Source organism: Moschus berezovskii, chromosome 7 (genome assembly GCF_049115385.1).
Source record: "Moschus berezovskii isolate FMDL1 chromosome 7, NW_MosBer_1.0, whole genome shotgun sequence".
NCBI classification, from domain to species: Eukaryota; Metazoa; Chordata; class Mammalia; order Artiodactyla; family Moschidae; genus Moschus; species Moschus berezovskii.
The window spans coordinates 5,085,070-5,157,158 of NC_142466.1; the positions used below are offsets into that span (position 1 = coordinate 5,085,070).

A 72,089-nucleotide genomic window follows, 5' to 3' on the forward strand; every position below is an offset into this window, starting at 1 on the left:
TGCTCTCCACACTCTTTCTGCTTCTCAAATGGCTCATATTCTTTACCTTCCTATTTTTTACTTTCATTAGATGACCTTATTTCAGTAATTATGGAGAAACATCGAAGACTTCTGATGAGAATATTCTCATTTTTATACACAAAAAATATAAAATTCATCCAACCACATTTTCATCCATTCTTAGTATTAAAAGTGATGGTGAACTTCTCTATTTTTGCTGAAGATCTCAGGCACAAAGTATAAAGCAGGGTACAAAAAATGTTAGGTAGAGATTTTGGTCTTGAAGGAAAATTAAAGATCTCAAAGGATGAAATTAAGGTTATGCCCTTGAGGGAGCAAAATCTATCTTAATTGTAGTATAAGAATTATTTTAAAAATGCTCTAGGGAATATTCCTAAGAAACACATTGCAAACCTTCCTACCTTGCTTTAGAAAATATGATAAGTCAGTTTCACAGGTAAGTTATTTTCTACATTTGTTCACTAAAAATAGTTTTTTTAAAAAAATATTTTGTGTGAAGATTAATATTCTCACTGATATTGAAAACTTATTTTCATTATATTTGGTTTTCCTATTCGAAGGTTAATATTTCATGACATTTCTGAAAAATTAAGTATTATATACATACTCTTTTGATGTGTATGTGAAAACTAAATTTAAAAAGCCTTAAGGTGAAATTCTTGAGGCTTAATGTTTCCAGTCATATCTTACTTTTACAAAAAAAAAACAGAAACTCCATTTGGAAGCTAAGTCCACATTTAAATATTAACCTAACGTGCTTTCCTAAACAAATATATTCAGAAGTGTGTCAGTTTTAAAACAATAATGGAGACAAATTCCTATTCAGATATTTGAATGCTTTATTTACTGTTAAAATTCTGCCTTCTCAGACTTTCTCTGAATGGCCATCTAAAGCACTCCACCTTTAATTTTCTTCATAGTGTTTTCTTCCAAGTGTCATGCTGCTGCAAACATTTGTCTATGTGCTCAATATCTATTACCTCTCTTACAATAGGGTATCAGAGCTGCAGGGACCATAGAAACTGCATCCTCCATTTGTCCATTTGAATGATGCCACTGACCTGCTGCTTTCCAGACCCGGTTTTCATTCTTTTGGCTTTCTTTTTCACAGAATTTGAAAAAAAAAAAAAAAACCTAATATGGAGCTTTCCAAGAAAACAAGTTTAATTGTATATGTGTATACACAATTTACAAATAAGAAAGGCAATGTGTGAGTTTGTGAGTGTGTTTCTCCAATATATAGAGAAAGTTATATCGCAAAGAGATAAGGTGCAAATATTTACATAGATGCTCTGATGTACTGGTTGGGAAGAGTAATTTCCTTATAGAGATATAGATCAAAAGTAAATGACAAAAGAATGGAATAAATGCAGAATCAGGATCAGATAGAATTCTTCACTTTACCACTTTCAGTTTTTAAGGGCTGAGAATATGTCTTCCCTTAACCACACTGTAGTGACTGAATTCATTCTCCTGGGACTCACAGATGACCCACTGTTACAGAAAACCCTTGTTTGGGGTGTTCCTGGTGATCTACCTAATCACACTGGCAGGGAATCTAGACATGATCGTGCTAATCAGGACCAATCCCCACCTCCAGACTCCCACGTACTTCTTCCTTAGCCCCCTCTCCTTTGTAGACCTTGCTATTCCTCCAATGTTACTCCAAATATGCTGCAGAATTTTCTCTCAGACCAGAAGACCATCTCCTATGCTGGATGCTTCACATGTGTCTTCTCTTCATTGCCCTGGTGATCACTGAACTTTATCTCCTTGCTTCAGTGGCCTTGGATGGCTATGTAGCCATCTGCAGTCCTCTACATTACAGCACCAGGATGTCCAAGGACGTTTGCACCTTTCTAGTCACAGTCCCTCATACTTGTGGTCTCCTCAATGGTCTCTCTCAGGCACTACTGACCTTGTCCTTCTGTGACTCCTTTGAGATCAACCATTTCTACTGTGCTGATCCTCCTCTGATAATGTTGGCCTGCTCTGACACCTATGTCAAAAAGATGGTGATGTTTGTGGTTACTGGTTTCACTCTCTCAAGCTCTTTGTTCATCACTCTCCTGTCTCATGTTTTCATCGTTGCATCTATCTCGGCGATCTGTTCTGTGGAAGGCAGGCCCAAAGCCTTTTCTACCTGTGGTTCCCACCTGGAACAATCACTCTACTTTATGGAACCCTCTTCTGCATGTACTTGAGGCCTCCATCTGAGAAGTCTGTACATGAGTCCAAAATATTTGCAGTCTTTTATAGTTTTTTGAGCCCAGTGTTGAATCCATTGATCTACAGTATGAAAAACAAAGATGTGAGCCAAGCCATGCAGCAAATGATTATGAGAAATCTTTAATAAAATTGCAGTTTAAGCATCTGTTCATTTGATATGACTAAGTGTCCATGACAGCCTTGTGTTTTAGAGATTAGAAATAAATAACATTCCTTTTTTTTTTTTGGTTAAGCAAAGAACTATGTTTCACTCTTAGCCAACAGAATCTGATGTCAAGATTTATATCCAGTTTGAAAATAAGAACTATGTTTCACTCTTAGCCAACAGAATCTGATGTCAAGATTTATATCCAGTTTGAAAATGTGCTTGAAAATCTTATAAAGTACTTAACATTTTGCCTAAATTTTATAGTCTTGAAAATCACTGTGATTTTCAGGACCCAAATTTAAACTCAATCTTTGCAACTCTCTTAATCCAATGGTTGACCTATTTGGAGTCTCTCATTTTTTAATATTCTACTTATCGACCTCTATTTGTGATTTATGTTTTTGTACTTTGTAAGTCTTTGGGTGAAACTTACCTCAGAAAGTCTTGAGAGTGTGCATCAACATGTATGAAAATAATCATAGGTAACACAGCTTTATTTGAGTTCTCACTTTTATGTCATTATGCATTAAATTCTAACAAATGGACTAAGTGAGAAAATTATCATCTCCATTCATAAGCTTTACTTTCTTATACACAGAGAGAATAAATGACCTACCCATAGTCATCCAGCCACTTAGGAGTACAAGGCAATTTGATTCCAAATTCTCTCTCTTTCCAATTCATATTGAAGCAGTTAAACCTCTTTTGTGTGCATGCTAAGTTACTTCAGTTGTGTCTGACTCTTTGTGACCTTATGGGCTATAGCCCACCAGGCTCGTCTGTCCATGGGATTCTCCAGGCAAGAATAATGGAGTGGGTTGCCATGCCCTCCTCCAGAGGACCTTCCTGACCCAGGATTGAAGCCATATCTCTTACCTCTCCTGCTTTGGCAGGTGCATTCTTTAGCAATAGAACCACCTGAGAAACCCAGCTACACCCTTTATTACACAACAAATACTGGGGGGATGTTGGGGGTGATGAACTGACCAGGTTATTGCCGTAAATGACCATGATGATTGTAATGAGAGCAAGATAACTAATAACAGCTAATGTGAGCTGTTATTAGAAAATGTTCTTCTGCATTTACTCAGGTTAATTTGTGGGTAATATAATAGAGCTGTCTTGTTCTTCCATGTAAAGCAGACAATTTTGATACATGGAAGGGTTATTTTGACTGTATTTTATGAATATATTTTCCAGATTATAAAACACACATGTTCATTATAAATGACTAGAAAATAAAAACAGATGTGAAGAAATAACTCATGAGTTATGTTTTCTAAACCAATGAATGATTTCTCTTTGTGTTTTTAAATATTTTTTCTCAGTAATTTTATGTACATATACTATTATAATTGATTTAAAAAATTGGAATTACGTGCTATATATAAATCTTAACGTTGAATTTCACTTGATAGTATAAGATTTGCATTTTAAAAATACTATTTTTGGTGAACACCACTTTTAATGCAGTTAATATTAACAATTAAATCACACTTTAACTTAGTTACAAAAATAATTCGTATTAATTATGGAAAAACAAAGAAATACTGAAAATATATAAAACATAATGTTTTCCCTGTATTGTAACCTATTTCCGCCTACTTTTTATTAAGCATTCCCTTATTTTCCCACTAATTTGTGATATTATCTTTCATTGCACATTTATGAATCCAGTTCTGTCTCTTTCTTCTATTTTTGACCAAGTTGTATATGCATTTTAAATAAAATTCTTATCACTAATGTAGATTTTAAATGTATTTTAATTTCTGGTAGACAAATTCCATCTTTATTGTTTTTTTACTTTTAATTTTGTCTTCAGTTCAGTTGCTCAGTCTTGTCCGACTCTTTGCAACTCCATGAATTGCAGTACATCCGGCTTCCCTGTCCATCACCAACTCGCAGAGCCTACTCAAACTCATGTCCAGTTAGTCCATGGTGACATTCAGCCATCTTATCCTCTGTCATCCTCTTCTCCTACCTTCAATCTCTCCCAGGATCAGGGTCTTTTCAAAAGTCAGTTCTTCGCATCAGGTGGACTAGATGGAACTTTGTTTACAAAGTAATGTCTCTGCTTTTTAATATTCTGTCTAAGTTGGTCATAACTTTTCTTCCAGGAGCAAGCATCCCTTAATTTCATGGCTGCAGTCACCATCTGCAGTAATTTTGGAGCCCCAAACAATAAAGTCCCACACTGTTTCCATTGTTTCCCTGTCTATTTGCCATGAAGTGCTGGGACTGGATGCCATGATCTTAGTTTACTGAATGTTGAGCTTTTAACCAACTTTTTCACTCTCCTCTTTCACTTTCATCAAGAGTCTCTTTAGTTCTTCTTCACTTTCTGCCATAAGGGTGGTGTCATCTGCATATCTGAGGTTATTGATATTTCTCCCGGCAATCTTGATTCCAGCTTGTGCTTCATCCAGCCTGGCATTTTGCATGATGTACTATGCAGATAAGTTAAATAAGCAGGGTGACAAAATATAGCCTTCGCATACTCCTTTTCCTATTTGGAACCAGTCTGTTGTTCTATGTCCAGTTCTAACTGTTGCTTATTGACCTGAATACAGATTTCTCAGGAGGCAGGTCATATGGTCTGGTATTCCCATCTCTTGCAGAATTTTCTGCAGTTTGTTGTGATCCACATAGTCAAAGGCTTTGGCACAGTCAATAAAGCAGAAACAGAATATTGTCTTCAGTTCAGTTCAGTTCAGTCGCTCAGACATGTCCAACTCTTTGCAACCCCATGAGTCACAGCACACCAGGCCTCCCTGTCCATCACCAACTCCTCGAGTTCACTCAAACTCATGTCCATTGAGTCAGTGATGCCATCCAGCCATCTCATTCTCTGTCGCCCCCTTCTCCTCCTGCCCCTAATCCCTCCCAGCATCAGAGTCTTTTCCAGTGAGTCAACTCTTTGCATTAGGTGGCCAAAGTATTGGAGTTTCAGCTTTAGCATCAGTCCTTCCAATGAACACCCAGGATTGATCACCTTTAGAATGGACTGGTTGATAGTACAAATTAGATATTTCTACACATCCAATATTTTTAAACTAATATTTCAAACTAAGCAATTATGCATTTCAATCCTGAAAGTATATGCACACATAATCATGAAACTCCAATAAAGCTATCCATGCAAGACGTGTGTGTGTGTGTGTGTGTGTGTGTGTGTGTATGTACTCATTCAGTTGTGTCCTACTCTTTGCAAACCATTGGATTGTAACCTGCCAGGCTCTTCTGTCCATGGAATTTCTTAGGCAAGAATACTGATTCATGTTGATGTATAGCAAAAACCATTACAATATTATAAAGTAATTAGGTTCTAATTAAAAAATATAATAATACTGGAGTGGATTGCCTCTTTCTCCTCCAGGGGATCTTGCCCACCTGAGGATCATGCCTATGTCTCCTGCATCTACCATACATATCTATCATAAACTGTGTGAAAAATATGAAGAACTAGTTTAGTCTTAGTAATAATGTTATAGAATGGTCCCCAGACCTGATGGGGAGATGTATGCAATGGAAACCACAGAAAGCTCTGCTTAAGATTGAAAGTTCATAGGTAATTTTTTTTTTGTGTGTCAGTAACATGGCCTCTTACTGCAGAGAAAAACATTAACTCTTACACATTAATGCTGTGTATTTTTCTAACCTTTTACACAAATATTTATTTTTGCACTTTACCATTATGCTTCTGTTATGCAGCATTTTTTTTAACAAAATGTATCTATATTTACAGTCTTATCATTGACCAGATTGCTCTTTACTAAGAACTGTCCTCCAAAAGAACTGACGTGGCCATATATACACCTTAACTGTGGGTAATTTCAAACACTGAGAAAAAGTGCTATATGGACCCAAGTGAAAATATGTATTAAGTTTTTAAATATTTGAAGGAATCTCTCTCACTCTCTTTGGGCCACTCCATGTGGCTTATAGGATCTTAGTTCCTTGATCAGAGATTGAACCTGGACCATTGCAGTGAAAGTGTTAAGTCCTAGCCACTGGATTGTCATGGAACTCCCAAGAGAAATATCTGTGATCTTAATTTCAGTAGAGAAATTCACAGTGGAAAAGTCACTGGAATTTGATGATAAAAAAAGACATTCACTATTTTGATGAAGTATTTGCCCCAGATAAAGATAAATTCATATAAATCATATAAAGTATTAAAACATCATCACAGAAATTAATATTAAAGACTACAAAAATTAAAAAAACACAAAATGCTAAAGTTATTAAAATTGTTAGTAATCAAAAATATGAAATTACATAATGTTTTGTTTGTCTATATGTTTTATGTGTCCATATTTAAGAGAGTTCAAAAAGACTGGCACTTTCATTGGAAGGACTGATGCTGAAGCTTAAACTCCAATACTTTGGCCACCTCATGCGTCAAGTTGACTCACTGGAAAAGAGTCTGATGCTAGGAAGAATTGGGGGTGGGAGGAGACGGGGAAGACAGAGAATGAGATGGCTGGATGGCATCACTGACTCGATGGACATGAGTTTGAGTGAACTCCGGGAGTTGGTGATGGACAGGGAGGCCTGGTGTGCTGTGATTCATGGGGTCGCAAAGAGTCGGACACGACTGAGCAACTGAACTGAACTGAACTGAACTGAATAATGGTGTCAGGAAAAATAATAATGAGATTTTTTAATATTAATTTAATAATAATAAGTTAATTTAAAATTATGTGTTCAGGAGTCTTAAAAATGTATACTTTGTCCTATTTTTAAAATATTCTTAAGGCATAATAAGAAACATGGCTAAGATTTTCATAGTAACGTTTGTTTTATAGCTGAGATAAAGAAAACAAGTGACATATTAATACCGGCAGCCCTCACTTTTCATATCTCCTTTAACTGAAACCATGGAACTTAGAAATGTGTCCTTGCTTCTGGTGGATTTCAGTGACCACAGCACTGTACTAAGTGAGGACTACCTGCACTCAGTACTCGCTTAGGCACAGGCAGATGCCAGGCAGTCCAGTGGCTGGATGTTTGTAACTAGAACCCTTGGAAGGGTGAATTGGCTCTGATCATAAAGGGGAATTTGACTCTCATGCAACATATTTTTCATTAGAATGTATATGTACAATAAAATGAAGATTCCATTTTAAAAAAAAGACATATCATTTTATATAGTTTTTTATGAGAAAAGGAATCATCAGTATATACATTATGATAATTTTGTAGTATACTATGATTAAGAAACAATAAACAATGTTTATTAACCCATGCCCAAATTTCCCACAATAAACAATTATTTGTTTCATAAACAAGAACCAAACTAACAAGAAGCCCACTTTCAATATAATCCAGATCACAAGATACAAAATTAAAGAACTTCTGTTTATTATGGTTTCCATGGTGGCTCAGACGGTAAAAATCTGCCGCAGTACAGGAGACAGGGATTTGATCCCTGGGTTGGAAAGATCCCCTGGAGAAGGGAATGTTACTCACTCCAGTTTTCTTGCCTGGAGGATCTCATAGCCTGAGAAGGCTGGCGGGCTATAGTCTATGGGGTCGTAAAGAGTCGGATACAACTGAGAAACTAACAGTTTCACTTCTTCTTTCTTATACATTGTTATAATTTCAATGCGAAATTAGGAAAAAGCAGAGGCTCAAAATCTGTGCTATAAAAGGATTGAGCTGCATGATTATCCGTGTTATGTTGCAGTTCTTTAGTCACTAAATCATGTCTGACTCTTTTGTGACCTCATGAGCTGTAGTCCATTAGGCTCCTCTGTCCACAGAATTCTCCAGGCAAGAATACTGGAATGTGTTGCCATTTCCTTCACCAGGGGAATCTTCCTGACCCAGTGATGGAACCTGCATCTCTTGCATTGCAGATAGATTACTTACTGTCTCAGCCACTAGGGAAGCCCCACGATTATCCAGGTTTCTTCTAATTCAAGATTCTATTATCCCATCCACACATTCATGTCAATGTATGGCAAAACCATACAATAATGTAAAGTAATTAGCCTCCAATTAAAATAAATAAATTTTTTTTAAAAAAGTATTCTATTACCACATCCCCCTGACACCTTAAAAATATTGTCCTCTGAATAGGTTGATTTCTTCAGTTATAAATAAAGGTATGTTGGTAATTGTCAACTGGGTGATCAGGACAAGTAAATATCAATCTCTATCCACAATGTTTCAATCTGGAAAACAAATTTATCTTTCATTGAGAAGTTTGCTTTTCAACAGAAAACTTGCCCAGTAAAAGTTTTTATTTTATTTTATTTCTTTCATCTCCTCAAGCTTAAATATCACCATCAGGTACCTAGCACACCATGACACTGAGAAGAAGTAAAAAACTAAAGTGAGTTCCAACAAATAGGGTCTGACAGATCAATGTTTTCTATGTTAAATGTAATCTATTATATTCACACATCATACAATAGAATGAACACTCACAATCATATTAAAGATTCAAGAAAACTTGAGAACCTGATTACTGGGGGTGATTTCACATCACTACATTCAAAAAGAAAGAAATATAAAGAGTAGTGAGGATAGCATTTTGGAAATAAATATTAGTAAAGTTAATGATCAAAAACAATAATTTACATAAATAAATATTTTTTCCTTTTTTAAATTGAAATAATTTATTATTCTTCCCCCCTTGGAAAAATGATGCCAGAAGTGTGGTGAATTTCTGCTCATTAGAGCTGGAAAATTATATTTTCCAAGCTGGAGTCTCCCTTTTAATAAAACATTTCATGCATAGTTAAAGTATATATGAAGATACTCTATTTTAAATATTTCATCTTACAAAATTACAAAACAAGTAAGATAAAAAGCATGTATTTTCATTTCAAAATAATTCACTTGAAAAGGGGATGTTTCCTAAAAAAGCAAAAATAAATATGTACCAATTTCAATTTAATAATATCATTCTTAAAATTGAATTTAAGGAACAATCTTTTTACCTTTAGTTTTACTATATAAATAGTTTGTATTTATATATATATTAATTGTTATATTATATTGGAGCATATTAATAGTTGATGTACAGTTTTGTGTTAGTTTCAGGTGTACAGTACTGTGATTTACTTATATATATACATATATAAATTATTTTTCAAATTCTTTTCCTATATAAGTTATTAGAGAATACTGAGTTCCCTGTGCTATACAGTATGTCTTTGTTGGTTATCTATTTGACATTTAGTATAGTAGTGTGCATATGTTAATCCCAAACTCCTAATTAACTACCCACACCCCCCTCCCCGACCTTTCCCCTCTGGTAACCATTGGTTTGTTTTCAAAGTCTGTGAGCCTGTTTCTGTTTTGTAAATAGGTTCTTTCCTAACATATTTTAGATTCCACAAATATGTGATATCATGTGATAATTTGTCTCTCTGTCTGACTTACCTCACTTACTATGATAATCTCTAAATCCATTCATGTTACTACAAATTACATTATCTTATTCTTTTTTATGACTGAGTAGTCTCAGGCAATTGACATTTAGGTTACTTCCATATCTTGGCTATTGTAATATTTTTTTCAAGAGGGTAAATTAAAAACTTCCTAAATATTAAAAGGAAGTGATGTACTAAAATGCTTTGTTGAATGTTATGAATGTTGTTATGCTATGATTTTTTTTAAACATCAATTTCAAAGAGTATCAAGAGATCCAGAATATGATACAAAACTCTCTGTAAGAAAGGAAAATTCTAAATCAGGAGAGTGTATCCCCTACTGAGAAGGGAATCTGCTTTGTCTAAAAGAAACAGATTAAACAAATAATGGAAACATTTAAATCTGTAAAATACTAAACTATATGTTGAAATAATGAAGCATGTACTGTTTTATATTACCAAGAAGTAGACTTAAATATAAACCAAATGGCGTGTAAGAAAGAAAAAGTCAGAATTAGAGATTCTTTTGAGAAGATTATCAGGTTTCATTAAAGGAAAGCATATATTGTTGTTGTTTGGTCACTCAGTCATGTCTGGCTGCAACCCCATAGATTGCAGCCTGCCAAGGCTTCCCTGTCCTTCACTGTCTCCTGGAGTTTTCTCAAACTCATATCCACTGTATCGGTGATGCCATCCAACCATCTCATCCTCTGTTGTCCCCTTCTTCTCCTGCCTTCAACTTTTCCCAACATCAGGGTCTTTTCCAGTGAGTCAGCTCTTCACAACAAGTGGCCAAAATATTGGAGCTTCAGCTTCAGCATCAGTCCTTCCCATGAATATTCAGGAATGATTTCCTTTAGGATTGACTAGTTTGATCTCCTTGCTGCCCAAGGACTCTTAAGAATCTTCTCCAGCATCACACTTGAAAGTCATCAGTTCTTCAGTGATCAGCCTTTTTTATTGTCCAAATCTCACATACGAACATAGCTACTAGAAAAATCATTGCTTTGATTGTATGGACCTTTGTAGGTAAAGTGATGTTTCTGTTCTTTAATATGCTGTCTCGGATTGTCATAGATTTTCTTCTGAGGAGCAAGTGTCTTTTAATTTCATGGCTGCAGTCACTGTCCACATGATTTTGGAGCCCAAGGAAATAATGTCTCTCACTGTTGCCATTGTTTTCCCATCTATTTGCTATGAAGTGATACAACTGAATGCTATGATCTTCATTTTTGAATGTTGATTTTTAAGCCAGGTTTTTCATTCTTTCTCTCTATATATATATTTACCAATATTTATTTATCATGTGAACATATATACCATGTGATAATAAATAATTTTTCCATTCAGAAAATACATTGTAATATATGTCACTTTGTTAGTAAGAGTACCTCAGTTCAGTTCAGTTGCTCAGTCATGTCCGACTCTTTGCGACACCATGAATCACAGCACACCAGGCCTCCCAGTCCATCACCAACTCCCGGAGTTCACTCAAACTCATGACCATCGAGTTGGTGATGCCATCCATCCATCTCATTCTCTGTCATCCCCATCTCCTCCCACCCCCAATCCCTCCCAGCATCAGAGTCTTTTCCAGTGAGTCAACCCTTCACATGAGGTGGCCAAAGTATTGGCGTTTCAGTTTTAGCATCAGTCCTTCCCATGAACACCCAGGATTGATCTCCTCTAGAATGGACTGGTTGGATCTCCTTGCAGTCCAAGGGACTCTCAAGAGTCTTCTCCAACACCACAGTTCAAAAGCATCAATTCTTCCGTGATCAGCTTTCTTCACAGTCCAACTCTCACATCCATACATGACCATGGGAAAAACCATAGCCTTGACTAGACAGACCTTTGTTGGCAAAGTAATGTCTCTGCTTTCTAATATACTATCTAGGTTGGTCATAACTTTCCTTCCAAGGAGTAAGCATCTTTTAATTTCATGGCTGCAATTAGCATCTGCAGTGATTTTTGGAGCCCCCAAAAATAAAGTCTTACACTGCTTCCACTGTTTCCCCATCTATTTCCCAGTGATGGGACCAGATGCCATGATCTTTGTTTTCTGAATATTGAGCTTCAAGCCAACCTTTTCACTCTCCTCTTTCACTTTCATCAAGAGGCTTCTGAGTTCCTCTTCACTTTCTGCATAAGGGTGGTGTCATCTGCATATCTGAGGTTACTGATATTTCTCCCAGCAATCTTGATTCCAGCTTGTGCTTCTTCCAGCCCAGCGTTCCTCATGATGTACTCTGCGTATAAGTTAAATAAGCAGGGTGACAATATACAACCTTGACGTACTCCTTTTCCTATTTGGAACCAGTCTGTTGTTTCATGTCCAGTTCTAACTGTTGCTTCCAAGAGTACCTCAGACATCCTCAATATCACTGACCTGGGAAGAGAAAGGAAGAAGTATCTGCTAAGTAATCAATGGAATGAGTTCTTGAGGCTAAAACTGTGATCCTATATAATCATAAAAGCTGTTCTGCTGTTGTATTTCTCACCAGTCATCATTTCCAAATGATTTTCCCACTTACAGTTTCCATATATATAAATTATTATTTTTTTTCCAGAGAATTGCATTCAGGCAGAGCTGCAAAGAACACTTTTGGATTGTTTTGGGGACTTTTTTTCTGTTGGGGGCCTGTTGAAATAGAATTTTTCTCCTTTATGAAAAGGTTTTTCATAACTACTTTTCTCAAAGCCTATTTCACATTCTAAGACTATAGATAAATGGATTCAGCATTGAACTCACAAAAGTACAAATCAGTGCCACAATGTTTATCTTGTTTAACATATCACTCATTTGCTAATCTCAGATACACACCTCTATAAAACATAAAGACAGCTGTCAGGTGGGAATCACAGGTGGAGAAGGCTTTGTGTTGTCCTTCGTTGGAATGGATCCTCATAATGGAGATGAAAATGGGAAGGTAGATGAGGATGGTGAGTAGGGAACCTGTGAGGTTAAGTCCTGTGTAGACAAAGTAGTTTGCTTTATCTAAGTGTCAGAACATGTCAACATTAAGAGGGTTGGGTCAGCACAGTAGAAATGGTTAATGGTGTTGGATTCACAAAAGGACAAGTAGGAGGTCAATATCACCTGCATTGTGCCCACCATAGACCCCCAGATGTTGGGGAAAGCGACCAGGCAGATTCACAGTGACCTGGACATCCTTCTGTTGTAATGCAGGGGGTTGCAGATTGCCATGTACCTGGCCTTCGCTTTCGAGCTTTCAATGCTTAGCTTTGACTAGCTTTTATCTAACTAAGGTAACATTCCTAACACTGTGCATGTATTGTTACTTATTAGCAGTAACTCAGTGTTAAATGCCCATTGTATTAAATACCTGGTATGCTGCAGTCCACCAAGTCACAGAATTGGACAGAAGATCTTCTGGAGGAGGAAATGGCAACCCATTCTGGTATTCTTGCCTGGAAAGTTCCATGTACAGAGGAACCTGGTGGGCTACAGTCCATAGAGTCACGTAGAGTAGGACATGACTGAGCGACTGAACACATACTCATCTGCAGGTAGGGAGAGGGATTGGGAATATGATGAAAAAGAAAAAAGCCACAAAATTCACTCTTAGAAATATTTTGACGTTTTTACTTGAATGAAAACACTCGTGGGATTGTCACAAGCCTTCATTAATATACAGAATTCTGAAAGAGCAAATCTGACCACTTTGCCCTGTTTCTGTTGCTTTTGTGGAGGATAGGTTTGGAGGTCATTACTCTGCCATTCTGATACAATGTTTTGGAGATTCATTTAAGTTTTATTAGTACTTCATTCAGTTTTTATTTCTATGTAGTGTCCTGTTATGTGGATATATCACAATTTGTTTAGCTAAGTATCTGCCTCTATATGTTTGAATTTCTTTGTGGTTGTATGCCTTCTTATATTCTTGGATAAAATCCTAATACTTACTGAGCCATAGTTTTAAAGAAAAATTAAGACATTATAAGGCATTTCAGAAGAAAATATCTAGTTTCCCAAAGTAGCTCAATCATTTTACACTTCTTCACATGATATATTTTGAGAGTTACAGTTGATTCACATTGTCTTTATCCATCTTTTTCTGTCAATCTGAAAGGTTGTTGTTGAAAGAAAAGACACAGGGGTTCTTGGCCTCCGGAGGAGAAGAATTCAATCCCGGGCCAGAGACGAGGCTTGATCGCCAGAGCTTTTGTGTAATAAAGTTTTACTGGAGATAGACAAAGCTTCTGACATAGGCATCAGAAGGGAGCAGAAAGAGTGCCCCCCTGCCAGTCTTCAGCTGGATGTTATATAGTCACTATATAGTCTGTTAATGAAAGAAAGAAATGTCTTAAGGCTCAGAATGGCACCAGGCCCCTCACCCATAATATGCATTTTGGGATAATCTTGACACCAGATGATTCATCCCGGGCCATAAAATGATTAACTTGAATCTTGTAGAAGGGCAGATTACCATACAAATAGTTTCGTTTACATAGATTAGGGGAACAATATCTGAGTATAACATACTGGTTTGTCAAGTAGGTTCTGAGCCATTTGGCGGAACTGACTTGAAGAAAAGAGTCTGGGGTAAATGCGTCATACGTTAGCATAGCTTAAGACCAACATTTCCATACGAAAAATGCACTGGTTAACTCAAGATTCGAGAATAGTTAACTTCAGGTGAAACCAGGTGTCATTATGGCAACACAGTATTTTAAGAGAAATTTCCTTTTAAATGTGTATAGAGAAGAAAAAAATATCGCTAGTTTGTTTCCTCCTGCCTCTTAAGAGAGGTAAAAATGTCTGACACTCGCAGGCTATTTCGTCCATTTGGAGACCCCTGGCATTCCTGCCTGTTACCCTCTCAAATATTTTTTTAAAATCAGTTTTTATTGGAGTATAGTTGCTATCCAATGTTGTGTTAGTTTCTACTGTACATTAAAATGAGTCAGCCTTATCAGCCAGTATCAGTTCAGTTCACTTCAGTCGCTCAGTCATGACCGACTCTTTGCAACCCCATGAATCACAGCACGCCAGGCCTCCCTGTCCACCACCAACTCCCGGAGTTCACTCAAACTCATGTCCATCAAGTTGGTGATGCCATCCAGCCATCTCATTCTCTTTCGTCCCCTTCTCCTCCCACCCCCAATCCCTCCCACCATCAGAGTCTTTCCCAGTGAGTCAACTCGTCGCATGAGGTGGCCAAAGTATTGCAGTTTCAGCTTTAGCATCAGTCCTTCCAATGAACACCCAGGATTGATCTCCTTTAGAATGGAATGGTTGGATCTCCTTGCAGTCCAAGGGACTCTCAAGAGTCTTCTCCAACACCACAGTTCAAAAGCATCAATTCTTCAGCGATCAGCTTTCTTCACAGTCCAACTCTCACATCCATACATGACTACTGGAAAACCCACAGCCTTGACTAGACGGACCTTTGTTGGCAAAGTAATGTCTTTGCTTTTAAATATACTATCTAGGTTGGTCATAACTTTCCTTCCAAAGAGTAAGTGTCTTTTAACTTCATGGCTTCAATCAGCATCCGCAGTGATTTTGGAGCCCAAAAAAACAAAGTCTGACACTGTTTCCACTGTTTCCCCATCTATTTCCCATGAAGTGATGGGACCAGATGCCATGATCTTTGTTTTCTGAATGTTGAGCTTCAAGCCAACCTTTTCACTCTCCTCTTTCACTTTCATCAAGAGGCTTTGAGTTCCTCTTCACTTTCTGCCATAAGGGTAGTGTCATCTGCATATCTGAGGTTATTGATATTTCTCCCAGCAATCTTGATTCCAGCTTGTGCTTCTTCCAGCCCAGCGTTCCTCATGATGTACTCTGCGTATAAGTTAAATAAGCAGTGTGACAATATATAACCTTGACATACTCTTTTTCCTATTTGGAACCAGTCTGTTGTTCCATGTCCAGTTCTAACTTTAGCTTCCTGACCTGCATACAGGTTTCTCAAGAGGCAGGTCAGGTGGTCTGGTATTCCCATCTCTTTCAGAATGTTCCACAGTTTATTGTGATCCACACAGTCAAAGGCTTTGGCATAGTCAATGAAGCAGAAATAGATGTTTTTCTGGAACTCTTTTGCTTTCTCCATGATCCAACGGATGTTGGCAATTTGATCTCTGGTGCCTCTGCCTTTTCTAAAACCGGCTTGAACATCTGGAAGTTCAAGGTTCACATATTGCTGAAGCCTGGCTTGGAGAATTTTGAGCATGACTTTACTAGTGTATGAGATGAGTGCAATTGTGTGGTAGCTGCCCCACGTCCAAGAGGCGGTGACTGCGCGGGCACAGGAGGGCCAAGAGGAGATACTCCACATTCAAGGTCAGGAGGGGCGGCCTTGAGGAGGTACCCCTCATCCAAGGTAAGGTGTAGTGGCTGCTCTCTGCTGGAACAGCTGTGAAGAGATACCCCACAACCAAGGTAAGAGAAACCCAAATAAGTTTTCGTAGGTATTAAGAGGGGGCATCAGAGGGCAGACACACTGAAATCATAATCACAGAAAGCTAGTCGATCTGATCACACGGACCACAGCCCTGTCTAACTCAATGAAACTAAGCCATGCCGTGTGGGGCCACCCAAGATGGGCAGGTCATGGTGGAGATGTCTGACAGAATGTGGTCCACTGGAGAAGGGAATGGCAAGCCACTTCAGTATACTTGCCTTGAGAACCCCATGAACATTATCAAAAGACATATAAGTATACCCCCTCCCTTTTGGACTTCCTTCTCATTAGGTCACACAGTGCCTTAAGGAGAGCTCTCTGTGCTATACAGTGTGTTCTCATCGCATGCATGCTCAGCTGCTCAGCGTGTCCAACTCTTCACAACCTCATGGACTGTAGCCTGCCAGACTCCTCAGTCCTTGGGATTTTCAGGGCAAGAATATTGGAGTGGGTTTGCCATTTCCTCCTTCAGAGGATCTTCCCAACCCAGAGATCAGACCTACATGTTTTATGCCTCCTTCATTAGCAGGTAGGTTCTTACAACTAGCGCCACCTTGGAAGGTTTAGTTACCTATTTAATATCAACAGTGTATATATCTCAATCCCACTCTCCCAATTCTTGTTATTAATGAGGATGTGAAGTGGCATCTCAAGGGAGTTACAATTTATATTTCCTTAACAATTATACATATTGAAATTCTTTTCATATGTTTTTTTGACAATTCATATATTTTTGTTTATGAAATGTATTAAGATCTTAGATTAAAAAAAAAAAAAAACTGGTTGTATTTTGATCACTGAATAGTGGAGGATCTGTATGCATTCTGAGTAGAAATCCTTGCCAACATTACTCAGTATGAATATTTTTCCTAGTCTGTGGCTTTTCTAGTCTTTGTGCTCCTCAAAACTCTCCCTTAGTTCACTTTTTTCTATTTCTCACTATCAGTGTGTGGCCTCACCTTAGAGTTAATAGAGAAAATGACATTTTAAAAAATAATTGATATTCTTTCTTCCTTACTGTAATGTAAGTACTAAACTTATCTACCATATTCCCTGCTTCCATGGTATTAAAAGTGATGGCTACTGTCTCTCTGCTAAAGATTTCACATACACTATCAATCCTGTACATATTGCTATGTACCAATATCAGCCTCAGAGGAGACTCTAGTTCCCAAAGCATACACTTTTGAAAAACAAAAGAAAATTTAATTGGCTTTTATTTTTTTTTAATACTCTAGGGACTATACTTAAGAAATACATTATAAATAGTCCCCTCTTATTTTATTCAAAATGTCATAATTTCAGTTTTACAGGTAGGTCATTTGATATACTTGTTCCCTAAGTATAAGTTCTGTTCTTTTTTGTGGAGATTAGTATTCACCATATGCAAAAAAAAAAAAAAAAATGCATTTAAAAGTGTTAGGTAGGTAGAATAGGGAAAAGGACTCCAAAATGGCAGTGGCCAAAAGACAAGGAAGGGAAAAGCCCACGAAAATAGAACAAAGGAAGGTCCGAGGACTGGAGTGAAGACTGCAGGTAGAACAGCACTCCTAAGTCCAATTTGCATAGGGCAGGCTCAGGGGTAAGAAAACGTATAAAAGGAGGAGCCAAGCGCATGCTTGCTCGCTCTCTACCACTTGCGTACACTCTCTCCCTCCCCTACCCCCGTATGCATGCTCTCTTTCTCTCTCTACCCCCCCACCCCACCCCCACCCACCATGCGTGCACTTGTGCGCTCCTCCACTCTCTTCTCTTCTTGGAGGATGAATTCTCCTGCTATCTTCTAAATAAAATAGAACTGTAACACTGATTTGTCTAAGAGCTATGACACGGTTTGTTCAAGACCCAAGAGCTGTGATGTGCCAAGGGCTTTAATGTCCGTCGCCCCAAATCATTGTTGTGACAAGACAAGAACCAAGGAACATACACTCGCCTGACAAAAGCATTCCACATTCATTTTTTTCACATTTTTTGCTTCTAACTGAGATTATGTCATATATCTCCCCCCATCCCCCGCTAAATGAGTCGTTTTTAATGGTGAAGATTTCAGCAAGTTTAGAAATTGTAAAGGGACCAGGAAAGAAAATGATACACAGAATTCCTAGGTTCAAATATTTGGCTTAATCATAAGTTCCAGATGTCTTCATTCTTAGTCTTGGTACTTGCTCATGTTTTTGTGTGATCACATCAGGAAGATATGGCAAGTATACAGAGACAAGAAGTGCCAGTGTGACATCTCTGCAGCCAGACAATGCAGAGAGAGCAGTCATGCTCACAATACAAAAGGACACGCATTGCCTAAAATAGGAATTCTAATGCCTATGGGCTTCTGTGTGTGTGTGTGTGTGAACTTAACCTTTTAGAATTCAAATTTTCCAACTCCTGGAAATGAACTAATGCTTTATGTAAACTACAGAAAACAGATGAGAAGGGTGTTCCAGGCAGCACAGTTAAATACAAGGACCACTTCTGTACTTGTAAAAACCACTGTGCTGCCTCAAAGGATAAATCAAAGTTTAACAAATCAAAGACAGCTACCCCACAACATGACTCCAATTCAGAGGAGACAAGTACTGCTGTGGTTTCCAAACAGTACGTGATATATCTTTATCTCTGGGTTTACTACTTGTTCCTTCTCCTACAATATATACTTCATGAGGCTGGAGATTTTTTTCACTGCTGTAGCACTAGAATCTAGAAAAGGAAAAAAACTCAATCTTTACAGTGTAGAAGAATAAATTGAGTGTGTGTATGAATTATTCATTCTGTTTATTCTTAATCATATTTTGAGATAAATTTCACTAATTCAATGTCCTTTGAATGAAATTAAGTCATACAACTATGGGTTTCAGGTGAAAATGCAGTACTGAACATTTATATTCTGTTTTATATCTAAAACAATCAGTTCAAGGCATTTTAGTCACTCAGTCTTGTCCAACTCTCTGCAATCCCATGGACTGCAGCACTCCAGACTTCCCTGTCCATCACCATCTCCCGGAGCTTGCTCAAACTCATGTCTATCAGTCGGTGATGCCATCCAGCCATCTCATATTCTGTTGTCCCCTTCTCCTCCTGCCTTCAATCTTTCCCAGCATTAGGGGCTTCTCCAATGAGTCAGTTCTTTGCATCAGGTGGACAAAGCATTAGAGTTTCAGCTTCAGAATCAGTCCTTCTAATAATATTCAGGACTGATTTCCTTTAGGATGGACTGGTTTGATCCCCTTGCAGTCCAAGGGACTCTCGAGAGTCTTCTCCAACACCACAGTTCAAAAGCATCAATTCTTCGGTGCTCAGCTTCCTTTATAGTACAGCTCTCACTTTATAGTCCAATACCACCAGGCGGGATCTGAAACAATAGGCTGTAAGAACTGGTGGGGCTCTAGAAATATAGTTTTCTTCATTTGTCCATTTGAAAGATGAAGATGCCTTGTCGCTTTTCATACCTGATTTTCATGCCTTTGGCTTTTTATTCCCACAAAGTTTGAAAAAAAATATCAAAGTGTAGTTCCCTTAAAAGATAGATATAAATATGTGAATATGTATAATACATAATATTATTAGATCATAGCATTTATTAATATATATTAATAATAATCAACATATAATAAGTAACGTTATAACTAATATATATTATATTATATATATAACATATAATCATATATAAATTATATAAGAACTAATATGCTTTTGAACTGTGGTGTTGGAGGAGACTCTTGAGAGTCCCTTGTACCGCAAGGAGATCCAACCAGTCCATTCTAAGGGAGATCGATCCTGGGTGTTCATTGGAAGGATTGATGCTGAGGCTGAAACTGCAATACTTTGGCCACCTCATGCGACGAGTTGACTCACTGGAAAAGACTCTGATGCTGGGAAAGGTTGGGGGCGGGAGAAGAAGGGGACGACCGAGAATGAGATGGCTGGATGGTATCACCGACTCTGTGGACATGAGTTTGAGTGAACTCAGGGAGTTGGTGATGGACAGGGAGGCCTGGCGTGCTGTGATTCATGGGGTCGCGGAGAGTCAGACACGACTGAGCGACTGAACTGAACTGAACTGAATACATAGAGACGCCGGCCCCGGCGGCGCAGACGCGACGCGAGAGACGCCGGCCCCGGCGGCGCAGACGCGACGCGAGAGACGCCGGCCCCGGCGGCGCAGACGTGACGCGAGAGACGCCGGCCCCGGCGGCGCAGACGCGACGCGAGAGACTCCGGCCCCGGCGCAACGAACCACGCAAAGAGGTGCGGCCGTGAGGAGCTACCCAACGCCTGAGGCCAGGGCCGGCGGCCGAGAGGAGCTACCCCACGTCCAACAGGCGGTGGCTGCGCGGGCGCAGGAGGGCCGAGAGGAGCTACTCCGCGTTCAAGGTCAGGAGGGGCGGCCTCGAGGAGATACCCCTCGTCCAAGGTAAGGTACAGCGGCTGCACTTTGCTGGAGCGGCTGTGAAGAGATTTTCCACGACCAAGGTAAGAGAAACCCAAATAAGACGGTAGGTATTGCTAGGGGGCACCAGAGGGCGGACAGACTGATATCATAATCACAGGAAACTAGCCAATCTGATCACATGGACCACAGCCGAATGTGGTCCACTGGAGAAGGGAATGGCAAACCACTTCAGTATACTTGCCTTGAGAACCCCATGAACAGTAACAAAGGGCAAAATGATAGGATACTGAATGAGGAATTACCCAGGTCAGTAGGTGCCCAGTATGCTACTGGAGCTCAGTGGAGAAATAACTATAGAAGGAATAAAGGGATGGAGCAAAAGCAAAACCAGTACCCAGTTGTGGATGTGACCAGTGATAGAAGCAAGGTCCGGTGCTGTAAAGAGCAGTATTGCATAGGAACCTGGAATGTTAGGTCCATGAATCAAGGCAAATTGGAAGTGGTCAAACAGGAGATGGCAAGAGTGAACGTTGACATTCTAGGAATCAGTGAATTAAAATGGACTGGAATGGGTGAATTTAACTCAGACGACCATTATATCTACTACTGTGGGCAGGAATCCCTTCGAAGAAATGGAGTAGCCATCATGGTCAACAAAAGAGTCCGAAATGCAGTACTTGGATGCAATCTTAAAAATGACAGGATGATTTCTGTTCGTTTCCAAGGCAAACCATTCAATATTACAGTAATCCAGGCCTATGCCCCAACGAGTAGTGCTGAAGAAGCCGAAGTTAATCGGTTCTATGAAGACCTACAAGACCTTTTAGAACTAACACCCAAAAAAGATGTCCTTTTCATTCTAGGGGACTGGAATGCAAAAGTAGGAAGTCAAGAAACACCTGGAGTAACAGGCAAATTTGGCCTTGGAGCACGGAATGAAGCAGGGCAAAGGCTAATAGAGTTTTGTCAAGAGAATGCACTGGTCATAGCAAACACCCTCTTCCAACAACACAAGAGAAGACTCTACACATGGACATCACCAGATGGTCAACACCGAAATCAGATTGATTATATTCTTTGCAACCAAAGATGGAGAAGCTGTATACAGTTAGCGAAAACAAGACCAGGAGCTGACTGTGGCTCAGATCACGAACTCCTTATTGCGAAGTTCAGACTTAAATTGAAGAAAGTAGGGAAAACCACTAGACCATTCAGATATGACCTCAATCAAATCCCTTATGATTATACAGTGGAAGTGAGAAATAGATTTAAGGGACTAGATCTGATTGATAGAGTGCCTGATGAACTCTGGACGGAGGTTCGTGACATTGTACAGGAGACAGGGACCAAGACCATCCCCATGGAAAAGAAATGCAAAAGAGCGAAATGGCTGTCTGAGGAGGCCTTACAAATAGCTGTGAAAAGAAGAGAGGCGAAAAGCAAAGGAGAAAAGGAAAGATACAAGCATCTAAATGCAGAGTTCCAAAGAATAGCAAGGAGAGATAAGAAAGCCTTCCTCAGTGATCAATGCAAAGAAATAGAGGAAAACAACAGAATAGGAAAAACAAGAGATCTCTTCAAGAAAATTAGAGATTCCAAGGGAACATTTCATGCAAAGATGGGCTTGATAAAGGACAGAAATGATATGGACCTAACAGAACCAGAAGATATTAAAAAGAGGTGGCAGGAATACACAGAAGAACTGTACAAAAAAGATCTTCACGACCAAGATAGTCACGATAACGTGATCACTGACCTAGAGCCAGACATCTTGGAATGTGAAGTCAAGTGGGCCTTAGAAAGCATCACTACGAACAAAGCTAGTGGAGGTGATGGAATTCCAGTTGAGCTATTTCAAGTCTTGAAAGATGATGCTGTGAAAGTGCTGCACTCAATATGCCAGCAGATTTGGAAAACTCAGCAGTGGCCACAGGACTGGAAGAGGTCAGTCTTCATTCCAATCCCAAAGAAAGGCAATGCCAAAGAATGCTCAAACTACCGCACAATTGCACTCATCTCACACGCTAGTAAAGTCATGCTCAAAATTCTCCAAGCCAGGCTTCAGCAGTATATAAACCGTGAACTCCCAGATGTTCAAGCAGGTTTTAGAAAAGGCAGAGGCACCAGAGATCAGATTGCCAACATCCGCTGGATCATGGAGAAAGCAAGAGAGTTTCAGAAAAACATCTATTTCTGCTTTATTGACTATGCCAAAGCCTTTGACTGTGTCGATCACAATAAACTGTGGAACATTCTGAAAGAGATGGGAATCCCAGACCACCTGACCTGCCTCTTGAGAAACCTGTATGCAGGTCAGGAAGCAACTGTTAGAACTGGACATGGAACAACAGACTGGTTCCAAATAGGAAAAGGTGTACGTCAAGGTTGTATATTGTCACCTTGCTTATTTAACTTATATGCAGAGTACATCATGAGGAATGCTGGGCTGGAAGAAGCACAAGCTGGAATCAAGATTGCTGGGAGAAATATCAATAACCTCAGATATGCAGATGACACTACCCTTATGGCAGAAAGTGAAGAGGAACTCAAAAGCCTCTTGATGAAAGTGAAAGAGGAGAGTGAAAAGGTTGGCTTGAAGCTCAACATTCAGAAAACTAAGATCATGGCATCTTGTCCCATCGCTTCATGGGAAATAGATGGAAAAACAGTGGAAACAGTGTCAGACTTTGTTTTTTTGGGCTCCAAAATCACTGCAGATGCTGATTGCAGCCAGGAAATTAAAAGACGCTTGCTCCTTGGAAGGAAAGTTATGACCAACCTTGATAGTATATTAAAAAGCAGAGACATTACTTTGCCAACCAAGGTCCGTCTAGTCAAGGCAATGGTTTTTCCCGTGGTCATGTATGGATGTGAGTGTTGGACTGTGAAGAAGGCTGACCGCCGAAGAATCGATGCTTTTGAACTGTGGTGTTGGAGAAGACTCTTGAGAGTCCCTTATACTGCAAGGAGATCCAACCAGTCCATTCTAGAGGAGATCAATCCTGGGTGTTCATTGGAAGGACTGATGCTAAAGCTGAAACTGCAATACTTTGGCCACCTCATGCGACGAGTTGACTCACTGGAAAAGACTCTGATGCTGGGAAAGGTTGGGGGCGGGAGGAGAAGGGGACGACGGAGAATGAGATGGCTGGATGGCATCACCGACTCGATGGACATGAGTTTGAGTGAACTCCGGGAGTTGGTGATGGACAGGGAGGCCTGGCGTGCTGTGATTCATGGGGTCGCGGAGAGTCGGACACGACTGAGCGACTGAACTGAACTGAACCAATATTTGATTAGTGATATATGCATATATACAAACAAGAGAGAGATTGAGATATAGTGGGAAAAAGCATAATAGTACTGAGATATAGGATTAAATATTTGTGAAGAAATCCTGATGAATTTGTTGAAAAAACAAATAGAAATTTCTTCACAGATGAATTGATCAATAAGTTACTGTAAAAGGTATGGAATGAATTCAGAGCTTGTATAACACAGAATTCTTCACTTTCTTTGTCACTTTCAGTTCTCTAGGAATAAGAATATGTTTTCCCCAAATCACACAATAGTGACTTAACTCATTCTCCTGGGACTCACAGATGACCCAGTGTTACAGAAGGCCCTGTTTGGGGTGTTCCTGGTGATCTACCTAATCACAATGGTGGGAAATCTGAGCATGATCATGCTGATCAGGACCAATCCCCACCTCCAGACTCCCATGTATTTCTTCCTCAGCCACCTCTCTTTTGCAGACCTTTGCTATTCCTCCAATGTTACTCCAAATATGCTGCACAATTTCCTCTCAGACCAGAAGACCATCTCCTATGCTCGATGCTTCACACAGTGTCTTCCCTTCATTGCCCTGGTGATCACTGAACTTTATCTCCTTGCTTCAGTGGACTTGGACCGCTATGTAGCCATCTGCAGCCCTCTCCATTACAGCACCAGGATGTCCAAGGATGTTTTCATCTTTCTAGTCACAGTCCCTTATACTTGTGGATTCCTCAGTGGTCTCTCTCAGGCACTGCTGACCTTTCACTTGTCCTTCTGTGACTCCCTTGAGATCAACCATTTCTACTGTGCTGATCCTCCTCTGATAATGTTGGCCTGCTCTGACACCTATGTCAAAAAGATGGCGATGTTTGTAGTTGCTGGTTTCACTCTCTAAAGTTCTCTCTTCATCATTCGTCTGTCCTACATTTTCATCATTGCATTCATCTTGAATAGCCATTCTGCAAAAAGCAGGTACAAAGCCTTTTCTACTTGTGGTTCCCACCAGACAACAGTCATTCTATTTTATGGAACCCTCTTCTGCATATACTTAAGGCCTCCATCTAAGAACTCTGTAGAGGAGCCCAAAATAATTGAAGTCTTTTATACATTTTTGAGTCCAGTGTTGAACCCATTCATCTACAGTCTAAGGAAGAAGCATGTGATCCATGCCATGAGGCATGTGATTAAGGTAAATTTTTTTCATAAAATTACAGTTTAGGTGCTTGTTCATATTTAAGGTGTCTGTAATAACACAGGGGTTACTTCAAAGGAAAAGCCTATTAGTCTATTGTCACAATTAGTTTATCTTCATGAGTTCTCACTGATGTTGCATAATTTCTCCTCAAAATTTATACTTTGAAGACAAATGTTTTCAATAAGCCCATTTAATATTTTACTAAATTTATTCACGTGGGGATAACTATTATATTAATATTAATTCACTCTGATGTGAACACTGCCAATCAATCTTCTTTGAATTAAATTGTCTACAGAGCCATAGTGAGGCTCAAAATAGGATGATTGCTTTTTAACTTCTTTTAAAAATTTATGAAAAAGTTTCTTCTTCAATGTGTGGTGTAGAACAATCACTCCAGTGCCTGACTAGTCACTGGAATCACTTCAGGGAAACTTGAAGTACACGGATCACCCATAGCTTTAAATTTTTCCCCCCAACCAATATTATAGATATCTTGAGAAACTTTTTACCCATTTACAAATATTGGCTGTGGTTTGCAATTTTGAAAATGAACTCTCAACACCTGCTTATGAACTTCCAGGAATAGGGATCCAATTCAGTCATTAATATAGTATAATGACAGTCTAAGTATATTTTTTCATGCTTTTGCTCTAAATTAGAATAAATTTATTGAGCAAACATAGCCTAGCAATTGGCTTCTGCAAACACAAGAATACTCTAAAACAATATACAAATGAAGAGATGTGTAGATATCTTTCTGCAAGTGGACAGTGTTGTTTTATTTGGTTCATAAGTATGGCAGAAATCAGCTCAACACTGTAAAGCAATTTTCTATTAAAAATTAAAAAACAAATACAAAAGTAGTTGCTCATTATTTTCTAGGCAAGTCTGTTCCAATAGTTTCCCAAATACCTTTTGAGAAGTGAAAGTCTCTCAGTCATGTCCAACCCTTTGGGACCCCCATGGATTATACAGTCCATGGAATTCTCCTGGCCAGAATACTGGAGTGGATAGCCTTTCCCTTCTTCTGGAGATCTTCCCAACCCAGGGATCCAAACCAGGTCTCCCACATTGCAGGCTGATTATTTACCAGCTGGGCCACCAGGGAATCCTAAGAATACTGGAGTGGATAGTATATCCCTTCCCCAGTGGATCTTCCCAACCCAGGAATGGAACTGTGGTCTCCTGCATTGCAGTCGGATTATTTTCCAGTTGAGATACAAGGGAAGCCCTCTTTTGAGAAAATCAATAGCAAATAAAGTTACATAAAAAGATACATAATTCATCCACACTGATCCTTGAATTATTAGTGAGCTATATTGTTCTATATTGAAGCATATATTTAATTTTAAATGGCCTTGAATGCTTCAGTTCAGTTCACTTGCTCAGTCATGTCCGACTCTTTGCAACCCCATGGACTGCAGCATACCAGACTTCCCTGTCCATCACCTACTCCTAGAGATCACTCAAACTCATGTCCTTGTAGTTCAGTGGTGATGTCCATGTGTAGAGTCTTTTCTTGTGTTGTTAGAAGAGGGTGTTTGCTATGACCAGTGTATTCTCTTGGCAGAACTCTGTCAACCTTTGCTTCATTCTGTACTTCATTCAAATTTGCCTGTTACTCCAGGTGTTTCTTGACTTCCTACTTTTGCATTCCAGTCCTCTATAGTGAAAAGTACATCTTTTGGGGGTGTTAGTTCTAGAAGGACTTGTAGGTCTTCATAGAACCGTTCAACTTCAGCTTCTTCAGCAGTATTGGTCAGGGCATAGATTAAATTCACCCATTCCAGTCCATCTTAGTTTGCTGATTCCTAGAATGTCGATGTTCACTCTTGACCACTTTCAATTTGTCTTGATTCATGGACCTAACATTCCAGGTTCCTATCAAATATTGCTTTTTACAGCATTGAAACTTTTTGTCTTTTTTTTCCTTTTATTGATCTCTTTTATTTCTTTTTCTTTTTTATCTTTATTGATCTCTTTTATTTCTTTCTTTTTTCTTTTTCTTTTTTTTTTTTTTTTTACTTTACAATATTCTATTGGTTTTGCTATACATTGACATGAATCTGCCCCAGGTGTACATGTGTTTCCCATCTTGAACCCCTCTCCGACTTCCCTCCCTATACCATCCCTCTGGTTCATCCCAGTGCACCAGCCCCAAGCATCCTGTATCATGCATCGAACCTGGACTGGCGAGTTGCTTCACATATGATAATATACATGTTTCAATGCCAGTCTCCCAAATCATCCCACCCTCGTCCTCTCCCACAGAGTCCAAAAGACTGTTCTATACATCTGTGTCTCTTTTGCTGTCCCATATACAGAGTTAACGTTACCATCTTTCTAAATTCCATATATATGCGTTAGTATACTCTATTGGTATTTTTCTTTCTGGCTTACTTCACTCTGTATAATAGGCTCCAGTTTCATCCATCTCATTAGAACTGATTCAAATGTATTCTTTTTAATTGCTGAGTAATACTCCATTGTGTATATGTACCACAGCTTTCTTATCCATTCGTCTGCTGATGGACATCTAGGTTACTTCCATGTCCTCGCTATTATAAACAGTGTTGTGATGAACATTAGAGTACATGTGTCTCTTTCAATTCTGGTTTCCTCGGTGTGTATGCCCAGCAGTGGGATTGCTGGGTCGTAAGGCAGTTCCAATTTTTTAAGGAATCTCCACACTGTTCTCCATAGTGGCTGTACTAGTTTGCATACCCCATCAGTGTAAGAGGGTTCCCTTTTCTCCACCCTCTCCCCAGCATTTATTTCTTCTAGACTTTTGGATAGCAGCCATTCTGACTGGTGTGAAATGGTACCTCATTGTGGTTTTGATTTGCATTTCCCTGATAATGAGTGATACTGAGCATCTTTTGATTTGTTTGTTAGCCATCTGTATGTCTTCTTTGGAGAAAAGTCTGTTTAAATCTTTGGCCCATTTTTTGATGAGGTCGTTTATTTTTCTGGAATTGAGCTGCAGGAGTTGCTTGTATATTTTTGAGATTAATTCTTTGTCAGTTGCTTCATTTGCTATTATTTTCTCCCATTCTGAAGGCTGTCTTTTCACCTTGCTTATAGTTTCCTTTGCTGTGCAGAAGCTTTTGATTTTAATTAGGTCCCATTTGTTTATTTTTGCTTTTATTTCCAATATTCTGGAAGGTGGGTCATGGAGGATCCTGCTGTGATTTATGTCAGAGAGTGTTTTGCCTATGTTCTCCTCTAGGAGTTTTATAGTTTCTGGTCTTACATTTAGATCTTTAATCCATTTTGAGTTTATTTTTGTGGATGGTGTTAGGAAGTGTTCTAGTTTCATTCTTTTACAAGTGGTTGACCAGTTTTCCCAGCACCACTTGTTAAAGAGTTTGTCTTTTTTCCATTCTATATTCTTGCCTCCTTTGTAAAAGATAAGGTTTCCCTAGGTGCGTGGATTTATCTCTGGGTTTTCTATTTTGTTCCATTGATCTATATTCTGTCGTTATGCCAGTACCATGCTGTCTTGATGACTGTGGCTTTGTAGTAGAGCCTGAAGTCCGGCATGTTGATTCCCCCAGTTCCATTCTTCTTTCTCAAGATTGCTTTGGCTATTTGAGGTTTTTTGTATTTCCATACAAATTGTGAAATTATTTCTTCTATCTCTGTGAAAAATACCGTTGGTAGCTTGATAGGGATTGCATTGAATCTTGCTTCTATCACAAGTCCCATCCACAACTGCGTGTTGTTTTTGCTTTGGCCCCATCCCTTCTTTGTTTCTGGAGATATTTCTTCACTGATCTCCAGTAGAATATTGGGCACCTACTGACCTGGGGATTTCATCTTTCAATGCCCTATCTTTTTGCCTTTTCATGCTGTTCATGGGGTTCTCAAGGCAAGTATACTGAAGTGGTTTGCCATTCCCTTCTCCAGTGGACCACATTCTGTCAGACCTTTCCACCATGACCCATCCATCTTGGGGGGGGGTGGGGAGGCCCACATGGCATGGCTTAGTTTCATTAAGTTAGACATGTGATCAGATTAGCTAGTTGTCTATGATTGTGGTTTCAGTCTGTCTGCTCTCCCATGCCCTCTCTCAGCGTCCACCGTCTTACTTGGGTTTCTCTTATCCTGGACGTGGGGTATCTCTTCATGGCCGCTCCAGCAAAGCACAGCCACCGTTCCTTATCTTGGACGTGGGGTAGCTCCTCTTGGCCACGCTTGTCCACCATTGCAGCCGCCGACTTTATAATTTAAATTATATTTACATAAAGATCCTTTAATTTTAAATATAAAATAAAATTTTATATTTAATAAATAATATAATAATATTTATTATATTATAAAATTATAGTTATATTAATATAATATATATATAATTTAATAAATAAATTTAAAATTATAATTTTAAATATAAAATTAAAGGATCTTTATTTATTAATAGTAATACTGGAATATGAAAATGGAAAAAAGCAAGGGTTCAAAATCTGTTCTCTAAATGTATTCAACTGGTTGGTGATCCAAGTTCCTTGTAATTCAAGCTGCGACTGTTTGCCCCTTTTCCTTTTAAAAATACGGTGCTTGTGAATAGGTTGAGATCTTCAAAGGTAAACAAGCCATCTTTATTTGTTTGTTAAGAGTGAGTGACAAAGACAAGTGAGTATCAATATTTCTAACTATTATTTTTTAATCTGGAACCTTTTTTTTTTTATTTTACTTCTCAGAAAATTCATCCAAGTAAAGGATTTTTTCTTCTTGAGATTAAATATCACTATCACAGTAGATATGATACTATACTATAAAATTGAGAAATAGCAAAATAAATAAAAGTTGAATTTCAATAAGTTGTTTTTGATTCATGGATGTTTTCTTTGTTGAATTTGTGTCTACTATCTTCACACAATAAAATTATATTCCCAGTGTTATTACGGGTGTGAGAAAATTAGGGTACTCATTTGCTGGGGTTGATGTCAGACACGACTAAATTCAAAAAGAAAATATATATATATAAAGGTAACTAAGAATAAAATTTCACTTCATGGGAAATAGATGGGGAAACAGTGGGAACAGTACCAGACTTTATTTTTGGGGGCTCCAAAATCACTGTGGATGCTGATTGCAGCCATGAAATTAAAAGACGTTTACTTCTTGGAAGGAAAGCTATGACCAACCTAGATAGCATATTAAAAAGCAGAGACATTACTTTGCCAACCAAGGTCCATCTAGTCAAGTCTATGGTTTTTCCAGTGGTCATGTATGGATGTGAGAGTTGGACTGTGAAGAAAGCTGATCGCCAAAGCATTGATGCTTTTGAAATGTGGTGTTGGAGAAGACTCTTGAGAGTCCCTTGTACTGCAAGGAGATCCAACCAGTCCATTCTAAAGGAGATCAATCCTGGGCGTCCTTTGGAAGGACTGATGCTAAAGTTGAAACCCCAATACTTTGGCCACCTCATGCAAAAAGTTGACTCACTGGAGAAGACTCTGATGCTGGGAGGGCTTGGGGGCAGGAGGAGAAGGGAACGACAGAGAATGACATGACTGGATGGCATCACCGACTGGGTGGACATGAGTTTGAGTGAACTCTGGGAGTTGGTGATGGACAGGGAGGCCTGGTGTCCTGTGATTCATGGGGTCGCAAAGAGTCGGACACGACTGAGTGACTAAACTGAACTGAACTGAACTGAACTGAAGAATAAAATGGTGGAACTCTACCTTAATGTAAATACTATACACTAGAAGCCATAACTTATATGCATAAAAATGTTCCTAAAGGTAGGAGAAAGAAAAACTCCTTAAATATTAAAAGGAAGTGGTGAGTGGATATGACTATATGTGTCATATCAATGTTAATTTACATTATGCTTTTAAATAAAGATCAATTCCAAAGATTATCAAGCAGTCTGAAAATACAACTTAGTTTCAAAACACTAAAACCAAATTTCCACACATATTAGAATAGCTGTTATTTTAAAATTGTTTGTGGATAGACAAGAACTGAAGGGTAATATGTAAAATTATGGCACAATAATTTTTAATATTGTAGGAAAAAATGATGTAAGTCTCTTATATAAGAAATGAAAACTCCAAGTCAGAAAAGTGTAGCTCCCATTCATAAGGGTGTCTGCTTTGATTAAAGGAAGCTAATGAAACAAATTATTGGATTATTAAATTACAGTATTAGGGTTTTGTTTCAAATAATAACTGGGATATAGTGAAGGACCGGAAAGTCTGGTATTCTGTAGTCCATGACGTCACAAAGAGTTGACATGATTGAGTGACTGAACAACAATAATAAAACATATATATGTTTTTACATTCAAATGATATAGACAAGCATTCATCAAAGGTTTATTCAGAACACACTTTGAAGATTAGAGAAATGAGATTTTTGAGAGGATGTTCAGCTTTCATTAAGGGAATAAGTCATATATCACAGGGAAGTAAATTAGCTTCTTGAGGAAATACACTGTAATGCACATTGCTTTGCTGGTAAGAGTACCTCAGTGATGCTCAATATTGAAGACTTACGAAGATAAAGGAAGAAATATCTGCCAAGAAAGTGGAAATGAGTCCTTCAGTGAGACTAAAAGCTTAAACCTGCTTAATCATAAGAAACCGACTTTTGTTGTATTTTCTTTCAAACAACACTTCCATTCTTTGTTTCCATTAGACTTGATCCCAAGCTCTGCAAGCATGTGTGCCAGTGTGCATGTGTGCTGAGTCAGGTCCGATTCTTTGCTACTCCATGGACTGTAGTCTGTCAGGCTCCTCAGTCTATGGATTCTCCAGGCAAGAATACTGGAGTGGATTGAATTCTTCCGGCAAGATGGTATATTTTGGGGTTGCTTTTGAGATACTTTTTTTTCTTTCTTTTTTTTTTTTAACTAGGAAACTGTCAAAAGAGAACTCTTCTTCATTGTACCAAGGTTTCTTGTAAATATTCTTCTTAACGCCTGTTTCACATCATTGTTCCTGAGGCTATAGATAAATGGATTCAGCATGGGATTCACAAAAATGCAAATCACTGACACAATTTTCCCTTGTTCCACAGATTGCTTGTTTGCTGGTCTCAGATACATGCAAGTCAGGGACCCGTAGAACATAATGACAGCTGTCAGGTGGGAGCCACAGGTGGAGAAGGCTTTGCGTTGCCCTTCACTGGAACGGATCCTCATAATGGTGATAAAAATGAAAATGTAGGAGATGAGGATAATGAGTAGGGAACCTGTGAGGTTAATCCCTGCAGACACAAACAGTGCAGTTTGCTTTATGTAAGTGTCAGAACATGTCAACATTAAGAGGGGCGGATCAGCACAGTAGAAATGGTTGATGGTGTTGGAGCCACAAAAGGACAAGCGGGAGGTCAATATTACCTGCATTGTGCCGACCATAGACCCCCCAGAGGTAGGGGAAAGTGACCAGGCAGATGCACAGTGACCTGGACATCCTTCTGTTGTAATGCAGGGGGTTGCAGATTGCCATGTACCTGTCATAGGCCATAGCACCAAGCATGTAATACTCAGTAAGAAGTAGAGTCACAAAAACAAAACATTGTGCTAGGCACCCCACGTAGGAAATGGTTTTTTTCTCTGATAAGAAGTTAACGAGCATCTGAGGAGAGACATTTGTAGAGTAAAAAATGTCTACGCATGCTAAATGGGTGAGGAAAAAGTACATGGGGGTTTGCAGCCGGGGAGTGAATCTGATTAATAAAATCATCCCAAAGTTCCCAGTCAGGGTGATGAGATAAATCAGGAGAAACACCATAAAAAGGATGGGCTGCAGCTCTAGTTGACTGGTAAGTCCCAGCAGAATAAACTCAGTCGCCTCTGTGCCATTGTGTGAAGGAAATGTATCCATTTTTATATTCTCTAATAAGAGAAGAAATGTTTTCGGATATAAAAAGAAATAGGTTGTATGAAATTCAAAAACAGACAAAATAAATCAGCACTAAAACAAGCTTGTTCTCAAAAGAGAGGTCTAACTACGTTGTCACTACCCTGAGAGATGGAGGAGTCTCACTAGATGCCTCCGAGGGTTGCTGGTGCTGGGCAAACCGGAATCCATTTCACAAGCATGTTTTGAAGTCCAGGCAGCATCAATGCAGGCTGCTCCGCAATCTCCATCTATCTCTACTAAAACATAAAGAATCTGACTGAACTCTTCTGTGTCCCTCATTAGGCTATGTACTAGGAAACACTGATGCTCAACCAAACTACTGCCTTTGTTTGATCATGACATAATTCTGGATCAGGGAATGGAGAAAATGGTTGGTTTTCTGTACATTGGTTCTATTTTTGACAGTAAAGGTGAACATTCCATAATCAGAGTAGTATTCTCTTCTTGAGAGCCTGTGTACATTTATTCAGATTCAGTTTCTTCCTTATTTCTTACTTACTTTCCAGCAGCAATAAACTTCTCCCAGCCCCTTGATAGTCTGTCCCTCCCTTTTCCTATGTTTCAAATCAACAGTAGATAGTCTCAGGTTATTTCTTCATTTGGTCCCCACTGTGATCTCACTGATCTCTCACTCTTTATCTTGATGTGCACTGTGTTTAGCATCTTGATTGTTTGCTGCGATACTCTTTCTGTTCTATGCTTTGGTTTTCTGGCCACGAAGCATGGGATCTTGGCTCCCCATCCAGGGGTTGGACCGGCGTCCCCGCACTGGAAAGAGAAATCTTAACCCATGGACTGCCAGGGAAGCCCCTCACTAATTTCTTATTAATTCATACATCTCAGTTTACTTTATATTACATATATGTGTGTGTGTGTGTGTGTGTGTGTGTGTGTGTGTATTTCAGATTCACATTTCAATTAATCTCATACCTTTGACTTCATATCTTATATCTAAACTATCTGAAAGTCTTGTCTGCTCTACCTCTAACACATTACTTATTGAATATTACAGCAGCTTGTCAGCATTTTCTCTGCTACCAGTCAAATCTAAGCTACTCTAATGCCTAAGCTACTATAATGATTTTCCTTCTTCCACATTTGAAATCTTCTATCCTCCAACATAAGCCAATTATCTTTTTTTTTTTTTGCATATTTACTCTTTCTTTTAATTTTTTTTTCTTTTAATCTTTAAATTATGAAAAGATGCTAACACATTTGCAGGAGACTTGGAAAATACATAGCAAAGTTATATATATTTCCACTATATATTACAATTTTTAAATAGGTAAATTAAACTCTCAAAAATTAATTGAATGAATATACAAAGAAGTAGAAGGATATATTAGACTGAAAAGCACTGTGAACCAATTCAACATAATTAAGATTTGTACAATTTTGACATAACAGTGGGATACAAATTCTATTTAAGTTCCCATAAAGTATAAATGAGAAGACAGTGGAACATATCCAGGAATTTAAGATTGCCGCTGATCTTTTATAAATACAAATTACATCATGTTGGTGACCTGGGAAAATGGCGCTACACTTTCCATCACATTTGGACTTAAAATTTAACTTCTTATCAGGGTCTGCAAGGGGTTATGTGATGTCTTCTCATACATTTCTCCAAATTCTTCCATCAATTTCTCTTCAGCCCTTTTTTCCTGCCACATTGACTGTCTTGTTGTGCCTTAAACATGACTAATATGTTAATACCTCAGGACGTTTGCACATACTGTTCTATCTGCCTAGAATGTTCTTATCTCAGATCGTTAAATGATTCACTTCATCATTTCATTTAGATCTCTCTTCTCATGACACCTCCTCTGGAAAGCTTACCTGGGCCTCTTGTCTAAGTTATTCAATACCAAATAGCTCTCTAATCAAGCATTATGATCTATTTTTCTTGTATCATTTATCACTTCTAAAAGTATTATTTTTTTATAACCCCTTCCACCCTTGGAATACTAGTCACATGAGGGAATGGGCTTTATTTGTGCTGTATCCCCAGAATTTGGGTGAATGCCTGAATCATGGTCAAGAAAACAGTATCCATTAGTTGTAGAAATGATGAACTGGTGAGGTAATCTTGCCAATCACATCAGCTGATTTTCAATGATATGTATATTTCTTGCCTCCCTGATGTTGCCAATGGAGACTGAGTTACTACAAAATTCCCTAGACGGAGCACAAATAAGAGGTGGTTTTAATAACACAATCTAGTAATAGTTTTACTTGTTTTAAATCTCAATAATTAACAACTAAAACTTGTAGGTTGAATCCTTGGAAACAGGTAAAAGCTGATTGAAACAATGAGTTATCTTTAATCACTACAGTAAACTTTGCAAGTCCAGAAGGACATAGAATGGTCACATTTCTTAAAAGAGAATCCTATTGCTTTATTAAATTCATGCTTTCATAAATATAATATTCTGGCTTCACACCGGAATCAGATGTGGAGTTTCTATTCTAAAAGCACTAATCCTTGAGCCTTAGCTCAACTGAGGTCAGAACACATATTGACATATTTAACAAGCTTTCTACAGGGTTTTAATGCATGGCCAGGGCTGAAGTGCTACATGAGACAATTGAAATGATATACTTGAATTAAGTAAGTTTTTAACACATAGATTTACCCTCTGAAAACTTACACTTTCCCCATTCAGTGATTTCTGAGATATTGCCACAAATTCCTCCTAATTATGGAACTTGCTGTCATCAACAGTACACAAAGTTCTTTTTCTGTTATTCTGATTAAGGCAAAATTCCAGCCTCTGACTTCAGTCTGTATAATATTCTGTTGGTTTCACAAAACTTGTAAAGAAAATATGTTTCTGAGAGACTCCACAATTTTGTCTTGCACTCAAGAAATAGAAAAGAAGAGAAACCTTACTAAGGATCACACCATTCCATTATTCATTACATGCAATTCAGGGCTTAGTTTCTGGGATTTACATGGGAAACACCCATTGTAAAAGTAGAGTTAGTAGAGTTATTTTCCAAGTTATTAGCAGAAGTGAGGGAGTGAAGGAGAAGGATTCATTTTTATCATTCTCACTAAAGTATTGGCTGAGTGGTAAAGAACCTGCTTGCCATGGAGGAGACATAAGAGGTGTGTATTCGATCTCCAGGTCTGGAAGATCCCCTGAAGGAGAGCATGACAACTCACTCCAGTATTCTTGCCTGGAGAATCCCATGGACAGAGAAGGCTGACAGGCTACAAGCCACAGGGTACAAACAGTCAGACATGACTGAAGTGACTTAGCACAAAGTATTCAGGGTAGTGAAAATGTCTGTGCAGATTGCTTGTTTTAATTGTTGAGATCTTCTTCTTCATTCAAAGAGGAAGGTGAGTGAGAAAATGGGAGGAATAAGAATATTCTTCCAAAAGATAACAGTTAAATGTATAACATCATTACAGTTCAAAGAGTAGAACTATGGAAAACAACCACACATATGCTTAGGCTAGGTATGAATTAAAGGTCTATATACAATGCAGGGGGATGAAATCCAAAAACCATAAATCCTGTATAATTTTTATCTGAGATTGTTGGCCAAATGGGATGATTCAGCTGGAAGTTCAATGAAACCAATAGCAGTGTTGGAAAGGGACACAGGCATAGCAGAGCAAAGCATATTCCTCTTGAGTAAAGCAATGTACACCTGCTCTAGTAGTTCTAGATACACCAAAGCTACCACATTTCAATGCAGAAAACCTAATGCAAGACCTTGCAGGTGAAGAAGGAAATGTGTTCACATTTTTTTTCCCTCTCACCTTTAACCTTACACTCATGTACACAAATTCCTTTAAACTCATCCCTTAAAAGTAATGTACAAAATTATCATATAAATTGGGAGTACATTCTCTTGTGCCAAATTCTATGGCTCTAAGCTTGGAGGGAAAAAAAAAGTTATAAGGGAAGTATGATATATGAACTTCTTGAATACCTAGAATTTGCTAAAGCTCCACAGGTAAGCCTACTCTAAATCCTACCTGTGATTTAGAAATTGGATTTAGAAATTCACATAGATTGTGAAATGGGTCTGTAACTAAGGTCAAGGATGGTTGCAAGACTTGCCTGACCTCCCAGTACATCACAAGTCACTTATTGCCTCCATCCAAAAGACTGGGGTCCATCTGCCTACTGTTTGGTCTTCATGTGACAATTCTTAACACTCACTACTAACTCCATTTTATGCTCCAAAGAAGAAACATCAAACAATATTTCTTAAGAGTTATTGATTTTCAAAACTGTCAGACTTACCTACGAAGGGATTGTGATTTCTTAGCTCTGTGAAGGTCCCTCAAATAGGAGGATTTATACAAGAAAGGCTAACTTGGGGAGAGTCATGCCAGATTTCATCACAAAATCACCTAAGGGACATTATCAGTGCTCCCTCTGGAGGCGTCAACAAAAGTCGCTTCTTAGTTAACAGGATCATTATTTATGGGTTAGTCATCAGATGCACAAATTGTCTTTTAGTAAATACAAAAACACATAGTACTGATTTTGATACTAGGAATAGTTCTCAGGCAGATAATTTTTTTTTTTTAATGATGAATGGTCTCTGTTTATCTTCAGCTAGACTAGTGCTTCCTTCTTCTGAATTCACTTTGTTGTTTCCCTGCCTCCTCTGTGGTACATGCCTCCTTTCGTAACTATTCTATTTCTTTTAAGGATAGTAAGTGTCTGAGGACAAAATTAGTGTCAGTTCCATATCCTGAGCTCCCTTTGTTGTTTATTCACTAAGTTGTGTCTGACTCTTTTTTTGCAATCCCATGGACTGTAGCCCCACCAGGCTTCTCTGTCCATGGGATTTCCCCACAAGAATACTGGAGTAGGTTGCTATTTCCTTCTCCAGTGAATCTTCTTGACCCAGGGATCAAACCCAGGTCTCCATCTCCAGTATTGGCAGGAGGATTCTTTACCACTGAGTTGCCTGGGAAGCCCTAATATCCTGAGTAGCAATCTGTAACAGTCTATAAACATTTTGAGTGCACAGTTAATGTTTCATGAAGAGGTATTGAATAAATACCTTTTTTTTTTTTTTTTTTTTTGGTAGGCCTGTAAGCCACCATGGGCTTCCCTGGTGGCCCAGATAGTAAAGAATCTACCAGTAATACAGGGGACCCGGTTTGGATCTCTGGGTCAGGAAGATCCCTGAAAAAGGGGACAGCAACTCACTCCAGTGTTTTTGCCTGGAGAATTTCATGGAAAGAGCAACCTGGTGGGCTAAGTCCATGGGGTCACAAAGAGTCAGACATGATTGAGCAACTAACATTAACATTGAATAAATAACCGAACAATGATGCTAGAGAGAGGGTTTGAATTACTGGCTTTTCATGTAAACTGTACTTTACCTCATTTTCACTAGTAATTGAAGATAATTTCATCTTGTGGATTAAAATGCAATTTGCAAGGAATCTATTTTTAGACATTCAGATCTAATTGGAGATAATTTAAATGAAATTAGACTTATTAGCACAAATGTGTTTATGATTCCTGATAACATATAATATTTAATCTTTAAGATCATATCTACATTAATATTTGAAAGCAGAGTCAACTCCTAGTATTTCTGACCCAGTTTCCTTATGAAAAACAAAAATAATATAGTAGTTTTATATCTTGCATATGACTAAGCCAATCTTCCTCTCTAATCTCTATCCTCCATTCATGTTTCACATTAAAAAGAAGGGACTATGATAGGGAAAAATAAAGACCCCTGAGTCATACCTTTGGGGAAAGAAATACTAATAATTGATAGAAAAAGCAAAAGATGATTCAAAGCCTTAGCCTATCACTCTGAGACCGGTTGTTCCAATCTCCTTGGTAGAGGCTTCAGTACTGAGTCAATTTGTTGGTCAGCCAAAGCAAACTGAAGTTTGTGCCCAGCTTACGTAAACAGTTTACACTTGAACTTGACTTAATACTCCCACAGTTACTTCAGTCTCTATGGGACATGAACAGTAACCAAATTTCCAAATTTCTAGTATCTTCCAAATAGAGGAATATGAAGATAGCTACCGTTTGAAGTCTGGGATATGTCATCAGTGAAGTTGATCCTACACAGCAAACTTTCCAGGAGAGGTCTCAGTAAATATAAAGAACAGATTTAAGTCTGTAATTCCCCTAAGAGTCAAGATGCAGCTGGGTCAGCAGGTAAGATTAGCAGGCTGTGTTCAATCAGGAGAGAGTAATGCCCACAAGATGCCCACATCCTGGTGGACAACAGCAGAGTAAATATTAACCTTGCAGATTAGAGGCCAGGAAAGCTCAGAAAGAAGCACAAAAATAAGAGATGCAGATTACAGATTCCCTTTCCAGGGCTGGAAGTTCTCATAAGTCATATGAGGGGGGAAAAGGACTAAAATATGAAGGGCTAGGCATTTGCCTAAAGAGAAAGAGCAACCAAAAGAGTTTATTTAAACAATAGACTCTTCTAAGTCCAAAACTACTCTTTCAAAGAAAGGCATGTTCCTCAAGTCCTTTTTTGTAATTATATTTCGATGTAAGAACCCAGGTAATACAACAATTAAAGATATTGGGTCATTAAGATACTTATCTCAAAAGATGAGGGAAACATGCAAAATATTTATGTATCAGTTATCATAAACATGCAAAGAATAATTAATGCACTGCCTTTGTGAAGTGGACAAAGACCCTGCTTTGTAGAAAAACAAAATCCATATAAACTGTGTCGTTCTGAAAATGCTCTTCAGTCCAGTTGGTTTGTGGATATGGGTAAAAGCTCACCTATAAAATTATATTGATAATTACCTCATATTTTAAATCATTTAACTTATATACATGTAATTATTTTGGTTGGGAGACATTATATTTTAATGTGGAGTTAAAAAGTGTTTCTTCATTAAGGTGATCCATAGGCTTCATTGTAGAAATTTGAATTTGCTGACTAATCCTATGATGCTTGATAAGTTGCAATGAGCTTGCAAATATTTTTCTAATCGACTTCAACCTTACAAACTGTGAATACATCCTTTTAATAGTTGAAAATATTTTGAAATTTTCCTAATTTCAGGTTGGACAAATAGAATTGTTGGCTTTATATTAAATTCAGTAAAAAATATATTTCAAAATCTTATTTTTCCTATATTCCTGTTCAGTTGAATGGGACATCTATGGTAGATCGAAGTAGTTATGGATAATTGAAAAAGCTGTATTTTTAGAATGTATTTACATTACCACATTGTAGAACTCATATATTTACAACTTTTTTAGTAAGACAGCTAGTATCATCTGCTGAGTATTTATTCGATACCAGACATTTGTGTGCTAAGTATTTCAAAACGAATACACATGTCCTTTAGTAAGGAGCAACAGTTTCTTTAACACTTATAATATCCATGTGATAGAAAATTATGATTTCTTTCTAACAGATGAAGATCCTGAATATTGGAGAAATCTGAATATTGGAGAAATGTATACATATATGCATATTTACACGTGTACACATACATATACATATATACATATACATATATATATATCAGTTCAGTTCATTTCAGTCATGTCCAACTCTTTGTGACTCCATGGACTGTAGCACACCAGGCTTCCCTGTCCATCACCAACTCCCAGAGCTTGCTCAAACTCATGCCCATCGAGTCGGTGAGGCCATCCAATCATCTCATTCTCTGTCATCCCATTCTCCTGCCTTCAATCTTTCCCAACATCAGGGTCTTTTCCAATGAGTCAGTTCTTCACATCAGGTGGCCAAAATATTGGAGATTCAGCTTCAGCATCAACCCTTCCAATGAATATTCAGGACTGAATTCCTTTAGGACTGACTGGTTTGAACTTGCATTCCAAGGGACTCTCAGGAATCTTCTCAAGGATAGATAAGAAAGCCTTTTTACGTGATCAGTGAAAAGAAATACAGGAAAACAATAGAATGGAAAATAAGTTGAATCAGAATAAGTTAGAGATCTCTTCAAGAAAATTTAGAGATACCAAGAGAATATTCCATGCAAAGATGGGCACAGTAAAGGACAGAAATGGTCCTAACAGAAGCAGAAGATATTAAGAAGAGGTGAGACAAATACACAGAAGAACTACACAAGAAAGATCTTAATGACCCAGATAATCACGATGGTGTGATCACTCACCTAGAGCCAGACATCCTGGAGTGTGAAGTCAAGTGGGCCTTAGGAAGCTTCACTATGAACAAAGCTAGCGGAGGTGATGGAATTCCAGTTGAGCTATTTCAAATTCTAAAATATGATGTTGTTAAAGTGTTGCACTCAGTATGCCAGCAAATTTGGAAAATGCAGCATTTCCCACAAGTTTTCATTCCAATCCCAAAGAAAGGCAATGCCAAAGATCGTTCAAACTATCACACAATTTCACTCATTTCACACACTAGCAAAGTAAAGTTCAACTTTCTCCAAGCGAGGCTTCAATGGTAAAGACAGAAATCTCTCTTCCACTGCAACATTTATTGAGTAACTATTGTGCAATTTTCTGGTCTGAGTCAGAGACCTGAAACAAAACAAAAGTCTACTTAGATGGTTTAACTGAAAAGAATTTAATAAAATTAATTTAATTTAATAAAGAGAACAGAGGAAATGTTAAAGACAACAAAGAATATGAAGTTCCTGGAGGCTAATTGCAGAAGGCAATTTCCATTCCAGTACTGAAGTGGCCAACACAAGGACTAGTAACAGGAGTCCAGTGAAACTAGAACTAAGAAGAATGTCCCAGGCCACATACTCAACACCCTCCTCAGGCAGAATTTTCCTTGTAAGGATTGTAGCCATCCTACCACTTCATTATGAAATTGAGAGAATATGAAAATGAAATTGGGATACCCCTCTCTTCCTGCCACCTCTGTCATGTTCCTGGTTTCTCCCATTGGAAAAACTCAGCTGGAAACCAGACACTAAAGTAGTTCTATTGGTAGAATCTAAGAATTCAACCTCAGATGGAAAAAGCAACCTCAGATGGAAAAAGACAATAGATCTGGGTGGGACAGGCTGACAAAGGAAGAATTACCACCAATTTACATTATTTGGATATTTACAATATACTCTTGTTCCCATCATTTCATGGCAAATAGATGGGGAAACAATGGAAACAGTGACAGACTTATTTTCTTGGGCTCTAAAATCACTGTGGAGGGCAACTGCAGCCATGAAATTAAAAGACACTTGCTCCTTGGAACAAAAGCTATGACAAACCTAGAATAGCATATTAAAAAGCAGAGAAATTACTTTGTCAGTAAAAGTCTGTCTAGTCAAAGCTATGGTTTTTCCAGTAGTAAATGTATGTACGTAAATGTTGGACCATAAAGAAAACTGAGCACCAAAGAACTGATGCTTTCAAACTGTGGTGTTGGAGAAGACTCTTGAGAGTCCCTTGGACTATAAGGAGATCAAACAAGTCAATCCTAAGGGAAATCAGTCCTGAATATTCATTGGAAGGGCTGTTGCTGAGGCTGAAGTTCCAATACCTTGGCCACCTAAGGAGAAGAGTCCACTCTTTGGAAAAGACCCTGATGCTGTGAAAGATAGAAGGCAGGAGGAGAAGGGGACACAGAGGATGAGATGGATGGATGGCATCACCAACTCAATGAACATGAGTTTGGGCAAACTCCAGGAGATGGTGATGGAAGGGAAGCCTTGCATGCTATAGTCGATCGGGTCACAAAGAGTCAGACACCACTGAGTGACTGAACAACAATGAAACCCTCTTAGCTATTGTATTTTTATATGTATTTTTTTTATGAAAAGACTCAGAATCAGGAAATAACTAGTTCAAACTTAACAAAATTTAATTGATCTTCCAATGGTTTCCTAGACTCTAAAACTCCATATACCAGGCCCTATTCTATCTTGGATGATGAAAGCAATGAAACTTTATATCCCCCCACTCCCCAAGTCAAGTCTCAAATTATGTAGACCAACCAGCATACATACTGAAATGAAGAGTGAATCTCATTGCTTCGTCATTTCAGGAGATTTGATTCCCTGATGATATTAGGAAGTGGCAAATTGTCGTGTCCTCATGAGAGTAAGATTTTAAAAATAAAAGAAACCTTAGTGGTTATTAATAATCTGAATGACTTTCTGCAAGAAATAATGGAACCCTAGGGAGTTGGTCCCTCTGTGACAATTCTGATATAAACTTTTCAGGTTCTCACATGCGTCCTATCACTGGGAAGTCACTCTTCTTTCACAGATAGGATAAGGTATACCAAAATAAAGTAAAAAAAAAAAAAAAAAAAAGTGATGGCCTGAAACATATTCTGATGAATTAGTAAATGTCTTGATTTAAATTGTTATTTTTGTTAGAGTGCAAATATTTATAACTGTACAGTGGAGTGGTATCATAGTAGAAAAAGTACTAGACCAATGACAGAAACTCAAGTGAGTGTCAAGAGTACAAATTTGTTCGTCTCCAAAGACAATTCTGTCCACTTGCAAATACTTCTTCCTGAGTTTTCTTTGACCTACCACATAAGACGTCATGTTCTGTTTTTGTAAAAGAATGTCATTACAATCAAATACTCAAATGATCTGGAATGCTCATTGCTTGCAATCCCTCATTAGCCCATAGTAGAAATAAATGGAAAGACAAAAAGTCCTCTACATATGAATGAGCTCAGTTCTGAGAATGCATTTGTAATTACAATTTGTAAGTCCAATTAAATTAGCCTAAATACCCAATTAACACAATCAGCAATATACGTTCATAACAGGTACAGTCATATGTTTATAGTACAAGCAAATAATACACACATAAAGAACAAACACAAAAATAAAGACAACACTTTCAGTCTTACAGTACAGTACCTTTAAAAGTTCACTAGTTCTGTGCAATGGCTGGCAAACAGGAGCTGACACATGTTAGCACTTTGAAAGTTTGCAATTTGAATGTCTGTATGTAGGGGGTTTACTGTATTAGTTATTTTGGCTTTTGGTTAATAATTTAATAAATAGAGACACTAAAATACAATCCCAGAACCAAAAATGCTTTATTATGACAAATACAGAATGATTATGATTTCATTGAGTTAGGCGACTTGTATTTTATTATGCTGGTCAATAAGTCTAAACTTCTCAGGTGCATAATGAAATAATGCACATGGGCAAGAAAACAGGAGTGTTTCATTTACAAAGTACATTACAAGGTGACCTCTGTCCCTCACTGAAATGGTAGCTATTAATAAGAGTCATTATAACAATGACATGCCTTTATGTGCTATGAAAGTAGGGTGTAGATTTTTCCATCATAATCTTCATGGTCACCTTTATCATGCACAAAATTTGGGAGATGTACTTTATGATTTCTTACATATTGTCTCAGTTATATGGGTCATATGATTATTTTCAGTATGATTTTTTTGCATGCTTTAATGAACTTTACATTGAAAATCACAGTTTTAGAATTTATACTTACTCTTTGCAAGAGTTAAAATGTAGTAAAGTTATAACAAAAATATTATGATCCAAGGATATTGTTGATAATCTTTTTTATTGCTTTTTAAATTTATATTTAATAGAAGGATAAATGTTTTACAAAATGGTGTTGGCTTCTGCCATAGGACAGTGTGAATCAGCCATACATACACATGTGCACCCTCTCTCTTGAACCCCCCTCCTACCTTGCACATCATCCCCCTTCTCAGTTGTCCCAGAGTACCAGGTTGAGTTTCCTGTGTTGCACAACTTTCCATTAGCTCTCTGCTTTACATACGGTTATGTATATGTTTCAATGATGCTCTCTCAATTCATCCCACTGTCTCCTTCCTCTGCTGTGTCTGAAGCCAGTTCTCTATGTCTGCATTTCTATTCCTGCCTGCAAATAGGTTCATCAGTACTAGTCATCTAGATTTCACATATCTCACACCAGAAAGATTTTAATACAAAATCTCTGTACCCCAATCACTCTATACTTGAATATTTAATATCACTGATATATGGTATATATATATATATCCATCCACCAACACAAACATGCACATTATTTATGCACTATATGCTTCTCTGTTAGTATCCAAAAATAGGGATTTAATTTTGTATTTCATGCAACAATTTTGCATCTCATGCAACAATTTTGCCTCCAATAATTGGCTATAAAATAGAAAGCAAAGATATTTTGAGCTGTCTTAAAAGTTGAGTAATATTTGATCATTTTAAGACCCCCTGAGATAGACAAGAGTGGGGAAAAAGGATATGCACTGCAGAGTGAGGGAACAGTCAGAAAGTGATCTTGAGTTTGAAGGGGCAGGTAGACAGAATCTGGTTCTATAAAGACCTACCAATTCCATGAACTTAAGTCCACTAAGTTCTGAAAACACATAAGTTTGATGACTGATGCTTTAGATACCGCATCATAAGTTATACTGAAAAACAAAGTGTCATAATTTCAATGAAAAGCAATGTTTAAAGAATTGTAAGTAATTCATGAAAACAATTTTCAGAAAACATAAAGATTTTTCAACTATGAAAAGACTTGGATAAAAGCATTTGAATGTATGATTGTCTTTATGTAAAGAAGCTCTGTATTAATTTAGATATTCAAAGTATCAATTTCATGCTTACTAGGCTATTTATTTGGAGAAGGAAATGGCGACCCACTCCAGTGTTCTTGCCTGGAGAATCCCAGGAACGGAGGAGCCTGGTGGGCTGCCGTCAATGGGGTCACACAGAGTCGGACACGACTGAAGTGACTTAGCAGCAGCAGCAGCAGCAGGCTATTTATTTCTCATGCATTTACATTATGAGAGGAGTGGGCATCACATGATATGATGTGAGTAATAGAAAAATGACAAATGAGTTTTATTTCATTTACTTTAGAACATGTTGGAAGCTGAGCAAACGCAACGTTAAAGGAAAACTACACAGAGGTGACTGAGTTTATCCTCCTGGGAATGACAGATAGAGCTGACTTGCAGCCTGTCCTTTTTGTGGTCTTCCTAGTCATCTACCTGATCACAGTCGTCGGTAACGTGGGCCTGATATTGTTAATCAGAACTGACTCAAAGCTTCAGACTCCAATGTACTTCTTCCTCAGCCACCTCTCCTTTGTAGATCTCTGTTATACCACCAATGTCACTCCTCAGATGCTGGTTCATTTCTTATGCAAGAGAAAAACCATTTCCTTCCATGGCTGCTTTATACAGTTCCACTTTTTCATTGCCCTGGTGATTGTAGATTATTATATGCTCACAGTGATGGCTTATGACCACTACGTGGCCATCTGCAAACCATTGTTATATGCCAGCAGGATGTCCTGAGGTGTCTGCCTTTCTCTTGTTGCTGCTCTTATACTTACGGCTTTGCAAATGGTCTTGCCCAGACCATCCTGATGCTCCGCCTCTCCTTCTGTGGACCCAGTGAAATCAGCCAGTTTTACTGTGCAGACCCACCTCTCCTAGTCCTGGCCTGCTCTGATACTTATGTCAAAGAGACTGCCATGGTCGTGGGGGCTGGTTCCAATCTCACGTGTTCTCTCACCATCATCCTCATCTCCTACATTTTCATCTTCACAGCCATTCTGCATATCTGCTCTGCAGAAGGGAGGCACAAGGCCTTCTCCACCTGTGGGTCTCACCTGACAGCTGTCACTGTATTTTATGGGACACTGTTCTGCATGTATCTGAGGCCCTCTTCCAAGACCTCTGTAGAACAGGGCAAAATTGTAGCTGTTTTTTACATTTTCATGAGTCCTATGCTAAACCCTTTAATCTACAGCCTTCAGAACAAAGATGTTAAAAAAGCAATAAGGAGAGTGATTCAAAAGAAATTTTTTGTCAAATAGAGTAGACATTTTGGTCACAGGTATGTAACATAAACATAGTCTCTGATCAATTACTGAGCACTTTAACAATTCATTTTGTCTATTGACCATTCTTTTCTTGTATAATTCACCAGTAAGACTTGGAAGAATGTTTTTAAATTGCTAGCTGTGACTCAGGGTATTAAAATAATACCACATATAAATTAAAACACAAGACCAAATAACATTGTTATTGCTATATAAAATTAATAAAGGACAGATTATTCTATCCATGTTACTCAAAAAGTACAGACTTAACAGAATTAAAAAATGATGCTAAGGGAATGACAGTGTTTTAGATTTCCAGGGCTTAATGGGCTTTCAGTTTATTTTCTAGGAACTTGTCAACCTTGCATGTGTATTTGTCTGTTGGTTTGTTTCTTTTGTTTTCTATTATTCAAATTATATAGGAATGAAGATTTGGGGAATCTCAGGTTATTATTCCAGGATATATTTTAGATGATAATACTGGTCGAATAGAACTCTCATTCATAAGATTTTTTATGTAAATGCCAAATATTGTTTAGAATATTTTTTATTATTTATTTGACCTGTTTTAAACTAATGTACATCTCTATCATAAAACTAGTTTTGTAGTTTCACTTTTTGTTGTTATGAATCATTTCCAATTCACAGTCAAATTATAAACTAATATAAAGAACACCAGGGTCAGTATAACTACAAATTAATATTTTCAAGCATAGTCACAATTTTTATTTTTAAAATTTTTAGTTTATTTTGGAGCAGAGTTGATTAACAATATTGTGTTCATTTCAGATATACAGCAAAGTGACTCAGTTATAAATATCCATATATTTATTTTTTTAATTGTTTTCCCATTTCTGTTACTATAGAGTATTGAACAGTGTTCCCTGTGCTATAACAGCAGGTCCTTTTGTTTCATATATTTTAGACTCAGATCCTGCACCTCTGCATGTCATGGACAGTACTGTGCATCTTTGGCATCTCCTCCTGAGGCATATCCGGGGAAAGACTGTGATGCTGAAAGTGCTTAGAAGAGACGGGAACTGAGCAGAGCACGGTCCCATCAAATCCATCCAGTGATTTTCTTTTATCAGATCCTCGGTGTCCTTACAGATGTTTGAATTTTGACAAATAAAAATGGAGAAACATGATGTGGATTTGCCTATTTTTAAAAAAACAAACATTTAGGCTATATTTTTATATGTCAAGCATTGAGCTAGTATAATTCCTTTTAACGTTTATAGTTTCTATCCCTTCTATGATATATAAAGTTAAAACTCAAATTTGTCTGATAGTCACATATATTCAGTTCATTTCAGTCGCTCAGTCGTGTCCGACTCTTTGCAACCCCATGAATCACAACACGCCAGGCCTCTAGGAGTTGGTGATGGACAGGGAGGCCTGGCGTATTGTGATTCATGGGGTTGCAAAGAGTCGGACACGACTGAGTGACTGAAATGAACTGAATATATGTGACTATATATTCATCACAAACTCATGTCCATCAAGTTGGTGATGCCATCCAGCCATCTCATTCTCTGTCGTCCCCTTCTCCTCCCACCCCCAATCCTTCCTAGCATCAGACTCTTTTCCAGTGAGTCAACTCTTCGCATGAGGTGGCCAAAGTATTGGAGTTTCAGCTTTAGCATCAGTCCTTCCAATGAACACCCAGGATTGATCTCCTTTAGAATGGTCTGGTGGATCTCCTTGCAGTCAAGGGACTCTCAAGAATCTTCTCCAGCACCACAGTTCAAAAGCATCAATTCTTCGGCGATCAGCTTTCTTCACAGTCCAACTCTCACATCCATACATGACCACGGGAAAAACCATTGCCTTGACTAGACAGAACTTTGTTGGCAAAGTAATGTCTCTGCTTTTTAATATGCTATGTAGGTCGGTCATAACTTTCCTTCCAAGGAGTAAGCGTCTTTTAATTTCATGGCTGTAATCAGCATCTGCAGTGATTTTGGAGCCCAAGAAAATAAAGTCTGACACAGTTTCCACTGTTTCCCCATCTATTTCCCGTAAGTGATGGGACCAGATGCCATGATCTTCGTTTTCTGAATGTTGAGCTTCAAGCCAACCTTTTCACTCTCCTCTTTCACTTTCATCAAGAGGCTTTTGAGTTCCTCTTCACTTTCTGCCATAAGGATGGTGTCATCTGCATATCTGAGGTTATTGATATTTCTCCCAGCAAGCTTGATTCCAGCCTGTGCTTCTTCCAGTCCAGTGTTCCTCATGATGTACTCTGCATATAAGTTAAATAAGCAAGGTGACAATATACAACCTTGACATACTCATTTTCCTATTTGGAACCAGTCTGTTGTTCCATGTCCAGTTCTAACAGTTGCTTCCTGACCTGCATACAGGTTTCTCAAGAGGCAGGTCAGGTGGTCTGGGATTCCCATCTCTTTCAGAATGTTCCACAGTTTATTGTGATCCATACAGTCAAAGGCTTTGGCATAGTCAATGAAGCAGAAATAGATGTTTTTCTGGAACTCTCTTGCTTTCTCCATGATCCAGCAGATGTTGGCAATTTGATCTCTGGTTCCTCTGACTTTTCTAAAACCTGCTTGAACATCTGGAAGTTCACGGTTCACATATTGCTGAAGGCTGGCTTGGAGAATTTTGAGCATGACTTTACTAGCGTATGAGATGAGTGCAATTGTGCGGTAGTTTGAGCATTCTTTGGCATTGCCTTTCTTTGGGATTGGAATGAAGACTGACCTTTTCCAGTCCTGTGGCCACTGCTGAGTTTTCCAAATTTGCTGGCATATTGAGTGCAGCACTTTCACAGCATCATCTTTCAGGATTTGAAATAGCTCAGTTGGAATTCCATCACCTCCACTAGTTTTGTTCGTAGTGATGCTCTCTAAGGCCCACTTGACTTCACATATATTAGGCAGTGTTTTTATTATTTTTATTTTTTTGGTTATGGCTATTATGTATATTTTGACTCTTTTATTTTCAGCTTCTGAGTCCTTTTAATACTGTGTTCTCTATTTTATTGTGAATATTGGCACTTTTGAATATTTTCTAATAATTAGCTTATGCTGTTCACAAACTTCTTTATGTGTTTTTCCCTTTACTTACTGTGAATTAAATCATATTTTAAGTTTGTTTTCTTTTTACTCCATTTTTGAATATGACACGTTCTATTACCACTTTTAATAAATTCCCTTAAATTGTATATGCATACTTGTCTTAACTTAGGCTTCATTATACAATGCATCTACTTTGATTTTAACTAATAAAAGGAACTTAGAATATTTTAATTATGAATACACCCTGCTTCTTACTTATAAACTATCATTTGAAGGTTGAGAATATATCTTTAATAATAAATTTTCAATAATGAAGTTTAAATATTATATATATTTTATGATTACAATTATATCAAATTTTGGCTCCATGTCCATGTTCTTTTAACTTTAGTGACAGTTACCAATGTTTCTTTCACAGTTTTCTTGTTCTCACTCTTCGTTTATGGTTTAGTTTTCTTTTGTGTGATGTAAACGCTTAATCACTTTTTTCAGTGAGAGCATCTCTCTTTCCATTTATCTGAGAATATCACTTGTCCATTCTCACAGAAGAATTCATTTGGATATGAATGTAGAAAGACAGTTACTTGCTTTCAGTACTTAAAATATTTTATTTTCTGTCTTCTTTTATCTTGGTTATACAGACTGATGCTTTACCAGATTATTTGGTATTTTTCTATGGGTAAAATATTATCTTTTTTAATTATCAGCTTTCAGTTTCAGTGTTAGTTGGGATTTAGTTGTATTTATCCTTTAGTATTTTCAGTGCCTCTGTGGCTGATTTCTTAAAGTCATATTCTCTAAGGATATATTCTCACAATATCATATAACTTTAATTCAGAGAAATTTTGCAACTGCCGTTTTAATATTATCAGTGTGATTGACTCATATATTATCATCAATATTCTCAACTTCGTGAGGACCAGGTCAAAAACCATGTCTAACTTCGCTCACATATTTAACGTCAGACTTTATCCCCAAGAACCTAGAATCTAGATGTTCTGAACATGTATCATTTGAGTTAATAAAATATCACTACACCCTATGCATTAGAGTTCTTTGAGCAGTGCAAGATCTACTCCCTTCCAGTTTCCAACATGATTTTCACTCATTCTTAAATATATAAATCTGATTGTGCAACTTCAATGCCTCTTCACTCCCACCATGAAACAGAGGCATTTGAAGGACAAAAATCATCTTTTGCCTTTTTCTGACACTTTCTTCATTGACCATACGGTGGCAAACAGATAATTTTCTGTGAATATTTGTTAACTATATGTATGGATGAATGAATGGGTAAGCGAATGCCATTTTACCAAGAGAATGTGTAGCATTGGGCGAATTTGTCACATTTCTTTCCTAAGCAATATGTTATCAAATACTGTCTAATAGTCTGTTTGATTCCAGTTTCACAGTTTATTAACTGTAGGTTCCAGGGAAAGTTTATTAAACTCGCTTCAGTTTCCCCTCTGTAAAATGAAGGTACTAACACTAAGCACCCACAGTGTTTGTGAGGATTAACTGAGCTAATGGTTGTGTAATACTAAGTCTTATGCTGGCACATAGGATGTATTCAAAGTTACATATAAATAATGTTAATGCTCCCTGTAAATAATGACTCCCATTCTGTTTCCTTCCTATGGTTTTTAAATGAGTTACTCATCACACATCCTCTCCCTGTAGACTTTCAGTTTTGAGAGGAGACATTATGTGTTCAATAAAACACAGATTGACCTGAGGGGAAAAATAAGAATTATTGTACAGTCATCTAATTAAATACACATTGCCTACTCTTGAATTATTTAGCATAAATTTGTTCTCAACTATTATCTCCAAGGATAGCTGTGGAAATCACATCTCTGCTCAAAAGGGTTTGAAATCTGGTTGTGACAATAGCAATGTTAGTAAGTAATGAAAACAGTGTTTCAGCCAAGGATGGGGCAGAGAGTTAAGACAGCATGGAGGCTGGAGGTCAGTCTCTGTGAAGGCACAGAACGCGTGTTTTGAAAGTTTTCAATTTGCACCTTTCAGTTAGTGCCATGACCAACCTAAATCCAATGAGAACCAGGAAAGACTGACACAGGGAAAGCTATGGGAATGTGTGAAAAATAATGAGGGAAGAAAGGACAAACTATGTCTTCAGGTCAAGGTATGGAAACGACCTACGACTGAAAAAGTAGTCAGCTGGGTTTGTGAGGTCAGGAGTTCAAATCCTACCCTGCCACATACTAGCCATGTGGCACAGGTAGATTAGTGATTGACAGTTCCTTTAGAGGAACCTCTATCTCTTGAACTGAAACTTCAAGAGTAAGTCATTTCTTCTTTGGGTTGTTTTGAGGCATCAATGAAATTACCTACCGAAAAGGTGTTTGTCTATCAGCTAGTCTGTTTCAGAGTCCTGTTCTTGCCTGACCTGCCCAAGACATCCATGTATATCAGGAGGGATAAGATATGAGCTCTTGATTTTGGAGAGAAAGCAGTTTCAGTTTAAAAGAAAAGGAAAATATATCGAATCAAACACTCATCAAAATTTCAAGTTGATATTTTTTGTGTGACTGAATATATCTCTTAGGGCAAATAGTGATTTGAAATAATGGAGAATAAGCCTGAGGAGTATGATGCACTTTCTGACCCAGGTGTTCCAGTAAATCTCAGGAGGGTTGATTCCCAATGTCACAGTCATGGCTACTGCTCCTAATTCCTTCTGAGTTTTGCTTTAAGAATGGGTCCCCAACTCCCATATCCTGCTAGAAATGTGGTTATGTTTCTCAGCTTAGAGAGGGTTAATGAACTATCTTAATCAGGGGTAAAGAAAGCAAGTGTGCATGCAAGCCAGAAGTAAAACTCTGTGCTACTAATTTCTATTTTCAATTGAAAGGAAATTTTAGTAAAGTCTCAATGTTATGCCCAAAATTTGCACTGTGTTTGCTCAAAATAAGTACGTGCAATTCTTTCTGTTTTCAGTGTCAGTGTCAAATTCAACTAAGTTCCTGGACAACATAGTTGGTGAAATTTCTATTGATGTTTCTGAACACTATATGACAGAGCTGTCACTAGTGCACAAGAACCAAGAAAGGCAAACATTCTGCTCCACCCACACAAATGTAAGGACATGTCCTCAGGTGTGTGATGGACCTGATCCTAGTACAAGAGATCTTATCATTAGAGGCAGACAATCTCAGAGCCACTTGCACATTGATTTTGATTTCTTATTAAGATTGGGTGCAGACACTTTATTTTAATGAGGATCCATTGTTTTAATACCCTTTTACAGTCTTTCATGAGGTATAAAACAAAATGAAACAAAAAAAAAAATAAAGCAGAGTAAGCTGGAGAAACATTCTTACAGTGAATTTTTGCTAAATGCTTATATTTGCTGTTCTTTTCTCAGACAAATTTGTTTTCTCATTCATTTGTAAGTGAATGCCCCACAAAGTTCATCTAGACAAGTAGATTCCCCTTTAAGACAATCTCACAAGCGCTTACCTGGAGGAGGAAATGGCAATGCAGCCCAGTATTCTTGCAACTAAAAATCCCATGGACAGAGGAGCCTGATTGGCTACAGGCCACTGGGCCACAAAGAGTCAGACCCAACTGAACAACTGAGCACACACACCGCTCAAGCACTGACCCCTTGCTTTGGGGCTCATTTCTCCTTAATCTTTTCCATTTTTGTGGGGTTTAGGAAACACTCATTTTCCTTCCCTACAGCACATTGGCAGCTCTCCTGACCTCTGTGTTGCAGGAATGGTAAGATTCAGGCACATATAACTCATGCAGTTAACATGTTTCTGTTCTCAGATGCTCCTTAGATTAGTTGTTATGCTCTGCTCTCATTGTCTTGATAGGATTGATAATTTTTGAACAATGAGTACATTTTCTTTTATACTGGATTCTGTCTATAGTGTAGCCCACCAGGCTACTCTGTCCATGGGGATTCTCCAGGCAAGAACACTGGAGTGGGTTGCCATTCCCTTCTGCCAGGGATCTTTCTAACCCAGGAACTGAACATGGGTCTCCTGCATTGCAAGCAGATTCTTTACCATCTGAACCCCCAGGGAAGACCATATAATGTCCTAGTTCCAGGTTTAATGGTTTGTAGCCTTCTACAGTCCTTGAGATACTCTACCATCAGAAGAGGCTCTTCTTGGCTGTGCACTAGTAAATGCATAAGTACTTTGTTCAGAAGATACTCATCTTCACTCTAGTCTGCCCAGGCAGCCGAGTCAACTGTGATCTGTAAACACATTCTCTTACTAGACATATTTTTGTCTCTCCACTTCTCAGTACTATACTCTGCTTCAGTTGGGATATGTCTGGATCCCACACAAGTCACTGAGCTTGTTAGTCAAGGCCATTTTTACTCCCACAGGCAATCATCAAGTGACACAATAAATGAATTCTGCAAATGAACTTCTCTATTTCAGTTTCCTGACACGTCTTTATACATTTGAAATTTCCATGTCTTGGTCTTTATCTTTCCATTTTTCTCTGTTCCAGTTCAGTTCAGTTCAGTTCAGTTCAGTCGCTCAGTCGTGTCCGACTCTCCGCGACCCCATGAATCACAGCACACCAGGCCTCCCTGTCCATCACCAACTCCCGGAGTTCACTCAAACCCATGTCCACAGAGTCGGTGATGCCATCCAGCCATTCTCGGTCGTCCCCTTCTCCTCCCACCCCCAACCTTTCCCAGCATCAGAGTCTTTTCCAGTGAGTCAACTCATCGCATGAGGTGGCCGAAGTATTGCAGTTTCAGCTTCAGCATCAGGCATCAGTCCCTCCAATGAACATCCAGGATCACTTATTCTTTCTTTTGGGTTTCTTGTGTGTTAAAGATCTTGAAAATTTTTCTAAACCATCTTGATGCTGTTTACACTGTTTTCAGAGTATTTCCTCCTAAACACCTCTTTCATAGCACCTGTAACTCAGTGCCAACTCCTGTTCTCCAGTGAAGATTGTGATATCTTGGTAGAAAACTCATAGGGAGACATGAATCACACTCTCAATGAAGTGAAATATTTGTGTTTGAGGGAGCATCTAATTTGTGATTTTTTGCAGTGCATTTCATGAAATGTGTGCATACACACATACCTACAAGCTCCAAAGGATGATCACATATAGCATTTTTACACACACACAACAAGAGTTATCTCACTGCTCTGCTATGTCTGGGTGATTCCAGTTCTCAAGAAAGTGGCAGAAAAGCATGGCTAAGCCACATTCGGAATCCAATTTAATCACAATAATTCTAGTAATGTTAATCTCTGCCTCCTGTGTGAGTCTGCCAGTGATCCATTATGGTGATTCAGTGCCCTCTGTAGTATCCAGCAGTGATAAAGCCAGAAATGTGTCTTCCACTGCAACATTTATTAACTATCTTGTGAACTCTGTTCTAAGTCAGGGATGTGACACAAAACAGAATTCTACTCAGATGGTTTAACTGAAGGGGATTTGATGGAAAGAATTTAATAAAGAGAGTTGCAGTGTTGAAGTCAGTCCAAGAAGTTGAAATGCCTGGAGGGAAGTTCAGAAGGCAGTTCCATCCCCATCCTGCAGCAGCGAACACAAGGGCTACGATCAGGAGTTCAGTGAAACTAGATCCAGGAAGAATCTTCCCTGCTACCTTCTCAACACAAGCCTCAGCCGAAATTTTCCTTGGAAAGATGCAGCTACCCTAGCACTTCCCTGTGAAACTGGGAGAAAATTAAAGGGAAATTTGATTTTTTTCCCCTTCCTCTCACTTGTGTTATGCTCCTGGTTTCTCCCATTGGCCAAACTCTGATGGAAACTAGACACCAAAGGAGCTCTAGTGATGGAATCTAAAGAATAAACTCCAAATGGACAAAAAAAAAAAAGTTGAGAAAAAAGATAATAAGTCTAAATGAGCTAGGCTGCCAAAGGAAGAATGACCAGCACATTTGTATTATCTATATATCCACAGTGTTCCCTGTGCTATGTATTTATTATTATACCTTTTAAAATATAAAGAATAGGTTCAGAATCAGGAAACAAGTAGTTCTAATGCAACAGATGTTGTCTGATCATCCAATGGTTTTCCTCTATCATGCACTCTTCTATCTTGTATGTTGTAAACAGAAGAGTTTAATATTTCTCACAAGTTATGCTTCGAAATATCAAGACATTGAGACATAAGTTAGAACAAAAATGAATCCTATTGCTTCACCATTTCAGATTTGATTCCCTGATGATATTGTGGAGAGACAAGAAGTTATGTTCTCAGTGGGTTTAAGATTATAAAAAGAGTAAAACACTTGTGGTTGTTTACAATCTAAATTATTTCCTCTGAAAAAGAGTTTAGCCCTAGGAATTTGGTCCCTCCATGGCTTCTAGTATAAACTCTTCAGGTTCTTCATGCCCATGCTGTCACTGGGAAATCAAACTTCTTTCACAGGTAAGGCTATGTATTGTTAAAATACACTGTGAAATCTAGAAATAAATATTTTAATCAATTAGAATAAAATTATGACCTGAAATGTGTTCTCATACATTAGCAAACATTTTAACAATTCTTAAATAAATTTTAATAAAATTTCTGAGTTTATATTGAAAAGTGAAGTGAACTGAAAGTCACTCAGTTGTGTCCAACTCTTTGCAACCCGATGGACTATACAGTCCATGGAATTCTCCAGGCCAGAATACTGGAATGGGTAGCCATTCCTTTCTCCAGAGGATCTTCCTGACCCAGGGATTAAACCCAGGCCTCCTGCATTGCAGGCAGCTTCTTTACCAGCTGAGCCACCAGGGAAGCCCAAGAATACTGGAGTGGGTAGCCTATCGCTTCTCCAGCGGATATTCCTGACCCAGAAATTGAACTGTGGTCTCCCTCATTGCAGGTGGATTCTTTACTAACTGAGCTACTAGAGAAGCCCCCCCAAAATGGGCTTTTCTGGGACTATATTGAAAAGAGCAGTACATATTTAGAATAGACAATGGGAGAAACATTCTTCACTGAAAGTTGCGTGGAAATCATTATTATTTTATGTTAGACAAATTTATTTTTAAATAGTTATTTTTCTTCTTTTTCTCTATAATGTGGGTAAAAGAAGAAGTAGTGCTATATAGATCATCATCTCAGTAATTACTGCTTATTGAGTCCTTTCTGGTATAAAAGTGAAAAAAGAAAAAAGTCACTCAGTCATGTACAACTACTTGGTACCCCGTGGACTATAACCATGGTACATGTCCATTCCTAACCTTGTAGCTATTAATGAGTCTTATAACAATGTCATACCTGGTTATGTGCTATTGAAGGAAAGTGTAGATTTTTTGAGTATGGCCTTCGTGGTCTCCTTTATCGTGCACAAAAGTTGAGAAATGAACTTTGTGAATTCTTACCTGCTGTCTAAGTTTTATAGGTAATATGATTATTTTATTATCAGTGTGATCTTTTACATGATTTAAAGAAGTTGAATTCTTGTCATAGAGTTTACTCTTATTCTCTACAAGAGTTAAAATGAGGTAGAGTTACAACAAAATCATTATGGTTCGGGGTTGTGTCTGTCAATCATTTTAAGTAATTGTCTCCTCCCCCAAAATGAAATTTTTGATACATTTTCCCCTAATCACTCCCTCTCTTAATAGTTGATACCACTGATATGTATAAAAATTACACATTTATCTGTTTTCATAGAAAATCACTTATTTACTTTTATGTCCCATGAACAAATTTTGCCCTCAATAATTGGCTGTAATATAATAATCTAAGTATATCCAGAGATTTCTTAAAAGTTAAACAAGATTTGTTGATGTGAGGGCCTCTGGAGGTAGGCAAGAATAGATAAAATGAACACGTAATACAGGGTGAGGGACTAGGTTGAAAATGACCTTGAGGTTAGAGTGGCAGATAGACAAACACTGGTTCTATAAGGATCTATTTATTCCGCACCTTAAATTCACTCCACTGTGAATAAATGTTTCAATTGCTCATGTTTTAGATACCACATAAAAATTATACTGAAAACAAAGGATTATAATTTCAAAGAAAAGCAATGCTTAAAGGAATTGAAAGTGACCAATTAATGATAATGATTTGTAGGAAAGATAAAAACTTCAACTATGAAAAGAAATGCAGAAACACATTTGAAAATATGACTGCTTTATGCAAAGGAACTCGCCTTCCTTTTGTTGTTAGTCACTCAGCCAAGTCCAAGCATTTGCGACCCGATGGACGATCAGATGTGACCAGATGCCCACCAGGATCCTCTGTACACGGAATTCTCCAGGCAAGGTTACTGGAGTAACCTTTTCCCATTTCCTTTTTCCATTTCCTTTTCCCATTTCCTTTTTCATGGGCTCTTTCCCAACCAGGGATCAAACCCATGTCTTACACATTGTAGGCAGATTCTTTAACAACTTGAGCCACCAGTGAAGCCAAAAGGAACTCTACTTTTAAAGTTAAATATTGAAAACATTAATGCATGATTACTATGTGATTTCTGTTTTTTTAAGAATTTTTTTGATGTGGACCATTTCTGAAGTCTTTACTGAATTTCTTATAATATTGTTTGCAAGAGGCATGTGATATCTTAGATACATAACTAGGGATTGAACTCTTATCCTCAGCATTGGAAGGTGAAGTTTTAACCACTGGATTACCAAGGATGTCCCTTAGATTACTTCTTTATGTCATAAGTATTTACAAGTTTGAGAGGAGTAGGCCTCAGATGAAATGATGTGAACAATGGAAAAATGATAAAAAAATTCATTTTTATTTCCTTTACTTTAGACATCATTGGAAGCTGAGCAAACGCAATGTTAAAGAAAAACTACACAGAGGTGACTGAGTTTATCCTCCTGGGAATGACAGATAGAGCTGACTTGCAGCCTGTCCTTTTTGTGGTCTTCCTAGTCATCTACCTGATCACAGTCGTCGGTAACGTGGGCATGATTTTGTTAATCAGAACTGACTCAAAGCTTCAGACTCCAATGTACTTCTTCCTCAGCCACCTCTCCTTTGTAGATCTCTGTTATACCACCAATGTCACTCCTCAGATGCTGGTTCATTTCTTATGCAAGAAAAAAACCATTTCCTTCCATGGCTGCTTTATACAGTTTGACTTTTTCATTGCCCTGGTGATTGCAGATTATTATATGCTCACAGTGATGGCTTATGACCACTACATGGCCATCTGTAAACCATTGTTATATGCCAGCAAGATGTCCCAAGGTGTCTGCCTTTCTCTTGTTGCTGCTCCTTATACTTATGGCTTTGCAAATGGTCTTGCCCAGACCATCCTGATGCTCCGTCTCTCTTTCTGTGGACCCAATGAAATCAACCCGTTTTACTGTGCAGACCCACCTCTCCTAGTCCTGGCCTGCTCTGATACTTATGTCAAAGAGACTGCCACGTTCATGGTGGCTGGTTCCAACCTCATGTGTTCTCTCACCATCATCCTCATCTCCTACATTGTCATCTTCCCAGCCATTCTTCGTATTCGCTCTGCAGAAGGGAGACAAAAGGCCTTCTCTACCTGTGGGTCCCATCTGACAGCTGTCAGTGTCTTTTACGGGACACCGTTCCGCATGTATCTGAGGCCCCCTTCTGAGACATCTGTTGAAGAGGGTAAAATTCTTGCTGTGTTTTATATCTTTCTGAGTCCTATGCTAAACCCTTTGATCTACAGCCTTCGGAACAAAGATGTTAAAAAAGCAATGATGAGAATGATTCAAGAGAACATATTTGCCAAATAGAGTAGACATTTGGTCACAGGTATGTAATATATCCATATTCTCTGATCAGTTAGTTAGCACTTTAAATTAACAAATCACTTTGTCTATGGACTATTCTCTTTCTTTTGTAATTCACCTGTGAGTCTTGGATGAAATTTTTCTTAATTGTTAGCTATCACTCAGTGTACCAAATAGCATTGGCTTTGTTCTATAAAATTAATTAGGGACAGATTATTCTATCCACATTTCCCTTAAGAGTACAGATTTTTAACAGACAGAGTTACAAAAACGATGCTAAGGTAATGGCTATTTGTTAGATTCCAGAGCTTAATGTTTTCCAATCTTTTTTCCAGGAACTTTTCAACTATGCATGTATTTATCTATGGGCTTGTTTATTTTGCTTTCTTTTACTCAAATTATATAGGAATGAATATGTTGGGGAACCTCAGGTTATTACTCTAAGTCATATCTTTCCATGATAGTACTGATCCAAAATACTCCTCATTCATAAGACTTTTGATGTAAATATCATATATCCTATTGAATATTGTATTGTTCTTTTTAGGGCTTCCCTGGTGGCTCAGAGGTTAAAGCGTCTGCCTTGTTCTAAACCAATTTACATCTCTAACATAAAACTAGTCTTGTGGTTTCACTTCTTTTGTTATGAACTATTTCAAATGCACAGCCAAAATATAAATTAATATAAAAGCCACCAGTGTCAGTATAACTAACAAGAGATATCTTCATGAAATTCCATATTTTTCATCTTTTTAATTATGTTTATATTGGAGAATAGTTTATTAACAATGTTGTATTCATTTCACAGCAAAGTGACTCAGTTATACAAACCCATGTATCTATATTTTTCAAATTGCTTTCCCATTTAAGTTATTTCAGAATATTGACAGCCCTCCCTGTGTTATAAGAACAGGTCCTTTGGTTTTATCAGTCAGTCAGTCAGTTCAGTCACTCCGTCGTGTCCGACTCTTTGTGACCCCATGGACTGCAGTTCGCCAGGCTTCCCTGTCTATCACCAACTTCGGAGCTTGCTCAAACTCAAATTCATTGAGTCAGTGTTGCCATCCAACCATCTCATCCTCTGTCATCCCCTTCTCCTCCTGCCTTCCCTCTTTCCCAGCATCAGGGTCTTTTCCAATGAGTCAGTTCTTTGCACCATGTGGCCAAAGTATCGGAGCTTCAGCATCAGTTCTTTCAGTGAATATTCTGGGCTGATTTTCTTTAGGATTAATTGGTTGTATCTCCTTGCAGTCCAAGTGACTCTCAAAAGTCTTATCCAACACCACAGTGCAAAAGCACCATTTCTTTGGTTCTCAGCTTTCTTTACGGTCCAACTCTCACATCTGTACATGACTACTGGAAAAACCATAGATTTGACTAGACGGACCTTTGTCAGCAAAGTAATGTCTCTGGTTTTTAACTTTCTGTCTAGGTTTGTCATAGCTTTTCTTCCAAGGAATAAACATCTTTTAATTTCTTGGCTGCAGTCAACATCTGCAGTGATTTTGGAGCCCAAGAAAATAAAGTCTGTCACTGTTTCCATTGTTTCCCTATCTATCTGCTATGAAGTGATGGGACTGGATGCCATGATCTTAGCTTTGTTTCTTATATTTTAGAAACTCAGATACTTCACCTCTCCATATCATGGACTCTATGGCTCATTTTTGGCATCTTCTCCTGAGGCATACCTGGGGGAAAGCCTGTGATGCCGAAAAGTGTTTATAAGAGATAAGAATTGAGCAAGACAGAGTTCTATCATGTCCATACAGTGAATTTTTTCCCCAGATCTTTCGTATCCTCACAATTGTTTGAATTTTCATATATAAAAATGGAGAAACATAATGTGGATTTGCCTATTTTTTCTATATTTTAAAATATTGATGTTTTATTACTAGATCATGTTGAGTACTGAGCTATTATTATTCCTTTTATCATTTATAGTTTCTATCCTATCATGTATAAATATTCAGCAGTATTTTATTGTTTTTATTTTGTTATGCTTATTATGTATATTGCGACTATTTCATTTTCAGGTCCTGAGTCCTTTTAATCACCGTGCTCTTTATTTTATGGTGGATATTGACACTTTTGAATATTTTCTGACAACTTAGTTTGTGCTTTTCACAAATTTTCTTTGTGTGTGTGTGTGTGTTTTTTTTTTCCCATCTACCTAGTGTGAATTAAACCATATTTTGTTTCTTTTCTTTTTACTCCTTATTTGATTATGACACATTCTATTATCTATGTTTAATAAATTCACTTACATCATCACTTACATCACTTACACTCTTGTCTTAACTTAGTTTTTGTTAATTAGTGTATCTATTTTGCAATTAAACAATTAAAGGAACTTCAGTTCAGTTCAGTTCGGTTCAGTCGCTCAGTCGTGTCCGACTCTTTGCAACCCCATGAATCACAGCACGCCAGGCCTCCCTGTCCATCACCAACTCCCGGAGTTCACCCAAACTCATTAGGATATATTAATTATGAATACATTCTGCTTCTAAATTATCAGCTGTCATTTACAGGTAGAGAATGCATCATTGACAATAAATTTTTAATAATGAAGTTTAAATATTATCTATATCATGTGTGATTAGAATTATAATTATATTAAACATGATTTCATATCCATATTCCTTTAACTACAGTGAGATTTATCAATGTTTCTCTCACAATTCTCTTTGCTCTCAACTGTTCATTTATGGTTCAGTTTTCTTCTGCATGATATAAACCCTTCATCAGTTCTTTCAGTGAGAGTACCTCTCTTTCCAATTATCTGAGAATATCACTTGTCCATTCTCAAAGAAAAAATCATTTGGGTATGAATGTAGAAAGGCAGATACTTGCTTTCAGCACTTGAAATATTTTACTGTCTGGCTTCTTTTAGTTTGTTAGTATAGATGGATGCTCTACCAAATTTGTTATATATCTGTGGGTAAGATATTATCTGTTTTAATCTGCTAATTTTCAGTCTCAGAGATTTTTAGGATTTAGTTATATATATCCTTTTGCATTTTCAGTGCCCCCATGGCTGATCTCTTAAAGTCACATCCCCTTAGCATATGTTCTCACAATATCATATAACTTTCGTTCATAGAAATTTTGCAACTGTCATTTTAATATTATCTCTGGGGAGGGGAGGAACAAGATGGCAGAGGAATAGGACGGTGAGACCACTCTCTCCTCCACAAATTCATCAAAAAAACATTTGAACGCGGAGTAAAGTCCACAAAACAACTTCTGAATGCTGGCAGAGGATGTCAGGCACCCAGAAAAGCAGCCCATTGTCTTCGAAAGGAGGTAGGAAAAAACATAAAAGATAAAAAGCGAGACAAAAGAAGTAAGGACGGAGCTCCGTCCCGGGAAGGGAGGCTTTAAAAAGAGAGAAGTTTCCAAACACCAGGAAACACTCTCACTGGCGAATCTGTGGCGAGCCTTGGAAGATCAGAGGGCCACATAACCCTCTTTTTTTTTTAAGATTTTTTTAAAACCCACAGACTACCCGCCAAACGGTAACTCCCAGCGGAGAAGCAGCGCAGACGCCTGCATACGCCATTAGCAAGCGGGGGCTGGGCAGGGAGGAGCCGGCTGAACTGCTTAGAGACAGGACTGGGCTTGAATGCAGCGAAAACAATTTGAGAGAACTAGGGAGAGCAAAGCAGACTGTGGGATAGCTTCCCCACAAAAAGGCGGAAAGCTCTAACCTAAGACTCGGCCAGCCCACTCACAGAATAAAGGACTGAGCAGAGCGAGCCGGCTGCGGTCGGCCCATCCCCCATTCCCCGCCGAGACAGGCAGGGAGCACAGCCAGAGCCGGAGCGGGCAACCGCGGCCCCAGAAAGGCATCTGATACAAACTGCAGACAGGCTTGTTGCTAATCAGGACTTCTTGGGCTCGGGCCAGTCGATATCCCCCTGAGAAGGTGCGCCGGTTGTACACCCAGAAAACTGAGTGGCGGGGACTGGGGAGGCGATAAGTCGCAGAGACAGCGCTCGCCAAACACCTGGTCCCCTGAACTGCTCGGACCAGGGAAGTCACAAAACACAGGCCCAACCAAGTCTGCGCCTTTGTGGAGTACCTGAGAACCTGAACTTGAGCCGCTCAGACCTGGGAAGGGCATACAACCCGGCGCCGGCCTCAGACAGTTCCCGGCAGAGCAACCTAGAGCCTGTGCAGTGTAGACTGGGACAGCATACGTGCTGTGAGCGGGGACAAACCCAGTGTGGCCAAGACGCTGCGAGAACTCCCCACAGACGCCAGAGATATTCGTCTGCAGCGTTCCTCCCTTCCCAGAACAGGACTGAACAACTGAGCCTTAAAAAGTGTCCACCCACCCCCTAGTATCAGGGCGGAAATTAGACACTGAAGAGACCAGCAAACAGAAGCTAAAACAGAGGGAACCACCTTGGAAATGACAGATAGAGACGTCTAGAGGCTACTCCAAGAATAAGACCAAAAACCAGAGGCAAGAGGCTTAAGCCCGAATCCTGAGAACACCAGAGAACTCCTGACTCCAGGGAACATTAATCGATAAGAGCTCATCATACGTCTCCATACCTACACTAAAACCAAGCACCACCCAAGGGTCAACAAGTTCCAGAGCAAGACATACCACGCAAATTCTCCAGTAACACAGGAAACTAGCCCTGAGCTTCAATATACAGGCTGCCCAAAGTCACTCCAAACCCACTGACATCTCATAACTCATTACTGGACACTTCATTGCACTCCAGAGAGAACAAATCCAGCTCCACCCACCAGAACACCGACACAAGCTTCCGTAACCAGGGAACATTGACAAGTCACCTGTCCAACCCCACACACAAAGAGGAAACTACATAATAAAGAGAACTACACAAACGGCCAGAAGAGGGAAAGGCCACCCCAAGCAAAGCATTATAAGCAAGATGAAGAGGCAAAGAAATACCCAGCAAGTAAAGGAACAAGATAAATGCCCATCAACACAAACAAAAGAGGAAGATATAGAGAATCTACCTGATAAAGAATTTCGAATTTTGATGGTGAAAATGATACAAAATCTTGAAAGCAAAATGGAGTTACACATAAATAACCTGGAGAAAAAGATTGAGAAGATGGAAGAAAGGTTTAATAAGGACTTAGAGGAAATAAAAAAGAGTCAATATACAATGAATAATGCAATAGATGAGATCAGAAACACTCTGGAAGGAACAAACAGTAGAATAACAGAGGCAGAAGACAGGATAAGCGAGTTAGAAGATAGAATTGTAGAAATAAATGAAACAGAGAGGAAAAAAGAAAAACAAATTAAAAGAAATGAGAACAATATTAGAGACCTCTGGGACAATGTTAAACGCTCCAACATTCGAATCATAGGAATCCCAGAAGAAGAAGACAAAAAGAAAGACCATGAAAGAATACTTGAGGAAATAATAGTTGAAAACTTCCCTAAAATAGGGAAAGAAATAATCACCCAAGTCCAAGAAACCCAGAGAGTCCCCAACAGGATAAACCCAAGGCGAAATACTCCAAGACACATATTGATCAAATTAACAAAGATCAAACACAAAGAACAAATATTAAAAGCAGCAAGGGAAAAACAGCAAATAACACACAAGGGGATTCCCATAAGGATAACAGCCGATCTTTCAACAGAAACTCTTCAGGCCAGGAGGGAATGGCAAGACATACTTAAAGTGATGAAAGAAAATAACCTACAGCCCAGACTACTGTACCCAGCAAGGATTTCATTCAAATATGAAGGAGAAATCAAAAGCTTTACAGACAAGCAAAAGCTGAGAGAATTCAGCATTACCAAACCAGCTCTCCAACAAATGCTAAAGGATCTTTTCTAGACAGGAAACACAGAAAGGGTGTATAAACTCGAACCCAAAGCAATAAAGAAAATGGCTACGGGATCGTACTTATCAATAATTACCTTAAACGTAAATGGGTTGAATGCCCCAACCAAAAGACAAAGGCTGGCTGAATGGATACAAAAACAAAACCCCCATATATGTTGTCTGCAAGAGACCCACCTCAAAACGAGGGACACACACAGACTGAAAGTAAAGGGCTGGAAAAAGATATTCCATGGAAATAGAGACCAAAAGAAAGCAGGAGTAGCAATACTCATATGAGATAAAATAGACTTTAAAACAAAGGCTGTGAAAAGAGACAAAGAAGGAAACTACATAATGATCAAAGGATCAATCCAAGAAGAAGATATAACAATTATAAATATTTATGCACCCAACATAGGAGCACCGCAATATGTAAGACAATTAATAACGAGTATGAAAGGGGAAATAAACAATAATGCAATAATAGTGGGAGATTTTAACACCCCACTTACATCTATGGATAGATCAACTAAACAGAAAATTAACAAGGAAACACAATCTTTAAATGATACAATAGACCAGTTAGACCTAATAGATATCTATAGGACATTTCACCCCAAAACAATGAATTTCACCTTTTTCTCAAGCGCACACGGAGCCTTCTCCAGGATAGATCACATCCTGGGCTATAAATCTAGCCTTGGTAAATTCAAAAAAGTTGGAATCATTCCAAGCATCTTTTCTGACCACAATGCAGTAAGATTAAATCTCAATTGCAAGAGAAAAACTATTAAAAATGCCAACATATGGAGACTGAACAACACACTGCTGAATAATGAACAAATCATAGAAGAAATCAAAACAGACATCAAAATATGCATAGAAATGCATGAAAATGAAAACACAACAACCCAAAACCTCTGGGACACTGTAAAAGCAGTGCTAAGGGGGAAGTTCATAGCAATACAGGCACACCTCAAGAAATAAGAAAAAAGTCAACTAAATAACCTAACTCTACATCTAAAGCAACTAGAAAAGGAAGAAATGAAGAACCCCAGGATCAGTAGAAGGAAAGAAATCATAAAAATTAGGGCAGAGATAAATGCAAAAGAAACAAAAGAGACCATAGCAAAAATCAACAAAGCCAAAAGCTGGTTCTTTGAGAAGGTAAATAAAATTGACAAACCGCTAGCCAGACTTATCAAGAAACAAAGGGAGAAGAACCAAATCAATAAAATTAGAAATGAAAATGGAGAGATCACAACTGACAACACAGAAATACAAAGGATTATTAGAGAATACTATCAGCAATTATATGGCAATAAAATGAATAACCTGGAAGAAATGGACAAATTCCTAGAAAAGTACAACTTTCCAAAACTGAACCAGGAAGAAATAGAAAATCTGAACAGACCCATCACAAGCACGGAACTAGAGGCTGTAATCAGGAATCTTCCAGCAAACAAAAGCCCAGGTCCAGATGGCTTCACAGCCGAATTCTACCAAAAATTTAGGGAAGAGCTAACACCTATTCTACTCAAACTCTTCCAGAAAATTGCTGAGGAAGGGAAACTTCCAAACTCATTCTATGAGGCCACCATCACCCTAATCCCAAAACCTGGTAAAGACCCCACAAAAAAAGAAAACGACAGGCCAATATCACTGATGAACATAGATGCAAAAATCTTTAACAAAATTCTAGTAATCAGAATCCAACAACATATTTAGAAGATCATACATCATGACCAAGTGGGCTTTATCCCAGGAATGCAAGGATTCTTCAATATCCGCAAATCAATCAACGTAATACACCACATTAACAAACTGAAAAATAAAAATCATATGATTATCTCAATAGATGCAGAGAAAGCCTTTGACGAAATTCAACACCCATTTATGATAAAAACCTTCCAGAAAGTGGGAATAGAAGGGACATACCTCAACATAATAAAAGCTATATATGACAAACCCACAGCAAACATTATTCTCAATGGTGAAAAATTGAAAGCATTTCCCCTAAAGTCAGGAACAAGACAAGGGTGCCCACTCTCACCACTACTATTCAACATAGTTCTGGAAGTTTTGGCTACAGCAATCAGAGCAGAAAAAGACATAAAAGGAATACAAATTGGAAAAGAAGAAGTAAAACTTTCACTATTCGCTGATGACATGATCCTCTACACAGAAAACCCTAGAGACTCTACCAGAAAACTACTAGAGCTAATCAATGATTACAGTAACGTTGCAGGATATAAAATCAACACACAGAAATTCCTTGCATTCCTATACACTAATAATGAGAAAATAGAAAGAGAAATTAAGGAAACTATTCCATTCACTGTTGCAACAAAAAGAATTAAATACTTAGGAATATGTCTACCTAAGGAAACAAAAGACTTGTACATAGAAAACTATAAAACACTACTGAAAGCAATCAAAGAGGACACTAATAGATGGAGAAATATACCATGCTCATGGATTGGAAGAATAAATATTGTAAAAATGAGTATACTACCCAAAGTAATTTACACATTCAATGTAATCCCTATCAAGTTACCAACGATATTTTTCACAGAACTAGAACAAATAATCTCACAATTTATATGGAAATACAAAAAACCTCGAATAGCCAAAGCAATCTTGAGGAAGAAAAATGGAACTGGGGGAATTAACCTGCCGGACTTCAGGCTCTACTACAAAGCCACAGTCATCAAGACAGTATGGTACTGGCATAAAGACAGAAATATAGATCAATGGAACAAAATAGAAAGCCCAGAGATAAATCCACGCACCTATGGACACCTCATCTTTGACAAAGGAGGCAAGAATATAAAATGGAGAAAAGACAGTCTCTTCAACAAATGGTGCTGGGAAAACTGGTCAGCCACTTGTAAAAGAATGAAACTAGAACACTTCCTAACACCATACACAAAAATAAACTCAAAATGGATTAGAGAGCTAAATGTAAGACCAGAAACTATAAAACTCTTAGAGGAGAACGTAGGCAAAACACTCTCCGACATAAATCACAGCAGGATCCTACATGACCCACCTCCCAGAATATTGGAAATAAAAGCAAAATAAACAAATGGGACCTAATTAAAATCAAAAGCTTCTGCACAGCAAAGGAAACTATAAGCAAGGTGAAAAGACAGCCTTCAGAATGGGAGAAAATAATGGCAAATGAAGCAACTGATAAAGGATTAATTTCCAAAATATACAAGCAGCTCCTGCAGCTCAATTCCAGAAAAATAAATGACCCAATCAAAAAATGGGCCAAAGAACTAAACAGACATTTCTCCAAAGAAGACATACAGATAGCTAACAAACACATGAAAAAATACTCAACATCCCTCATAATCAGAGAGATGCAAATCAAAACCACAATGAGATACCATTTCACACCTGTCAGAATGGCTGCTATCCAAAAGTCTACATGCAATAAATGCTGGAGAGGATGTGGAGAGAAAGGAACCCTCTTACACTGTTGGTGGGAATGCAAACTAGTACAGCCACTATGGAGAACAGTGTGGAGATTCCTCAAAAACCTGGAAATAGAACTGCCATATGACCCAGCAATCGCACTCCTGGGCATACACACCGAGGAAACCAGAATTGAAAGAGACACATGTACTCCAATGTTCATTGCAGCACTGTTTATAATAGCCAGGACATGGAAGCAACCTAGATGTCCATCTACAGATGAATGGATAAGAAAGCTTTGGTACATATACACAATGGAGTATTATTCAGCCATTAAAAAGAATACATTTGAATCAGTTCTAATGAGGTGGATGAAACTGGAGCCTATTATACAGAGTGAAGTAAGTCAGAAAGAAAAACACCAATACAGCATACTAACGCATATATATGGAATTTAGGAAGATGCAAATGATAACCCTGTATACGAGACAGCAAAAGAGACACAGATGTATGGATCAGTCTTTGGGACTCTGTGGGAGAGGGTGAGGGTGGGATGATTTGGGTGAATGGCATTGAAACACGTATGTTGTCATATGTGAAATGAATCACTAGTTCAGGGTCAATGCATGTTATAGGATGCTCGGTGCTGGCATGCGGGGATGACCCAGAGGGAGGATAAAGGGAGGAGGGAGGTGGGAGGGGGCTTCAGGAGGGGGAACTTATGTAAACCCGGGGCGAATTCATGTCAATGTATGGCAAAACCAACCAATATAATATTGTAAAATAATTTGCCTCCAATAAAAAATAAATTAATTACAAAAAAAAAAATTAAAAAAAAAATATTATCTCTGTTATTGACTCATGATTATATTATTCCCAGTATTCTCAATGTCATGAAGGCCACGTCTACGGTCATGTCTGACTTGGCTCACTAATTTAATGTCAGAATGTATCCAAAAACCTGGACTATAGATATTCCCTATAAATATCTGTTCAGTTGATAAGCTGCCACTGGGCCCTTTGTGCTATAGTCTTTGAGTAGTGAAAGCTCTACTCCCTTCCAGTTTTCCACATCATTTTCATTCATTTGAAATTGTTTAAAATCTGATTTTACAACTTCTAAACGTCACCAAGAAACAGAAATATTTGAAGGACAAAAATCATCTTTTATCTTTTTCTTACACTTTCTCCATTGACAATAGAGTGGCAAAAAGATTTTCTCTGAATATTTGATAACTATATTGATGAAGAAATGAATGGATTAATGCATGGATGAACATCATTTTATGAAGAGAATAGGCAGCAAAGTGTGGACTTCACATTTCTTTCCTAAGCAGGATGTTATCAAAGACTGTCTAGTAATCTGTTTGACCCCAGCCCCACAATTTATAAACTATAGGAACCAGGAAAAGTAATTTAATCTCTATTGTTGAGTTTCCCATTTGCAAAATGAAGGTATTAATACTAAGAACCCACAGAGTTAATGCTTATTAAAGGCTAAGGCTAATGCTGGCACATATTAAGTACTCAATGCAGTTTCCTGTAAATAATGACTCTCATTCTGTTTTCTTTCCTGTGGTTTTTAAACAAGTTAGCCACTCATTCCATATCCTCTCCCTGTAGACTTTCAGTTTTGAAGGATGAGATTATGTGTTCAATGAAATGCTGGGGAAAACTAAGATTTGTTGTAGAGTCACTGAATTAAATACACATTGCACACTCCTTAAATTATGTAGCATGCATTTATTCTCAGCTCTCATCTCCAGGGACTCTGCTAGCTGTGGAAATCACACCTCTGCTCACAAGGGTTTGAAATCTAGTTGTCACAGTAGCAATGTTAGTAAGAAATGAAAGTAGAGAGTGTCAGCCAAGGATGGGGCAGAGAGGTAAGACAGCATGGAGGATGGAGGTCAAACCGTGGAGGCACAGAAAGCATCTTGGAAATTTTTCAGTTTCCACCTTTCAATTAGTTCCATGACTAACCGAAATCTGATGCGAACAGGGAAAGCACTGACTCGGGGAAAGCTAAGAGAATGTTTAACAAAATAGTGAAGGAAGGAAAAACAAACTGTGTCTTCAGTTTGAGGAATAGCAGCTATTTACTACTGAAACAGCAGTCAACAGGGTTTGTGAAGGCAGGAATTCAAACCCTACCCTGAGGCATATTAGCCAAATGGCAAAAGATAACTTAGTGATTAACTGTTCCTTTAAAGGAAACTTTAGCTAAACTACTGGAAAAGATCAGTCTTCATTCTAATCCCAAAGAAAGGCAATGCCAAAGAATGCTCAAACTACCACACAATTGCACTCATCTCACACGCTAGTAAAGTCATGCTCAAAATTCTCCAAGCCAGGCTTCAGCAATATGTGAACCGTGAACTCCCAGATGTTCAAACGGGTTTTAGAAAAGGCAGAGGAACCAGAGATCAAATTGCCAACATCTGCTGGATCATGGAGAAAGCAAGAGAGTTCCAGAAAAACATCTATTTCTGCTTCATTGACTATACCAAAGCCTTTGACTGTGTGGATCACAATAAACTGTGGAACATTCTGAAAGAGATGGGAATCCCAGACCACCTGACCTGCCTCTTGAGAAACCTGTATGCAGGTCAGGAAGCAACAGTTAGAACTGGACACGGAACAACAGACTGGTTGCAAATAGGAAAAGGAGTACGTCAAGGCTGTATATTGTCACCTTGCTTTTTAACTTATATGCAGAGTACATCATGAGGAATGCTGGGCTGGAAGAAGCAGAAGCTGGAATCAAGATTACCAGGAGAAATATCAATAACCTCAGATATGCAGATGACACCACCCTTGTGGCAGAAAGTGAAGAGGAACTCAAAAGCCTCTTGATGAAAGTGAAAGAGGAAAGTGAAAAGGTTGGCTTGAAGCTCAACATTCAGAAAACAAAGATCATGGCATCTGGTCCCATCACTTCATGGGAAATAGATGGAAAACAGCGGAGACAGTGTCAGGCTTTATTTTTTGTGGCTCCAAAATCACTGGCGATGCTGATTGCAGCCATGAAATTAAAAGCTGCTTACTCCTTGGAAGGAAAGTTATGACCAACCTATATAGCATATTAAAAAGCAGAGACAATACTTTGCCAACCAAGGTCCGTCTAGTCAAGGCTATGGTTTTTCCCGTGGTCATGTATGGATGTGAGAGTTGGACTATGAAGAAGGCTGATCACCAAAGAATTGATGCTTTTGAACTGTGGTGCTGAAGAAGACTCTTGAGAGTCCCTTGTACTGCAAGGAGATCCAACCAGTCCATTCTAGAGGATATCAATCCTGGGTATTCATGGGAGGGAGTGATGCTAAAGCTGAAACTGCAATAATTTGGCCACC

General features: G+C 38.3%; 1 protein-coding gene and 5 pseudogenes across 1 annotated transcript; 4 read left to right on the forward strand and 2 right to left on the reverse strand.

Moving 5' to 3' along the window:
- The first annotated feature begins 1,452 nt into the window (after window positions 1-1,452).
- Window positions 1,453-2,390, forward strand: LOC129557326 (olfactory receptor 5M10-like; annotated as a pseudogene).
- Window positions 2,391-12,338: 9,948 nt separating this feature from the next.
- LOC129557424 (olfactory receptor 5M1-like) lies at window positions 12,339-13,719 on the reverse strand (annotated as a pseudogene).
- Window positions 13,720-24,148: 10,429 nt separating this feature from the next.
- Window positions 24,149-25,096, forward strand: LOC129557324 (olfactory receptor 5M1-like; annotated as a pseudogene).
- Window positions 25,097-31,937: 6,841 nt separating this feature from the next.
- LOC129557425 (olfactory receptor 5M5-like) lies at window positions 31,938-32,913 on the reverse strand (annotated as a pseudogene).
- Window positions 32,914-43,568: 10,655 nt separating this feature from the next.
- Window positions 43,569-46,736, forward strand: LOC129557426 (olfactory receptor 5M5-like; annotated as a pseudogene).
- An 11,816-nt stretch (window positions 46,737-58,552) lies between these two features.
- On the forward strand, window positions 58,553-59,491 carry LOC129557248 (olfactory receptor 5M5-like). The gene has a single exon (XM_055427836.2). It carries the CDS (start codon window positions 58,553-58,555, stop codon window positions 59,489-59,491), a length of 939 nt encoding a protein of 312 aa, XP_055283811.2.
- The last annotated feature ends 12,598 nt before the right edge of the window (window positions 59,492-72,089 follow it).

Excerpts from the sequence above, each read along its gene's own strand:
- LOC129557248 (XM_055427836.2), top strand. The coding sequence starts at position 58,553 with ATGTTAAAGAAAAACTACACAGAGGTGACTGAGTTTATCCTCCTGGGA.